The sequence below is a fragment of the Rhipicephalus sanguineus genome, chromosome 8 (assembly GCF_013339695.2).
Source record: "Rhipicephalus sanguineus isolate Rsan-2018 chromosome 8, BIME_Rsan_1.4, whole genome shotgun sequence".
NCBI lineage: Eukaryota > Metazoa > Arthropoda > Arachnida > Ixodida > Ixodidae > Rhipicephalus > Rhipicephalus sanguineus.
Genome location: NC_051183.1, coordinates 23,179,715 through 23,235,851, shown reverse-complemented (window position 1 = coordinate 23,235,851; position 56,137 = coordinate 23,179,715). Strand labels below are relative to the sequence as shown.

Below are 56,137 nucleotides of genomic sequence, written 5' to 3'. Positions count from 1 at the left end.
GATGAATCTCCGCTCGGAACTAATGACTCCAGCGGAGGGGAGTACGCAGTGACATACGTCGTACTTTAGCCGCGACGAAGCAAAAAAATTTGCTGAGCGGCATCGTAGAATATTCGGAGAGCCCTCGCACCGCATCTGCTGGTACGGGCAAGCCTCGCTAACGACATGCGTAAGAAAAGGGAATAGAGAGAAAGAGAGAGGGGGGAAATAAGAGAAGAAGGGGACTGTGGATGTCAGGCTGCGTTTGGGTCTGCAAAAACGAACGGGTCATTAGTGACGACCTAGTCATCAGGTTCTCGTATCGCGCATAATCTGCAGAGGCATCAAAGTTGCGTATCTTTCGCGCGCACACTTCCATGGTTGCGTAAATTTTATCGGCTGCCTCAATAACCCAGCGCCTACCGGATACTAAGCAACACACTTTATATAAGGGGGTGGGGATCATTCATCACGCGAGCGGCGTTGCATTGCAGCTAGTCGAAGTGTTTCGTTTACTCGGCGTAGTAGGAAGCCATGTTCGTGCCCAAAGCTTTTGGAGCTGGCAGTGCGAGCGAAGATACATTGAGAGTCACAGTTCCAAAGGTAGGTGTAGGTCGAATAAGCAGACATCAACGTCACAAGTGTGCAAAGGTACTCAGGTTAGTTACTTCATCATCATCATCATTATCATCATCACCAGCCTGACTAAGCCCCTGCAGGGCAAATTCCTCTCCTATGTTCCTCCTATTAACCTGGTACTACGCCTGCTGCGGTCTTGTGCCTGCATTTAATGCGCGATGCAAGCGGGGAAAAAAACGTTGAGTTGTAATAGTATGGAGAGCAGGGCGAGTTGGTTTGAGAACATTATTGGAAACCTTTCGGCGTGCACACAAGAGACGAAAACGAATCGTTTGTCTTCTCGCCTTTCGTTTTCGTCTATTGTGTGCGCGCCGAAATGTTTCCAATAACGTTGAGTTGGCTTGACCTGCGAAGGTAAAAAACGACGAATCCATGAAATAAAGCCTGTGATAGTGTAAAAATAGCCTTATAAAACACCTCTACTCCATAGCGGCTAACTTTAGTGATACTTTCGTAGCTGTTACATTATGAAGGCGTGAATACTCTCCCGCGATAAAAAGCAAAGTATTCATTTTGGAAGTTTATTGGATTGGGGCGCTGGCTGGTAAATAGGGAGAGAGAAGAGTATGGGCAAACGATTAAGTTTCGTCGTCGAGAGTTGACTATGCATTAGCGGAAACGGAGACCAAGTACGTTACAGGTGAAAGAAGAAAAAAACAGTGAGCGAGTGCCTAATTACTTGCTTGTAACATTTCCTTTATAAATTAGCAATAACGCGATAGTAATGAGATGAGGACGGGCAACCGCTACGGCAGCAGCCTCGACAACGCTTTAGGAAAGGTGACGCTGAAGCGAGGATATCGTATGCCGCCGAAAATTATGTGCTCAAGCAGCAACTTTCGTATCAATCTCATATGAATATATTTATCTGTGAGTGGGCGTTCTAAAAGGATAGGGCGTGCAAGTGCAAACACGGGCACAAGAAAGAAGTCAGGACACCTGTGCCCGTGTTTGCACGCCCTATCCTTTTAGAATGAATACTTACCAACTACCTCAGCTCTCTGTTATTCTGATTTTGCAGTTGCGCATTTTTCAACTGCGTCGACAGCTCACACAACGAAATATCGCTGGGTTAACACAAAACTCAACGTCCCTGAATCGCAGTTTGTCGTACAATCCTGCCTTTTGTGTTGACCGCATCAGATACATCGTAGTCACTCGCCTGCTGATTTCGCGCAAAAGCGACTACAAAACAATATGACTTTCTCTGAGGAGGCGACTGACGAGCTGGCGTAAAGGGGAAGAATAACACTTGTTTTTGCTGATTAAAGCGAGGCTAACAATAAAAAACAAACAATTGGCGGTGACCCGCATCGTTGACTTAGGTACCTGGTAGTGTCACTGGCACGCCCGCGTTCGTGTGCCATAGTGTATTCCTTAGGCTAACACTGTGTTTCGTCGCGATGTCGAAGCAGATCTCAGAGGCCACGTACAAAGAAGCGCGTCGTTGATATCTGATCCTCCATGTGCCGCAACGATCCCAACTGCCCACAAGAAAACCATCTGCTCTTTCAAAGAACTCATTCAATTAATTTTCATTAACTATCTTGACAATTATTCGGTTCTTAAGTAAACCTGCGCTCCGACATCAAATGTATCCAATGTAGCACTTCACTCTTTCAGACGCTACTTATGAAGAACTGTCTGTACATATGCCATATTGATACAACATTGTTTCAAGGAACTCGATCTTCTATTGCAAGAAATATAATGCCGTAATACGTTAATTTGTTTGTGTTTGATTGGTCCAATTTAAATTGTAATTAAATATATCTTTATTCTGAAGCCATTTATGCTCTGTTTTGGCATAAATAGAACGAAATGTCAAGTTAGACTTATGGTGCAAATTCTTTTTGTCTTTGTTGAGCAAAGAAAAATTACACTTTTGTCGTGGCTCGCGGGAAGCGGCACGTCGAACGACTCGTTGAGCATAGTAGTGCCTTCGGCAAAGTGATCATATGCAAAATTACACTGCAAAATGAACGTAATTGAAAACAAATTTATTATGCAGAAGGTTCAATTAATCAGAACTCATGGTTTTTTCCTCTTTGTTAGCCTTTAATCGATACAGATAACAAAAAGATGGGGTGTGCACAATTGCATATATAGCGTCTCAAAGGGTTAGCTTGAAGCAGAACCATTGACTTCGTACCTGTTTTGTTTTTAGAAGTTTTCCTCTGAATATTTGGAAAACCGGAAGTAAGTGCTCGACGCGAAGTACTTGGAAGAGAAACAAAATTTTTAATTGTTGCTCTTGTCTCTAAACAAAGCGTGTGGTGCCGTTTCGCTGCTTCCTCGAATGTCAAATTGAGCTGTTTGTCATTCAGATAGGATGCGGTAGCATGTACTTGAAAGAGACACTATAAGGTGCGAAGATGAGCTTGAGATAAGATGCCACGAAATACACCTTCTCATACAGAGCGTTTATGTACCGGGTGTACGTTTCATTTTTGTACTGTGTAAGGTCACTGACGTCAAATAGAGCCAAATGAATTCTTTAAAGACACCACTAATTTTCGTAGAATCAATCTGCCACCTCGCATTGTTTTGAAAACGGATAACCTGGTTAGTATGTATACACATTTCTACGCTATTCATTGTTTTCTCCAGCGTCAAAGATGAATGAATGGAATTTGCATGATTTAACGACGCGTAGGAAACTTCAGTTTATACTACCGACCCCACTTGAAAATACCAGTTGCATAAGTGTTAACCAACCCACCATATCGCAGGTCATACCCTACACGTCACGCACACCTGCGCCTGGCGGGTATCTACTCGAGGGTCCTGTACCGACCATGCTGGAGATTATCGCAAGAGCTACAAAGAAAAAGTACGTCATAACTGACATATATAATGAGTGCACATCTTTTCCTCGATTTCAAGTAACCATTGTATGCAACAAAGCACATACTAAAGATAAGTTCAAATAATCTGTTGATTTAAATGTAATTCATGCAAGCTGAAAACGTTCTCGTAGACCACTCTTCGATAATACAGAAAATAAAGTAGTATTCCAAGGTTGTTGCGCGGAGCAAAACGCACGGCCTAACGAAAAAAGGGAACCAGACAAGTGGTACGCACCACTTGTCCTGTCCCCTTTTTCTATCTATCTATCTATCTATCTATCTATCTATCTATCTATCTATCTATCTATCTATCTATCTATCTATCTATCTATCTATCTATCTATCTATCTATCTATCTATCTATCTATCTATCTATCTATCTATCTATCTATCTATCTATCTATCTATCTATCTATCTATCTATCTAGCCGCCAACGTCTGGGTGCGCTCATGATCGCCTCCTTAACTTGGTGTAGACCGAAATTGGCATGAGAGGGTAAGATGGTTTGACGAATATGACTGTCGGGTCCTGACATGAATAACGCGAAAATCCCGTCGCGTAAGTCGTCAAACCCTTCCCTCCAGACACGTGTGGCACATACCCGGTTACCACGGGCCGTGGTGTACGGGTATGCACCACTAGTGATTAACAGTTCATATCTACCCAGGAATGGCGAGAACAGACGTATGTAATTTAAATGAGAGAGCGTTAAAGAAAACCGACATCCGCAGCGTTGACCCTACGAATGGAAAGAACAAGAATTACGATCCCAGCAGGAATCGAACCCAAGCATTCTGCACGGCAATCGGGTATTCCACCACATATCCACGCCAGGACCATAAACTGGTTTGGAAAAACAGCCTGTGCAGGCGCAACGTCCGGGCAACATTAGTTGTGTTTGTGGTGCTGGCTATCTATTTTTACAAGAAAGCAATAAATGCTGCATATGTACTCTTACGATACAGGCGTCATATTAGATAAACGTCAGTGGTTCCAGTGTTGGCTACGGTTTTATAGCAGTCTAATAAACATTACATTCGTATTCCTATGATTCAGCAAGCTATATTGAAGTATTGCTCGACCACGGTGGAGCCGATTAACGGATTTTACGTATTATATTCACATGATTGCACCATAAAGTGCGCTTAGTTTCGATAATAAAGGTGTATGTACTATAACGTAGGGCTGACGTTACGTCGCGCCGTAAGTTACCCTTTAAACGCCAGTGTCGTCGACGTGTCTGGTAAGCCCACGATGTGCACGTAGCTACCACACTTACAAAAACACGTCGATCCACCTCGGAATGCTTGGCTCATAGCCATGAAATACAGCATAGAAGTACTCGCTTACTGCTTCGCATGAAACCGATTCCCACAACGCGTGGGATCTGCCGAATTTTTTTCTTTAGTCCTTTGCGCGTTTTGCTCGGCGCAAGAACGTTAGAATGCCGTACCAACTAGCCCAAGTTGAAGATTTTGCTAAAGTGGTATGCTCAGTTCCCCTGCACACGTCCTAAACATATGAATATTTTATCCATGCACTAACACTTTCAGATACAATGTTTCCCACCTTCTGATTCAATATTAAAATTTCTTGGTTGCCAAAGTATGCTTATTATATCTCTTCCGTTTTTAATATTCCATAGCTGGTTTATATAGTATTTCGTTTGGCTGCACTTTCTCCTCAGGAATACGCAAGGATTTTCTCTATGCCCACCACTGTAATTTCCGTACCCTTAGTTCTGAATACTTCGCTCTAATAAGCTCTGGAGGTGCACTGTCGCATAGCCTGAAAACAGCTGAAGTTGCACATTACGACGTTACCTTATTACATAAAAAGAGACATTTGGCCTAGTTGGTGATAATACACTTCAGTGGGTGTTAATACACTTCTTTGGTGGCACTACACTTCAATGGGTGTTAATGCACTTCAAATATCGTTGTACGTAATGTTTACTGAAATATGATTAACATTTCTTTCAAAATGACTTTCACTTATTCATGTAACGTAATGGATCCGCAAAGCTGAGCATTCTTAGAGTACCACTAAGCGGAACGTAACCCTTAGCCTACATAGTGGATCAGCATAGTGGCTTAAACTTTTGGGAATATACCTAGTGGTTCTACTTAGTGAAACATTCTTAGTGGTTACTCAAAGTAGAACCTGTTTTCTACACAGCATATTTAGTTTTTAATTTAATGCAACACAGTGTCTCACTTAGTGAAATGTACCTTCCTCTTACTGCACGTATACGAGAAAAAGACATCTCACTTACGTAGTTCATTATATGATGAATGGCATAAACAGCGATATATAGTAACAGTGGCAAGACATTCCACTAAAGGAATAGTGAAAGCTCTAGGTGTCACTCATAACAGATAACTTTGGACGGAGATGGTCTTTACAGCAATATTTTTACTCTATTGAACCAACGTGGAACGCTAGTCGGTCTGTTCTATAACTTTTTATTTCTTTTCAGACTTTTAGTGGTTAACCACAATGAAAGCCACTGGGGTGTTAAAGTCAACGGAAGTTACACCGGGTTTACCGGACTAGTTGCCCGAGGTGTAAGTAAAAATTTCAACGGACACCACAATATGTTAGAAATTAGCTGAACCCTTTAGAATAGTTGCCACAGTATTTCCCTTTTGTAACTCCAGGTTCTTTGGAAATCCTGTTTCTACAAACATTTCCAAGCTACATTTATTCATTATTACGAGAGCCACTGCTGCGTCAGTGTTTTCAGAAAAGGGCCCACGGATAGATTCCCACATCTCAGTGATAGGAGTAATTCTTTAAAATTAGAAATACTGAAATGCTGCTACTGCGCCCCTGAATTTCTGTCATTTTGTATATATCACACGGAAAGCGTACCGTGTTGCATTACAGCAAATAACTGCATCAGCTGAAGTAATAAATATTCACAGACAGATATGCATAGCCATGTATGTATCAAGATGTATGAGCAAAATCAAAACTGTCCGCAGGAAAGTGACATCTTCGTGGGGCCGTTGATGCCGACCTTGGAGAGAATGGAAATGGGAGATATTACGCCACCTTACCTCTTCACTGAAATTCACCTGATGACATCGAAACCTGGCAAATATGTCGATACTTTTGCGTTTGCTTTCTCTTTCAGCAGTGAGGTAAGTTGCACATTTAGGCATATTAAGATTTGTGCGCTCATCACAAACGTACCGGCACTAGGAACTACAGTGATGCTACAAATACCTAGCTTCTTGCTTCAGAGAAAACAACCCAGAAAAATACAGACGTAATGGGCTGTTGTTGGTTTAGCGTAAAAAAAAATACTTCTGCACGCCGTCTGCATGCGCAACGTGTTATTTGCATAGCCAGATGCTTTGTTGCCGATATAAAGATAATGTGCAAACTGTCAAAATTGCTTCGAAATAAAATTAAAGTAAATAGTCACGTGAATGAGACAATATTATGAGAATTTTATTGAGTCTACATCTAATGACAAGCTGGTTGAGAGCGCAAATGAACTATTGCTACGTACAATTGTTAGCTAAAATGCATTGTACTTCATTTACTGTATTCGTGTAGGCGACTTGGAGGTACCTTCTAGGGACGCGAAATAACGAGAGGATAACTGCGTGAAGGGCAGCGAATTAGCAAAAATATTATGCAGCAAAAATAACAATTAAACCTTACCTTTAAACTCCTCATGTCGCGCAAAGGGAGTCCTAGGAAAATCACCGCCTCAGTACAACAACGATCACCCTGTTTTCTGAATTATATAAATGCACTCAATTCTATTCTCTGATGATATGATTCGTATAATGAGATAATGCACCTCTTGAAAGCAAGTGCCGTGTGGAAAAAAATATACACTAAAACATATTAGATTGAACTAGTCAAAAACGCCTCAGGCCGTGGCCATAGTGGCGACTATAGACTATTTACGTCGTAGTCTACATGGTCATCATCCGCGTAGACTCTATGAAATGCTTTTTCAAAGCATGGTGTTGACAATGGCTGAAGCTAGACAACATTATTTTAGTAACTGGAGGCTTTTGCATTGCTCGGACGAGAGGAAACTGTGAAATGAGTAAATTATACGCCCAGGAGCCAGATAAGAATTATAGAAGAGGTAAGATAATTTGTATATGCATTCGGCGAACTGTGAAGAGTAACATAAATAGAAAGTGTTGAAGGCCTTTACGGTAAAAGTGGCCTTCTCTCCAGTATTACTGAACAAAACTAACAACAAAGGTGTCATCCCCCGTGCTCTTTTTTTTTCATGGCGCGTTTACCTCCCTAATAATTATGGCTCAGGTACGGGTGACATATTATTTTGTTAGTGTTCTTGATAAGAGATGAAGGCACACAGTAAGAGTTGTCAGATGCCAACGCCAGCTTTGATGAGGGCATGGGGTAGCCTGATAATAACCTGAAACATTTTGCAACCTCCCCACGCATCTAGTTTTACGGCCAGACAGCTCTCTGGCGCCGATACTTCGAAAAACCTCCGCCAACCTGAGCAGTGCACAAGTTTTATCACTAGTTCTAATGGCAGCTAATGAGTTTTCTTTAATGAGTTTAGCCATAAAATGCTGCACGGTTATGCAGGTCCTAGGCAACAGGGTTATACTTCAAACCTATTGCTTGGCTGTAAAATGCTGTCGCGTGTTTGCCCCATCCATGCTCACTGTACATGCTCCGAGTCTTTCATAGGATAATAATTCCGGCAAGTTTGGGTAAGCTTAGAAAATTATCTCGGTGTAAAGGCTTACTTGAGTATACTTGACTCTTAGGTGAGCTCCCGCAGCAGCTCTCGTACGTAGGACGGCCTAATATCGAAAGTTATTAAGATTTCAACAATAAATCCAACTTAACACGACGCTGATGTAACACGACACTGTTTTCAAAGATATGAAATAGAAAAATGCTTTGGGAGCTCACATGGCCTCCTTGCTCGTGGTGAATAACTTGTGGCCGTATTCACAAAACTTCTCTTTCGTAAGTGTGTTTCCCCATTGGTCATCCGGCTTCGCTAATGATATGCCCCACGTCGTGATTGGATGAAATATTCTGTTACGAAAATGTTTAGCGCAAAACTTGCTTTTGAATGCTGGCGTTGTACTTTTGTCGTGTGGTGTTCGGTATGCGGTCACGATATACACCAATGAACCTTAAATGGGGCTGTTTTTGCTGTTGTGGATCGCAAGAACATATTTGCCTTTTAAACGTTGTCTATGTAAGCCAACAGAACTTCATATTCTTTATGCTGTGCGCTCAGTCTGTTACTGAAGATTAGTAACATGAAAAAAACAGAAAACTAACTCAAACTAATTTTGTAGCGTTAGCTACACTTGGCCAGCCGGAGCCGATTTCGTGTGGATCCTCATGAGCCGGGCTGCGCATGCGCGAGGATCAGTCATGTCACACAGCTGGCTGACCGCAGCCGGAATCTCACGCGCTCTCCGCCACCGCCGCGGGCGACTCGCAGCTGCTGGTCTGCGCGTTCGGGAGGAGTGGCGTCGTAGCCGCGGCAGACACACTGGTGCGGGCGCGCGAGCAGCTATTCGCCTTCGCCGCGCGCGACTTGCCGCTGCTGGTCTGCGCATTCGAGAGGAGTGACGTCGTAGCCATGGCAGACACACTGGCGCCGGCGCGCGCGCAGCTATTCGCCTTCGCTGTGCAGTCGCCGTCTGACACTGTGCTGCAGGCGCTTGATAGTGCCTCTGACTGGCGTTTGCAGGTGGGTAACGCCATGGAGAAGGAGAGCGCAAATGCTGCTCAACGGCACAGAAGAGCCGAGAAGCTTATCTCATAGGATCCCGAAGTAGTTGCCTGGCAGTTAGTGGTTCAGCGTATGAAGAATGAACAGAAGAAGGCTAATAATTGGAAGGCTAGACAATCTGGAAAGCTAAGAATAATCAGCTGAACCTTTGCTATCGCTACGTATATCCTGGCATGGCCGAGCTAAGCCACTGCAATTTTTTTACTCCTTGTCTAGGTAGGTTCAAGCTTGGCTGCTTGAAATTACGATACATTTTTCCTCTCATCATGTTTCCTTTATGCGCAAGTTTTCCTACAAATTTCATCAATTATTTGATTTCAGTTCGGCCTCTCTGCGCCCAACTTTTTACTTCAACCTCACGCCTTGTCGAGGTGAAGCGAACTAGTAACAACATCAACCAGTGAAATTATTGGATGGATACATCTGCGACACTATAAAAGCAAACGCGAAATCCGTACAAAGGCAAACTTTATTTAAAAGCATTGCGTTTAGCGCAAACAAGTTACGTATCTGTCAGAAGCAGATCAGACATTTTACGCCTAGAAAATGACTTCGCATGAGGATTTCGCAAGTGGCACGGAAGGTCTCCGTGTGAAGCCGCTCTCGCTTAGCGATTTTATGCTCGTATTGTTTAGCCGTAATGCAAACACTGGCATTGGAACTGATAATAATAGTATGGATGTGCAATCTCGTTCCCAGGTGTGGGCTGGCCTCTTCTTTTCCATGCTTCTTATTACTACGATGTTCACTGTCGACAAGTGCACTCGAGAAAACAGCACGAAGGGCATGATTCGAAAACTCGGGAGCAGTTTCTGGCTATGCTGCACGTATTTCTTCACTTCAGGTAATTTGGTCTTCAACTTCAACTTCACTGGTAGCGACCCTAAGACCGATGCGATTTTATCGGTGCAGCCGTAATATCATTCCGCTAAGCATGCATATAACCTGAAAAATCGCGAATTTCTTTTCTGTTTACCTATGGAGAACGGCCTTCAATACGCAATCGCAAAGTATATCTCATGACATTCTGTAGAAAGTTATCTACTTACGAAATAAAAACAACGCACATCACCTCACCTCATCACCTCATCACCTGCACCAGTTATATTGTTTACTGTTTAACTCATATCCAAAAGTACACGGGACATGCACACCTAAACATGGCACTATGCAGAGGTGTGGGAAGCAATGTTCGCCATTTATAAAACAGGTGTGTGGAAGATTGATTTAGATACAACAGAGTGTTGCAGTAGAACACAATTTTGCATTCGTACTGGCGTCTGTATAAATCGTAAACCTTCCTAAGAAGAAAACGCCGTTCCATCTATGTTGCAACTTTATTTGGAATTGTTCAGCTGACTTATTTTACTCAGATGGAGTTTTATTCAAAACTGTTCTACTTATCAGTGATAACCAGGTGGAACAAGATGGTCAGTCTTGAAATTCGCAAACTTATCCAGAACATGTATTTCTTTCTGTTTGAGAACCGCACAAGAATTTCTCATCGCAGCTATTCGCACGTAAGGTAGGACTTAAGAACAAAAATATGCGGCGTAGCTTCTTTTCTAGATTATTATGTGGCAAAATCTTCGCTGCGCATTGAAGATTGTGATAAAAAGAGGATTCAATATGCATATTCTGCATTTGTACATTGAGTGCACCTTCTTCTCAAACACATTCAAAATGATGAAAGTACAAAAAAAAAAGGCTTCAGGTCACTTTTAATTGTAAGGTGAAAGCGCATATCCACATCAGATAAAGTTTCAATAACTTTATGTCTCTTAAAGATAACGCATCATGAGCTCACAGGAAATTTGAGCTCCGCTAGCTTCGTGGACTACAGTAAACACGAGACAAGACTATTCTTGTAACGGTAAAAAAAATGTAGAAATAGTGTTCATTATTATTTCAAACGAGGCAAATGTCTTCAGAAATCGGAACTTAACCGAGAGGAACCTCTGTTAAGCTGCCTAACCAGGGCTCATTACAGTAGAAAAGCGCGGAGATTTTCAGCGCTGATCATTAATGAACACCACGTGCTTTCGCAGCGTTTTTTTATGTATTTTTGACAAAATATCATGAATTCCTTCCTCTCATCTCCACCTGCTTCCCTCGCTGCATTTGTGCTCAATTGCAAGGTACGTGCCAACGTGACCACTGTCCAAGCTCATTAAAATTGCTTCAGTTTCTCCTGAATACGCCAAGCGTTTCGAGAGTACTTGTAGTTACCGGCGCGTGTGCCGAGCCGCTGCTAGCCCTTCATTTCTGCTATCAGCGTTTGCATAACGCCGAAAACAAAATTGATTCCATTTCACTTAATATGTCGTTACGTGCCTTACCATTCATTATAAGCGCTCGAGGCGTTAGCGAAGGTGCGTAGGCCTTGACACCTAGAAATTAAGCAATAGTGAGCTCCCACAACTCATCCAAATGTTCATGGAAAATGATCTACCAAGGCACGTCAGTAGAGACAATGATGTTATGAGACAACTTGTCTTTTTCAAGGCATAAATTAATTTTCATAAGAACGTCTATGTACAGCAGTGAGCACTATAAGAGGGAACACACGATTCCTGTTTACTCAGCGAATACCTGTAATGCGCCGATAAGAATGTGACGTTTGGAACTGCAACAGCTACCATTCCGCTTGAGCTTTCCTCGTTGGGAACACTTTTGGGCTTGCCGACTGGGTTTAGCTGCTGTGACTTTTCAATTTTATTTATGTGTTCCCTTTCGTATTGTGCCCGGCTGTACGTGTAACTACGTCATTGAGGCTAACTTTCAACACTGTGGTGTCGCAGCGAGTCATAAAAGAGGGGCGAAGGTGTCGACCCGAATTCTACTCGGATCTTGGAGCCTCTTCTTATTCATCATTGTTACGGCGCTGAGCAGCTGCCTCGTTAGCACCATGCTCGTGAAGGGTACCGAAGATCACGTGGACAATCTTGAAGACATCCTCAGATTTCCGAAGCTCAAGATCCTCGTGGAGAGAAGGACTGGCTTTGAACATTTCATCATGGTGAGCACAAACAAAGTGGGCCATTCTTTCCGCTAGGGGCTTCTTTGTAACCGAAGTCCGCCGGGGTCTTACAGTGGTTACGGCGGCCGCCAGCCGACAAGAAGGTCGCGGGTTCGATGCCGGCCGCGGCGGTAGCATTACGATGGAGGCGAAATGCTGGAGGCCCGCATAATGTGCGATGTCAGTGCACGTTAAAAAACTCCAAATGATAGAAATTTCCGGAGACCTCCACTACGGCGTGCCTCATAATCCTATCGTGGTTTTGGCACATAAAACCCTCTTCTTCTTCTTCTTCTTCTTCTTCTTCTTCTTCATCATCATCATATTATTATTATTATTATTATTATTATTATTATTATTATTATTATTATTATTATTATTATTATTATTATTATTATTATTATTATTCGTAAGCGAATATGCTCGGTAAAATTGTAGGGTTTGCCGTGAACTATTAGAGTATAATGGGTAGGTGGGCAAGGTGGTTCGTTAGTGAATGAACTGTGCATATCCTGTCCATTAGCCTGTCTCTTTGGTATTCGTTTCCTTTGCTACTGATTACTGTCCTCCTCGTCACTCCCCCAATCTAGGTACGCCAATACGTTAATCTTATGTGGCTCACCTCTCGGTCTTTGGTTTTATTTCCTTACGCCTTTCTGTCTGAACAATGCAGAAAACAACAACACCTTTCTTCAAAAAGCTGCAGCGTCGAGTAGAACTCATTCAAGGCTCAACCATTCCGGGAGCAGTTCAAGATGACACCTTTGACCGCGTCGAGGGTGGAGGTCACGTGCTCCTGCACGAGCGCAACTTCCAGGATGCCACGTTGGCGGCCCGCTACGCGAAGCGTGGCCAATGCAGCTTCAGACGGGCGCCTCGAGGTCTGCACCTGCAGGCCGTGGGCATGATGCTGAGGAAGAGCCTGAACCCGGACATCAAGCGCACCATAAACGCTCAGTACGTAAACACGGCTTAACCCTTTAAATACCCTCAAACCCCAATTCGACCGATACTCGGATGGCGCCGTCAAAAAAATAATGAAAATCACACCATCTCCCGCTAAAGGGGACCATGAGGTGATGCGAAGCAGTGTTTCGGCATGTAGAGCCCGCGTTTCAGAGGTGGAGTGGTGAGAGGGAAAGGGGAGAGGGAAAGTAGAGGATTAAAGAAGAGGGGGAGGGAAAGTGATAGGGGAGGGGGAGGGGGAGAGGTGATAGGGAGAGGGGGGGCGAAAGGGGGAGAGAGGGGAGGGAGAGGCGGAGCGGAGAGGAGGAGTAGAGAGGGGAAAGGTGAGGGGGATGGGAAAGGGAAAGGGGAGGAAGAAAGAGAAGGGGGAAAGGGAAGGGGAGAGGCGATGTGGAGAGGGGTAGGGGGAGAGGGGTAGTGGAGAAGGTTTGCGCATGCGCAGTAAGTGTGGTCACGCCGCACACCACCACCACCACCACCGGATTGAGCTCCGCTCTAAGATGCTTCACATCTAAAATAAATTAGCATCGCTAGCACTAAGACTCGCAAGACTGGGTCTCAAAAGAGCTGCTGGGCACCTAGCTGGTCCTGGATTGGTTAGGCTTTCGCGCTCTCACCTTTCTCTTTCCCGTCCTTTGCTTACTAATATACATGGCTATGCTTGCTCTATTTTCTTACATATTTCTTTAGTCTGCGTATCTTTTTCTCTCTATGCATATAGACAAAGCTAGCCCACAACAGCTGTGCTATAAGACTCTATAGCGCGTTTGTGCCACAGAAATTGGGCGAATCCCACTCCTCCCCACACTGGTCCACTAAATATGAAGGGAACACACGGGCGGCGAACACCGATTAGGAGTCGAGCGTTGAGGCTTATCTTGTCGACCGTCTTTACCGAGAGCTTGGGTGGTGATTGAGAGCGTGTCGGTTCATGATGATGATGATTTTCTACCTACGACACACGGCGGACCTTGACCATAACAGCTCTGCTGCAAATATAAAGGGAAAGGGTGAGACACCTGTAGCAAATAATAGCTTGATATTAACACGTCGCTTAGATAAGTAGCGTTTTTTTTAACATATTTTGCTGTATCTTGAACTTATGTGCCACACGCACACGCGAAGATGAATCGAAAGGCGGTATTTTCTGGGGAGCTATAGGGAACCCAAGCCCAGGTTTGGGCGCGACGCTCGCGCGGCTGAGCTATGCGTTACTGGGGGCAGTCGCTGTCCGTGAAGGCGGTCGTCGCCGGATTTGCCAGCGGCGGCGGCAAGAACACGTGCGCGCATGCGCTCCTCATTCGGCCCACAGCACTACTAGTCAGCAATAGTTACATTGTGACGCACCACAGATGCAATGCGAGAGCTCTGCGAGTGCGCGGAAGCGGGGGCGGCCGTGTTGTGGACGTGGATGCCCCCAGTTGCGATAAGAGCAGTGGCGCCGCTCGACGTTGCTTTGGAAGCCTATAGACAGCGCACTGCCGCGCTTTGCTTGGCATACTCCCCTTACACCCGTGAGTGGCCCGTGATATGCAGTTCTTAATGAGCAATAGCGAGGCGGGCGTGTTGACATTTTGCGGGGCCGCAGCGCCCTCTCCACTTTGTTTCCGTCAGCGGCTGCCGCGAATCACCGCGCGTCTGGTTCGAGGCTATTTGCCACGCGCTCGCGTGTTCCCTGTCATAACGCTCACGGTATTATTTATTTATTTATTCATCAAATACCCACAGCGCCTTCATAGGCATTACAGTGGGGGGATACATAAAGTACATAATACAAAAATACAGGTTACATGCGTAGTACACATTTATGTGCACCATTTGTTACCGCTATTTGTATCGACTAGGGGCTAAGAAAAAGCAAAATACATAGTGCTTTGGACCAACTGAACCTCCTCTATAATAAACTTTTCTGCAATTAACGTCATGTTAAAGGTTTACTGCTGCATATGATCACTTTGCTGACGGCACTACCATGTTCGACAAGTCGTTGGACGGGCGGCTTCCCGTCAGCTATGTCAAAACTATAATTTTTCTTTGTTAAAAAGGAAAATAACTGAACACAAATTTGCACTATATTTCTAGCCGGACAGTTCATTCTATTTATGCAAAAATAGTGGACGAATGAATTACGAATGACTATCTGTTTAATTATATTTTAATTATGAATAATGACCATAAGACACATAAACTAACGTATTATCACAATATTTTTCTTAGAATAGAATATCGAGTGCCTTGCTACTACGTTGTATTGATTTGACACTTTTACAGGCAGTTCTTCATAGGTGTCGGCTGAAAGGGTAAAGTATGGCGTGGTTGTTAAAGCAACGTTCGATTTGGCGCTGCTGGCAGAAGTAGACGCGGACATTGAAAATTGGACATTAATCATTTTTGCAGGAAGAGTACAAAATGTTCATGGGGGGAGGCAAGGACTAAGTTCTAAAAACCCTAACGAGGTCTTCACTCCTTGATGAATAATACAGCCTGCATCAGTTGTCATAACATACCAAACGTTTCATAACGCACAAAGTATATGCATGGTTTTACATCTTATCACAGGCATGTATTTTTAACGCGACACAGGCTTATCACAGGCATATATTTTTAGCTCGTATCGCAGAAATTCCGCCGTCGGCGTCGGCACCGTTGGTTGTGAGCGAAAAATCATCATCTTGTCCGTGACCGAAAAATCGAAAAAGCTGCAAATAAAAGAAATAATAAAAATGTTGGGTCCGAGTGAGAATCGAACCCAGGCCGTCTGCGTGGCAAGCAGGTGTTCTACCACACAGCCACGCCTCTTTTTTTTTTTTTTTTTTTTCTTTCATGGTATTTATTCAACATAGGATAGCACTTGAAAGCATTTGAATACAGACAAAGAACTAATATGTTAATTATGCTCTTATCGCAACACAATGACGAACAGAAGGCACTACAGAATTCGCAATCACCTCTATAGCGGATACATCACATAACTGATTTTCCAATTGTGTGCTAGAACAGCGGTAAGGATAAGCACCTCACCAATGCCGTATACCATTCTGGTTGATATTCCATTTGCTCGTAGACATCTCTTAGCTGAGTGACCAACCTAATGAAGTGGGCTGTTGAGGAAACTATCGGCTCTGCGTTTCTCTGCAACATGCGCGTCTTCCACAGGCTATGCATTCCAATGAGAAGAAACATGTCGGATGGTATGTCATTACAACTCGCTGGCAAGAGATATCGCACGGAATGGGAATTTAGCACAAAGTCTTTTTGAAGAGTTCGTTGGAGCACATCCCAAAATAAGATTGCATCTCTGCAGCCTATAAAACAATGTTCAATTGTTTCTGGCACATCACACAGAGGACAATCAACGGACGACACAAAAATGTCTCTTGAACGAAGCCAAGTCTTCACAGGCAAAGTCTCTGAATGTAATTTAAAAAAGAACGTTTTTGTCGATGGTGTCAGCGGCATTTTACGTACTCGATCTAAGACATCATGTCCTGGCAGTCCCAAGTATTTTGCACGATAAAGTGGTGGCGGAAACAGCATCGCTATTAAATCTCTGTAAAGATTTTTGCGTGATACACAGTACAAATATTCATTTGAAAACCTAACTGTTAAAAAACGAACAGAGAAATAAACTTCTCGCATAAATCCCCATAAACATGGTCGCGGAGAAGAATCGGATGAAACTACTAGATTAGGTAGCACATTTACCAGGTTTACCTGCAAGAATGCTCGAATAATAGGATGGGAAGCGTCGCGGAAAAAGAAGTAGCGAGATACAATTTGCCACACGTACAGATGTACTAGACCTAGCCCACCTGCACTAACTGGTCTGAATAGATTGTCTCGTCTCATGGATTCATATGTTGATGACCATATAAATGTTGCAAATTTACGATGAAAGCTCTGAATATGCGCTCTAGCACAATGCAGCACTTGTAGTACATAGAAAAGTTTTGTAGCCAAAAACTTGTTGCACGTTTCCGCTTTACCGAAAATTGAAAGGTTATGTGGTATAAAAGATTTAGCATAACGCTCAAGGCCTGCCACCCTATCTTTCCAGTACTGTGCGCTTGACTTGTGTGCACTTAGTGGAACACCAAGATATTTTGGTGGCACCACAGACCACTCAATACCGGCAAACTGATCAGGTGTAGATCCCCATGACCCAAACCACAAACCTGAACTCTTAGAATAGTTTACCTGTGCGCCTGAGACGCTACCAAATTGCTCTATTGCATCAACAATCCTTTCAATACTGGGTTTGTCAGTACAAAAAAAGGCAATGTCATCTGCATATGCTAAAACTTTAACTTCATTCTCTAGCAGTCTGAAGCCATGAACATTGTGAGACTGAATAATATGCAAGCACATCGGTTCTAAGTATAGAGAAAAAAGGAGCGGCGACATAGGACATCCCTGCTTAACAGAAGAGCTGATAGATATAGGCTGCGAGAGATGACCGTTCACTATTAGGCGGGTAGAGCAATTATTATAACAAAGTTTCACTCCTTTTAACAGTGTTGAGCCCACATTAGCTTGCTGTAAAAGGGAAAACAGAAACGAGTGAGAAACACGATCAAATGCCTTTGCGAGGTCAACTTGCAGTAATGCAAGTTGGTCAAAAGAATTTGAGCAAAAATCTAGAATAGTACGAGCGATGTGGATGTTAGTCTGTATAGAACGGCCTTTCAGTCCACATGTTTGATGGGGTCCAACAACAATCGACATTACAATCTGCAACCTATTAGCTAAAATCTTGGCAAAAATCTTATAGTCTACGTTACATAACGTTATGGGCCTGTAACCATCAGCATGACGTAATTTTTCTTTATCAGCACTCTTTGGAATCAAAATTGTGTGACTTTTTGTGAAAGACTGTGGAAAAGCCTCGATCTCTAACGCCTCTGAGAAAATTCTCATTAGAATGGGACATAGACGTCCCTTAAATGCCTTATAAAATTCACCTGATATTCCATCAGGACCTGGTGTTTTCGATAAAGGCAATTGATCGATGGCAAGTTCTAGCTCTTTCTGAGTAACAGGGCCGCTTACAAGTGAACAATCTTCATCTGTTAATGGCTTAATGAGGGACACGAATTGATCAAGAAGTTGAACATTCTGAGCAGAAGTATTAGCACTTAACAATGTTCGGTAGTTGTTCTCAAATTCTGCCATGATATCATCTGGATTGGTCACCAAAGTACCATTAGAGTATACTTCCCATATCATTTTTGACATTGCGTTTCGATGCTCGTCAAGCAGAGCCTGACGAGTTGGTTTCTCGGAATTTAGTGCTCGATTATTGCGCGAGCGAATACGCGCACCTCTGTAGCGTTCTGCATTAAAATGTTGAATTTCACATTTGATACTAGCAATTTCTTCAACACATGAACCAGGTGCTTCACTTTCTATCTCATAAAGGCTTCTGAGGCTATTCTCTAGCATCTTTTCTTCGTTTTTCTTATAGAACGATTTTACAGAACTTTGTTCTATAGCGAGTGCGCGCACCTCTTGCTTGAACAACTCCCATGCAGCAAATAAAGGTAAATCAGCGTTAAAACAAGTGGTCATAGTTTTACACACCTCAGTAGTAAATGCTTTGTCGCTTAAAAGGGTGGAATTAAATTTCCAAAGAGCCCAACGAGGACGGAACTTTACATTGGAATTTTTTCCTAGTTGAGCAATGACGATGCAATGGTCTGAAAACGATACTTCAAGGACTTTCTCATACACGTCTCGATAGAATTTACATCTCTTCAACCATTCTTTCGCGTGGGTGGTCATGTGTTACTGAACCGACACAGCCACGCCTCTGCTTGGAGCTGCACTGAAAGTAACTTTGATGCTTCCCAAAAATAGGCGTCCTGTATACAGGTGTCACAGTACGATATGTAATATGGCAGTAATATTGCGTGGTACAAGCGTACATTGCCATCGGGCGTCACACCACGTCAATATCATAACGACTTGGTGGTTTAAAGACAGCCACCCATTACAAAAGAAACACACATTACAGCGCATATTCCCTTAAGACCACGTAGTGGGTGCAGCGCAACTTCGAAAAAGTTTCTCGCGCATAATTGCTCCTGGCTTAGAGCATGTTACCCATTACGTAAGGCACACACCTTAGTGCGCGCATTCTGTTTAACACTCGTAGTGTTCGAAGTGCGCACTAGGGGCAGGATATAGCTATCGCGTTCAACTCTTAAAGGCGAAGCTTAAGCGTCTCCCAATTTTTTTTATATATACTTATTCAGAGGTATCTATTACATTCAAGACACACGAAAGAAAGAAGGGGAATTCTAAGGGCTTGTTATTCTTGTTAGACAGAATCTTGGTGAAATCCAACAGACAGTGACGCCAAGGAAGATATAGGGGACGGCATTTGTAGTCTTAAAACTGTATTGGGGTAATTGTAAATAAATGGGAAGAAATTAAAGTGCACGAAACGATAACTTGCCGCCGGTAGGAGCCAAACCTGCAACCTTCCAATAACGCGTCCGTTGCTCCATCAATTGAGCTACTGGGACGGTCATCCTCCCGTCTACTTTTCGGGTATTTATGTTCACGTAAAGCAGGGAGTGTTAATCAGCGCCGCTCGTATGGCGGTGAGTGTGAAACAATAATTTTATTTAACGCCATGCCTATTTATACATACATACACGTTCAAAAAGTCATACATACATTATACTGTAAAAAATGCTGATTGAACGTGTATATTGTGCAGTCTTGGTTGTTGGTTAAGGAGGCTGGTTAAGTGACGCAATTACAAATAATGCTTACGTCCTATCAGGCATTTCATTAGTGGATAGTCTATGCTGCACATTTCTTTGCATGGGAAAGAAACCGAAGGAGGACACACTTTTTCAAAAGTACATAATACACGGCATTCCACTGCTACAGTCCTCGAACTATGCATACCTTGCCACACAGTTGAAGTTACATCCCGCAGCCTGATAGGTGCACCACCAACGTTCAGAAGTTGTTTGTCTTTATGAAATATTTTACATAATTACAACAACTTTGTCTGAATTTAAAGTCTTGTTTTCATACTAAAGCAATATACTAAAAAGTACTAACTGAAAATACCCACTTCATGGATAATAACACTGCGTGCGAATCTGTAATAGTCTGAGTTAAAGGTAGGCAGTAACGCGTTTTCACATCGTTTTCACATTGTTCCGCTAAATATAACATGTTCACTCAAAATAAACTTCGTGTCCATGATATTACTGCTGTTTTAACAATCTGCTTACCTAGCTTGATTGAAAGCTTTCTTTTCCTGCGACGCAGGGACGAGATTTCGTGTCCGTCTTATAGCGTAACGAATTACTGTGTTTTTTTTTAATCTGTACCAGACCAACCACTGCTAATAAACTATGTATCCGGTATAGTCAATCTGATCGAGCTACCCTTGTCTAGTCCAACACTGCTGAAAAATTCTCCGGGAAATGACGTACGAAAAACTACATAAAACTCATCCGTGTAATTAATTTCGTGTTGCTGCATGGTCCCCTTAACTATTACTTGTGATTTTAATTAACAGCTAACTCTAGGAAACCTGTAAAACCAGCGTTACTGCAATGCGCCATTGTCAAAACTAAGATGGAGTCTTGGAGCTGGTAGAGTGCAGTTAGCGATATGTCTCTTCTTTAAGCGAACGACTGCCTAATATGTTTAATGCAGAGCAGCAAGAACAGTGAATGAACACCACTTTTGCTGCTCGTTATTCAGACAAGTTTCGTGCCGCGACGAAAAGCAAAAAGCCTTCACGGATTGCGCACCTAGGCTAGGAGCGGTGCATAAGCGTAATTACAGAATATGCTTCGGAATGTTCTCATTTTGGTGTGCGGAAGTTCTTGGTTGCCGTAATAAAAGCACGCGCTCACGTTGAAGATTGATCGTTGCAGTCCTTGTTCATTTTGTTTTTGTTTAATATTCACTCTGTGTCCGCGGGCACGCCCCTCACAGCTCACCACACCCTTGTTCTGTCGCAACTACAGAAAGCAAGCAGCGTACCCCAGTTTAACACTTACAACTATGGCATGATAATGGCTAGCTGAGGAAAAGTGGCAAAAGCAATGATTTTACAGATGCCGGCCTCCTTGTTCAAGGGGCATAAGTTAAAACAGGAGACCGCATTCTTTGAGTTCCTTTACAATTATTAACAGATTTCCTTTAGGGAAGATGCTCGTCTGAAGACCCGAATTAACGCAGGTTTGTTCCCTGCAGCGGCAGTCGCATTTCGGTGGGGGCGAAATGGTAGAAGCCCGCGTACTGTGCGATGTTAGCGCGCGTTAATAGACCTCTGACAGCGAAATTTTTGTTTGTGACTTTATTACTGTAATGTGTAGCTTTGTGCCTGGTAACACCGTAATTGAATCGTAAATTCTGCAACGTATCGCATAACAAATGCTAGCGTCATTAATTGTGACCATTTTACAATCACTTCGAAACGCCCGCCTAAATATCATAAGAAACTAGCGCCCCATGCGGGGGAGAGCCCAAGCTGTGTTGACGTTGAAAGCGCTGTTTTCAAATCGGGTGCCCCGCGCGTGGTAGAGATGGAAACGATGTGGATGCCTCGGTATGAGTTAAGCCTGTTAAGCGCGTGTCCCCCCAGGAAAACTACCTCGAGAGCAGGCCTACAACAGAGCGAGAGGGGTGAGGAACAATAGGCCTCTCTGGGTGCCAGTTGTGAAATTGCGCGTGCACCGCAAATATTCTGTGGTGTCCACAGTACTTGTTTTACTCGTAGAGCGTAACAGGGGGCCAAGATCTACGTCATACCAGCGGTGATGTGGCGAGGGGCTGCCAACTCAGACGAGTACTTTACAACGAGATGAACTTACTTTAAAACCAAATTAATAATCTTAAAGACAGTGTTCGACACTCATAATTCGTCAGAAGTGTCCACGCATACAGGAAAGTTAAACAATGCAAACACCTCGAAGTTTCAATTTTGTTGTCAGGGGTGCTTTAAAGAACACCAAGTGTTCGAAATTTTCGGAGCCGTCTACTAAGGCTTCTCTCACGAATATATCGTGGTTTTGGCACGTAAAGCCCTCAATATTATTTCTATTAGTGAAGCTGAAGTGCTTCATCATACAGTGTCATCAAGCAATTTCAATCTCAATTTCTTTTTGTTCAATATATTAAGAAATTTACTGAGAGATACCTTTTGTTAAGAACAACCATTATCTTGTACGGTTTGGTCAGCGCTTAGAACGCATTGTGCAGACAAAGAGAGAAGGTGAAAATGATTTAAAGGAATGTCAGACAGGTTACATACATGGGGTTTGCTATCCTGCACTGGCGTAACAAATTGCAAGTGTAAAAGATGGACTTAACCTTACATACATCAAAATGGGTGAGGGAACACATTTGTGTTAAGGACATCTTAGTCGAAATCTCGAAGAAGAAATCGGCACGGGAAGGGCATGTAGCGAGAAGGAAAAATAAAAGCTGGTCATTAAGTGTAACAGACTGTAATTCCGAGAAAAGGCAAGTGCGCAAGGCGGAGGGGAGAGGCGGGGGGCGAAAAGTTAAGTGGGTATATGACGTCAAGAAGTTTGTGGGTATAACGTGGTCATAGCAAGCACTAGACTGGTTGAATTGGAGAAACATGAGCTAGGCACTTGCCCTGCAGTGGACGTAGTTAGGGTAATAATGAGGATGACATCAAACTGTCTTATATATCTTTTTAATGACCGCTAACAAACCTTCGTCAACATCACCAGACGTAGTCAGCACTGGTCAGCATTAAATAGCAGTAGTTATGTGCAGCGGCAATTTGCGGGTCAGTTCGGTAACGAACTAACGATCATCGTCCAGCAATAGCCAGCATTATCGAACTCTGGCCAATGATATTCAACAGTGCTCGTGTTATGAGCGTTATTATGGCAGCTGTGTGTGCTGATCTTATGCTCGTCCAGCGATTGACAAATGGTCGACTTCACAATACCTCGTACACTGTTGGCCACTTTTCTCACAGTGTTTCCTACAATATTTACTAGAGGGCACTGTGGCGCGGCGATCGTTGAACCCCAATGGAAATGATGGGTAGTACGTGGATTTGTCTAGTTTATGTGCCTGCGGCTTCGAACACACTTGTGGCTTCGTTTGTTGTTGTGTTTTGACTTTTGTTTTGCGCAAAAGAGTGGTTCGTTGTGAACCTCGTGAACTTATTTGAATTGATCGCGCTAAAGGAGTACTGACACGATTTTGAGACATCGGAAAACAGACATTTTACGCTTCCTTGGTATGCATTGTTAATGCTCTCCACGCGCCGCAGTCAGACAACACGTATAAAATATTTTACTTTGATTTTAAAGTTTTCATCGCTTAGCATCTGCAAGCAAGCCCCACCGCAATGGACATTATCCCGACGACGAGTCAACATGGTTCCACAGTGTTCGCGAATTCTGCGTCCTGCATGCAGTCTAAACCGCAGAAATCACTGTTGGAGTCGATGGACGACAATTCACTAATCGATATTAACGTGCACCACGAGCAGATGACAGATCTGACGCTAGTACGTCGCGAGTTGCTGTTTCCCCGTGACGTCACACTGCAATGACACATCACTGAGAAGCCGCCCCCTCTATATTGAAGCCAAAGGTGTTTTTTTTAAAGGTAGCGTTATTAAAAGTATTTTCGATGCATTCCCAGGCACCACGGTACTCCTTTTACGGTTCTCAACATGAGCTTTTTTATTTAGCTCAAAAATTCTAAAATATTTAAAATTCGTGTCACGGCTCTTTTGAAAGGGTCAAACTGGTGAAGTGGGACTGCTGAACGTTTGATGAACTTTGTCTTACGACGAAGCGGCGGCAGGCCACACGGAGCCACACAGAGCCAAAAGAACACAGCTTGGGCAAAGCAATGCACTACCCACCGTTCCTATGCTGGCTGAAGCGCCATGAGTCACAGCTCCCATACATAGGCTTGCGCAGGGTTCCCCATAAAGGCAGGCGGAGAAGTCCCGTTGGTCCAGTTCGAAAGAAAGCAAGGTTCGCAGTGGAGGCAAAAATGAAAATGAAGGGCTGAAGTGCTTCCCACAACGACCTTCCTTTGGTCCTCGGCTTTTCAGGCGTAAAAATGGCAAGTAAACAGTTCATAGAATGCAACATCAATAGTCCTACACGGCAATTATTGTCAAAAAGCTGCATGGCCATAACCTCGCACTTTAAGCAACCACAGGACAAGTCCGACGGAGTAAGGGCACTGGGCAGGCTTTGCGCCCCCTCGTGGAGGGGAGGGGGAGAGGGTCGCACCCCCAGGTCCTCCGTGCACATGCCTATGCTCCCATAGACAATAGCGCCAGATTTTTCTCTAGTGTTCTATTATGAAGTTCTGCCTTTCACTTCCTATTGCGCTCCAAGGCAGAAAAGATTACCTCTATAACGCCTCTTTCTTTTCTTTATTTTTCAGCCTTAGGAGGGCATTCGAAATGGGCCTCCAGGACAGGCCAATTGAACCGTTCATATTCAACGCGTCCAGATGCTACGTCGAAGAGCCCGAAGAAGCTGCCGCCTACCGACTGGAAGATATGCAGGGGGCGTTCTTTTCCTTGGTGTTAGGGCTGACCCTTTCCTTGGCAGCTTTCGTGATGGAGCTCACAGTGAAGCGCTGTCCACCGTTCAGTACGAGATGCCGCATGCTACTGGACAGTGGACGTAAATTAACCGAAGGAACCTAAGCCCCATCTGTCTTGACTGTTGTATATGGGTCATTCCATGCCAACTGTCCCTGTCGGGGCGCTCGACAAAAATCAATATCTCTGAAAAAATCTGAGAAAATTACACACATATAGGCATTAGTTCTACAGTATTTTCCCAAAATATTCTGAGCGGTAAAAACTTTTCGGGCACGTGAGCACCATTTGAAATTCTCGATATGGTGGAAAACCAGGTACGAAAGAAAAATTCGCTATAAATGGGCCGTTTGACGCATTCATTCGAAACTTGCTTTTTGGGGTTTTTAGAGCATCGCGCTTTCATTATAGGACAGTTGCTTAGAGTAGCTTTATATTTTTCACTCCTTGGCGCGTAGGTAAAATTGAGTAAATTGCAGCGTTTTCGGGAATTTTTTTACAAAAGGCGATTGTAGACCAAATACATCAATTATTTTTATAAAACTCTCCATAAAACGTACTATATCCTAAAATTTTTGTTTTGCCTGTGCGCGGCGCACATGCTCTAAAATAAAACCCTGAACTTGGAAAAAACGCTACATTGGCCTATGTTCAGACGTCTGTAGCACCCTAAGGTGGTCCAAGAAAAAATAGGCAGAAAAGCGCATACGATTGAGAATCGTAACACCTTTGTTCACAGAAAGTTTAATCGAAGTAGTTTTTGTTTTAGTCAAGAAATATTTTTTTGAAGTTTAGTCCCACCATTGCATTATTTTGCTATGGGGGCAGTACAAACCGACTGAATTTGCTGCATAAAAAAAGAGGTAGTATATTCGTAGCACATAGCTCCTTTTGTTAGTGCTTTATAATATATATTACATATCAATGACATGATAAATAGAGGTAAAAATATAACAATACCATTGCCTTAGATGCCGAAATTCTCTAATAATGAATCGCGTTGCTCATTGCATGCGGCTCTGAGAATCAATTGGCGCCAAAATACGTTTTCTCAAAATTCATGTAAACCGGAGAAAGGAGGCGTGAACGTACTTTTATAGCGGATCCAAACGGAGTTCATCTGAGTATTCCGCAATGAACAGCACATGATGTGACAATGCGCCGCGCATTCACGTATTCCGTCCGTCGTCCGCGACACTATGGACGGGATATGCCAAGCTATTTTTACATCCTTATTTGGATGGTTGCAGGCAGGAGATTTTGGATAAAGTAGAATTTGTCTGTCTGGTAACATGCATTGTTATACAGTCGAAACCCGCGATAACGAAATCCCGAGGGAACGAAATTCTGACCGCAACGAAATATTTTCGGAGCACCGGCGAACGCCCATAGGAGTCAATGCATTTCGTAACTCGCGACTACGAAAGATATTCATACCGCAGTCCCTCATTAACGAAATTTTTGAAACACGACCGCGCAAATAATCTACTCTGTCAACATTAACTACATTCGAAAACTGCTGAAATGCATTCATACTACACTCAAATTGTGCCAAACTATCGCTACAGCACACTTGAGAAGCAGCCGCCATCATTGTTTTTAAAAAAAAAAAAAACATAAAGCTGGCGACAATAATGATGATGATGGCTTGCCGAAACACGTGCTCGTTATCGTGCACTACGTAGCCAAATCCACATTCCTCATATAGTTTCGTTCGTTGGCTTGGCTTTGTGCTTGGCTTTGTCGGCTTTGCGCGCACATGGTTGCGTGTGTGGAGCCATTTGTGGAGCGTTTACTTGGTCGCTTGGTGCAACGTGAACTGTGTGTTGCGATTGCTTGGTCCGATTTCGCTGCCTGCGAAGATGCCGTCTCCCACGAAAAAGCGGAAGTTCACCACGCTGGAAGATAAGGCTGCAATCATCAGTGAGGTGGAAAAGGGCAGGGAAAAAATGGACATCGCCGAAGAATTGGGCATTCCGTGCAGCTCGCTGTCCACGACTCTGCGCTGATCCGCGCTGATCCAGCGGAGCCGGAAGAAGGTTCGCCTGCAGGCGCACTTGATGACGGTACTGGTGGTGACAGCGCTGTGCCGCCGTCACTGAGCAGTGCATGGGGCGAACTTTGTGCCGTGGCAAACGAGATTCCCGATGGAGAGGCACGAAATTGCTGCATGGTAAGGCCCGCCAAAGCAAACACACTGACGTTTGGAAATAAAATGCCTTTTTGTAAATTCCATGTCTTTTCTGCCGCATTGTCGCGCCAACGAAATTCCTGCAAGAGCGAAATTTTGTGCTTTCCCCGCCGATTTCGTTATTGCGGGTTTCAACTGTACAGCTGTTATGAGATCACAACAGCCTATTTTTGTCGCGTAGTTGTCCGGCGCCGCCGCCGCCGTATCCGGTGCGCGTAAACAATGCAATAAGTAACGCCATTCATAATTGGGGAATTTCGGCATCTAGGCCAATGGTACTGTTACATTTTTACCGCTGTTTATCACCTCCTTGTTATGTAATATACATTATAAAGTACTAACAAAAGGAGCTGGAAACGATGTGCTACGAATACACTACCTCTTCTTTTTTTGTTAAGTAAATTCAGTCGGTTTGTACTGCCCCCATAGCGAACTAATGCAATGGTGGGACTAAACTTCAAAAAAATTTTTCTTGACTAAAACTAAAACAACTTCGATTACACTTTCTGTGGACAAAGGTGTTATGATTCTCAATCGTATGCGCTTTTCTGCTTATTTTTTCTTGGACCACCTTAGGGTACTACAGACGTCTGAACATAGGCCAATGTAGCGTTTTTTCCAAGTTTAGGGTTTTATTTTAGAGCCCCTGCACCGCACACAGACAAAATAAAAATTTTAGGAGATAGTACGTTTTACGGAGAGTTCAATAAAAATAATTGATGCATTTGGTCTACAATCGCCCTTTGTAAAAAAATTCCCCAAAGCGCTGCAATTTACTCAATTTTACCTACGCGCCAAGGAGTGAAAAATATAAAGCTGCTCTAAGCAACTGTCCTATAATGAAAGCGCGATGCTCTAAAAACATAAAAAAGCAAGTTTCGAATGAATGCATGAAACGGTCAATTTATAGCGAATTTTTCTTTCGTACTCGGTTTTCGACCATATCGAGAAGTTCAAATGGCGCTCACGTGCCCGAAAAATTTTTGCCGCTCAAAATATTTCGCGAAAATACTGTAGAAGTAATGCCTATATGTGTGTAATTTTCTCAGATGTTTTCACTGGAATTGATTTTTGTCGAGCGCCCCGACTGGGACAGTGGCATGGAATGACCCATATCGAAACAAACAAACAAAGAAACAAACAATCAAAGGAAATGGTGTGTTGCACCTTTATGAGAATGTGTTAGCGTTCAAGCAAAGTTTTTAACACGAAAGTGTTTTATCTCGGGGTCCACCACGGCTGCACTGACGTATTTTCGTCACAGATATGACGTTGTAAAATATACAGTAACAGATGGCAAAGAAACAAAACTAGAAGAGTTCCGTTGCCGGGAGTCGAACCTACAACCGCTCGCTCCGCAGCGCGCGGCGCGAAACGATCAGGCCACAGAACGTACGTTCTTCAGCTTGCTAACGGCAAGGTATTTATATACACCATTTACCGTTCGCTGTACTCAGAGCTCGGTGGCTTCAGCGAGTTCTTGTCATCACTAGCGAGATGGCGCGAGGAGTGCGCAGGGCGCGCTTTAAAGGTCGTCGCCCCTCGCGCCGCGATGCGAGCGCGTTTCCACAGAGGGTGTCTCTTGTGCTCGTGATGGGGGCGGTTTGTACGTCTCGTCCTTTCACCGCAAGTTTCCGTCGACGTTACAGAGAGAACGAAGGTCACTTCGCTCGCTGCAGCAGCCGCGTTTCCGAAAAGAGCGCGCTGCTCACACGCAAAGAAGTAACAATTGTGACAGTTGTTAGTTCGCGCTCGTCCTATGTATGTTCTTTTCGTGCGTCCTTTCTGCTTTAGAGCGCACTGCAAGTTTCGAGCTGCTTGCCGTTCTTCGCGTGACATTACAATTTGTTGCTATAGCATTCATTCCTTCGCCCTTGTGGCGAAAAAATCCACATTAAACTCTCAACTACCCCTGCGAAGACATGTTTGATTTTCGTGTTATACCGATTCCTATGAAAGGGGGATCAGCCAAGTTTCTTTTTTATTGCGAAATCTTACACTAACGAAAACAAAGTAACAGGTTGTTCAAAATGCACTCATCTTGCAGAGAGAGAAACAGAGGGGGAGCGAAGCACAGCGATGCGTACTTTAAAAAGAAAAATCTGGTATGCGACAAGGGACAACTAAGGACGGGTATGTTAAAGGGGTCCAGGAACACTTTTCCAAGTAATCGTTTAAATGGCTTCATTGAAATAGCTTATCGCCTTACGAATCGACTCCCACAAACATTTTTAGAATCCTTCCCGTACGACCAGAGTTACAATGATTTGGCGCACGCTTTTAAGCGCTTTATATCTGCTTTCGTAACAGCGAGCGCGCTGAAAGCTACGCAGGGAGGGGATGAAAATGGGGCAAGAAGATGCGTCTTTTCGTCAACGTACGCCATGACCTGGAGCACTTATATTTTCTTCGAAAGCACGGCTTACTTTCAGTGTGATCGCGAGTGCACTCGCGGCGGGCACGTGGCGGCATCCCGCGGCGACCAAGTAACTATGCAGCTCACGATGCCCAAATCAGCCGACAGCCGTAAATTTAGGGTATATGGCGCAGTATATTTTGTATATGTTATCATTTGTAGAGAGAAGAGGGAGCGAGTTCAAGCTGATTTTTACAATGAATTGTAAATTCGAGGGCGCGTGCTGCGCTATTATATTTGGCTCGCCTGTTCCCAGGAGCCGCGATTACCGATCGGCAGCGTTTTCCGACCATGATGCAAGAGTGTTGTAGGCCACCTCTAAACGATCCAAGAGTAAAGATAGGCAAGGAGTTAGAAACACCGAGCACGGACATATCAGCACTATCAGTCACTGGTGCCGCTATGTGCGCGACATGTCACTTGTTTGTTAAAACATCATACTTGTCTTATATACTACGCATTCGGTTTTTTTACTCGGCACGTGGGTAAAGGCAAAACACACCGGTTGCCAGATTTCGCATTTCATTTGTAACACAAACGGAAACATTGTAAATATCGATACCATACAAGAAGTATGGTTTTCGCACCTTTCAACCAATCGGAATGAGCTCAATAAATGGCGTTATCCGAACAAGCAACAACAATGAATGTATTATTATTTGTTATAGCCATAGGTCGGCAAAAAATTTGGAGCTCACTCAAACTCACTCAACAAATAGATTTTGCTCTGAGGGCTCACTCGGACTCAGACTCACCAAAATTTTCTTCAACCGGACTCACTCGGACTCAGGCTCATTAAACTTTTTCTCAACCGGACTCACTCAGACTCAGACTCAAGGCTTCACCTGAGTCTGAGTGAGCCTGAGTGAGTCGACTCATGAGTTCGTTGGCGTGAAATTAGCTTTTTCGATCATGTTTGCAATCCTATTTAACGCCAATATCTCACATAATTGGTGCTCTACGATACACCTTTTGATCTTGTACCTTCAAATACGAGTTATCATCATATATCATATGTCATCATTATTATATATCAATTCAGTAAGGACATTTTAATGAAAAACGCGAGTCACACGTGATTTTTTATCAAGAACTTCCCATGAAACCGTTTGCTGGGGAGGCCATGGCACCCCTTACCCTAACTCACGCCTCTGATCAATAAATACTGAGGAGGCGCATGAATGCTAGTGTGCTGAGGTATGTGTGAATAGACTTGAGTATAAACGTAAGCCAATATAAGGCTGATAGTAATGATGAAAATGAGTAGGTAGGACCATAAGTCGGCCACAAAAGGTGGAGTTCACTCGGACTCACCCAAGAAATATAATTTGCGCTTAGGACTCACTCGGACTCACCCTCACCAATATTTTCCTCAGCTGGACTCACTCGGACTCAGACTCAGTAAAATTTTCTTCAAGCGGACTCACTCGGACTCAAACTCACCAAAATATTACTCACCCGAACTCGCGTCCCGATCTGAGTCTGAGTGAGTCTGAGTGAGTCGACTCATGAGTGAGTTTGTCGACCTATGGTTATGGCATCTACTCTGCTCAAAGAGCAACTCGGGCAGATAGTGATGGTTGGAAGGAGATCGAAGCGAAGCGGTTAAATGCTGCCGCATCAGACAAATTCACGACGGAGCTGGTCGCTGCTATCGCCGGAAACACTCATCACAGCACACGCAATGTGACTGAATCGTTGAAACCAGAAGAAGTACTCTTTTAGGATGTTTCTGTAATCCATTTCTCTAATCGATATTGGAGAATCGCAATTAATATTTGGTAATGCTGCCTTTAGCTTTTGCTTTGTTGTTGTGTATATTATTACATTGCGCTTCTGATAAAGCTTTAGTTCAAAGAACGTCACTCCACTCGCCCACTTCTTTTGTACATATGTTTGCGTATTTCTCCCGCATCGTTTCTATGGAAAAAGTCTAAACAGTTCTTGAAAAGGTTCCTTGCTTACAGGTGGGAATCGACCAAACAGTCAATATTTATTTTCATTATGCCGAAATACTTAAAGAGGGTCTGAAAAAGAAATGCTGGTTTCAGAGCAGCTTGGCTAGTTCAAAGCAGCGTAATACATTTCGGAGCAGTAAAGGCTCTTCAGTTCAACATATAGACGTAATATTTTTCCAAACGGCGTATCTTATTACGGCATATACACTACGGTATTAGAAAGCTTCTATATACTACAGGGCCACAAGCGCCTTGATCCAGTATATGCGTGATAAGAAACTGAACTAAGTAGTTTAAAAATAGAGCATCTGAATACTGTGCAGGTAATATTTCATGTAAAATCATGGAACGTCTACGTCCGATGGATGTGGCAGCATACGGTGGCAGCATAGAAAAAAAATAGTGTGGGAAGTTTACCTTAAGCTGCACAAAGCTTGGCAGAGCGAAGCTGGTTGGTCCTCAGCCCGTCGCGCTGCAGCACGGAAACCACAACGCCGGCGGCGATTGGGTCCAGCTTGCTTAGCCGAAGCAGCGGCAGCCAAGAGACGGCTACGGGCGGATCCGTAATACGCGCGAAGCTTGCCACTCCGAATGTGTAGAAATCGCTGTCCCTTAGCGACGGTGTAAGAAATTGAGGCGGTTGCAATGGCCACGGCTCGGCGGCGGCTTTTCCTCGGCTTGGCGGCTGCTTGTCTATCTTTAGCACAGGTGGCGCGCAGCTGTGGTGGTTGCTATGACAACGGCGTAGCAGGGGTTTTTTTGTTAACGGACCTATTACTGCCAGCTTTAGAAGATTTGCTTTTAAAAACTGTTTGATGCCGAGCAAGGCAAACCCATACCTTGTGTATAACATCGATGAAAGAACAGTAACCTTTATAGTCCTAATATTGACGTCCTTAAGGGTTCATAGCAGGGAACAGCGCAGAAACACGAGACAAGAGAGGTGACAGGACACCTCTCCTGTCACCTCTCTTGTCTCGTGTTTCTGCGCTGTTCCCTGCTATGAAGCCAAGCCAACAAGCTCAAATTTACACCCTTTTAAAGTCCTTAAGGGTGATTTTCCTAAAAACCAACGGTACAATCGGCGCGTCGACAATCCATACTTGAAATTACAGCGCTGCAGACGAAAAAGGTGAGTCACAACGAACAAAGGCCTAACTATAAAAACACTGAATTTTTGTGGCGGCACGAGCAACGAGTGACACTCTTGTTTCTCTTCTAAGCATTTTCGGTCAAGCACTCACTTCCGGTTTTCTGAGTATCCACGAAAATTCTTGTAAAAAACAAAATTGGTACGGAATTGATAGTTTAGGTTCAAGTTAAGAGTTATATGGAATACGTAGGATATCAGAGCATAGGTTTACATATGATAAGGAGGAAATAACTGTCAGCATAATTAATAAAATTTAGTTGCATGAGTTCATGGAAAGAACAGACGATTTTCTTATTCGCAGCTGAGATGGATGCGGCACCTGGCGGAATAGATCTCAACCACGTCCTTCTTTCTGCGTGGCCTTCGAGGTCTACTTCAGCAGTGCGACCAAACACGAAGTTAACACAAAGAATACACCAGAGAACACGAACGACTCTTATCAGGAACCTAAGTCAAGGGTTAGGGTCGAGCCCAATTTTAACGCGACAGCGTTAAAGAGCTCGTTTCGCAGAAATTCCGGTGTCGGTGTCAGCATCGTTGGTTGTGAAAAAAAAAATCGGCGTTGTCCGTGAGCGAAAATTTGAGATAGATGCATATAAATAAATAATACGAATGCTTGGTCCTGGTGAGAATCGAACCCGGGCCTTCTGCGTGGCCGGCTGGTGTTTTATCACGGGGCCACGTCAGCACTTGAAACATGCTTTGTAAAAAATCACACCAAGAATGTCATATAGTGGGTGGAGTCTCCTTAACGCATGTAATAACGTGGCAGAATCATATCATAGCACCAGGTGTCGAAACAAAGGAATGGCGCAACGAATGGGTGTTTAGAGATGCCCACCCAATCCAAAGTGTGCAGCGGCACCTTGCCGACGCGTAGTGGGTACTTCGCCAAATTGCGAAAGGAAGAATTATGGCGTAGTGGACACTTGGCAACTGTATATCCAGTAGACATTCTAGGATAGTTTGAAACGGCCAATGTTACCGGCGCAAAGCTTCCGTTACTTGCGACACGGTTGAAGGCGATGTGCACGGGGCCCGATAACGCTATCGCGTTCTACTCTTGAAGGCGATGCTCAAGCGTCCTCTAAGTTTTAAAGACGAAAGTCTTCCTTGGGATACTTAAACGGAGAAATTTTGGTCTGTCTGTCTGTCTTTCTGTTTGTCGGCACGTCCCTCGATTCAGCCACTCGGCCAAAGTTGAACCACTTGCCCAAGGACCAGCCATCTTGAACGGCTGACTAGGTTCATACCTGTGTACATTGTCGATCAAAAAGCAAGCATTACGTATATCTGAGGCGCAACATCACTAGGTAAGTATTAGGTGGTGTGTTCCTTTAATAGAAAATGAATACATACGTAATTCTAAAGACCCTAGTTTCTTAAGCTGCGCTGAAAATGCGACTTCGCTGAAACTTGCCTTCCTCCGTGCCCTCTGCATGAGCTCATTGTTGTGTTTCGGTTTCGGTTCTGTATTGCACTGTACGAATGCCATGGGGCGCCGCTCTGGCATTCCTGTTTTACCCAGGTGACATTTACATAAAAGAGTGTGTGGAGAGTACTCGTTGAGTGCAGACGTTTCTTCTGCTTCAGCGCTTCGCGCCAAACCGCGTGTTCGGGCTGACTGGCGTCCCCGCCGGTCGCGTTGGTCACCGCCGGTCTTCTCCTGTTGCTGCGCCGGAACTACCAGCCCGCAACACAGCACTCATGTTTCCCGACGTATTGCCAGATGGCGTCCCTATGTCACGCAGCGCTTCTTCTATCGTCTTTAGACGACATTTGCAGCGAAGCACGCAGCGAAGCACGCAGATTTTTTTTTAAGAGCGGAGCTCTTTAAGCTTTCCGCTGCCTCGGGTAGTGCTAACAGGAATTGTCGTCATCATAAACCGGTATGCGCTCGCTTCATCCTCTTCAACTTCTGCTTGTGATGATGCTTATGATGATCTGCTTATCGCGACCCAAGCTTATGAGAATCGTTATTGTTGAAACCTAACGTATTCTACTTCTCTGTCAGTGTACATTCGCGGCAGTGGCATAATTTCGAACGCGTGGCCTTATTAAACATTTTAGGTGCGAAAGACCTTAAGCGCTCGGGCTGTCGGCGTCTCTTGTCGTCGTAGCCCGTCACGGTGTCTCCTGTCGGCGCCCGCCGCGCTAATGCAAGCGGCAAATAAGACGGCGCGTTCGCTCAGGAAAAGCTCGCGAGAACGAGCGCTTGCCCGCGAGAGACAACGCCAAGTGCGCTTCTCCGATTGGCAAATAAGACGGCGCGTTGGCTCAGGAAAAGCTGTTTCTGCGATGGACGCTGTTTGCGATATGGTCCTCTCATTGCTATTGACGTGTCTTTATGGGAAACACCAGTGCTTCGCGCCACCTCAGGTTTCACGTCAGTGGAGCTGTCTTGTATATAGTATAGTATAGCAAGTGGTGGGAAAGAGAAGTGGTGGTGAGGAGGAAGGAAAAGAGGAGGGCAAGGCCACCAGCTCCGCCACTTCCTTAGTATTCGAACTACTGGTGTGTAGTTGCTCCAATTTTTTGTTTTGTTTTGTTTTGGTCATGGACGCTCGGTACAAACAAAGCAACGCACGTATCTATCATTGCGGTCTTCGAAAGCGTCACAATATGTTGATGTCCTCGCCCGGTCACCCGATATTTCGAAACCCTTTGCGTATACCAGAATGCCGTACGCGCTAAAATTTTCTTATATAGCTAACTGAGTCATATTAGCGAGCATGGCCCAAGCCAGGGCCGTAACTAAGCGGCGGTTGAGGGTGTTCTGAAACCCCCCTGAAATGTTTTCATGCTTCAACTTTTCGGGTGACACTAAAATACTTTCACGCCTTCACAGCGACCACCAGTTGCCAAAGTTAGCCGTTCTACACAAGAACACCCCCCGAAAAAGATTCCTGGGTACTGCCCTGGCCCAAGCGCGCATTCCTACGCACCTCCTCGTCGCTGCTTGAAACGGCGTCCTTTTCTGAATCGCTCTTTTGCAAAGGGTCGAAGCGAAAATGATATCCGACGTCGCGATTCCCCGTTCCAGAATGTTGTCGTCATCACTTGTCGGCGCGGTTGACGGCGACGACGGCTATGCTGGCGACAACGACATGACTGCACGTGTGCACCTAGCAGAGGAAATGTCGGCTGAACCTTACGTCACTTCTTTCTGTGGTCACGTGATCAGATGGGGTGCGGTCTGGCGGTGACCGCGAGGCAGCGCTGCCAGCACTACAAGTTGGCGGGCTTGCCACCCGTTTTCAATCTGGCTCCATACTGGACATAATAATTAATATAACAGATAGTTATTCATCCCTCCGTTGCACTTTGTGTTGCAAATCGCTACTATAGGGGTTCGATGACTACTCGCGGATGCAGAAATATTGACAGGCATATATTTTATATCAGTGCTCGTTTAAGTCAGTTAAGCTTCTTCTTCTTTTCTTCTGAAGCCATGATCGAACTCGTCCAATAAAACATTTCACTAGTTCACTTACCAAGACAGTATAACATGTAAGGTATTGGGGCCTAGGTATAATAATGCACTTGCCTGTGCAGACGATTATGAAACAGCACCTCTGCATTGGTGCACACGGCAGCGAGGACACTTGTGCGATTTGCGAAGGAAGACTGACCTTTGATTTCAATTCACAGCACTGTCAGTGCGCATGATCCCATTCATGACGTCATTCCTTTCTCATTTCTCTTATTCAGTTACCATGCTCACCCCTTCTGTCCACAAGATTTCTGGGTCCGTCATTGGTCAACTAACGAAAATCACGTGTCATCTTATTTCCCAAGAGCGCGTCTTCTGCACCGCATCATACGAACGTAAGTTGAATCTATACTGCGTTAGCCGCTAAGTTTAAAGTGTGTAACCCTATCTGCTTCAAATTATCTGCGCTTGCAATGTTTATGGATGTTTTCTCTGTCAACACGTTCTTGTATGCGGCTTTTAGATGTCCGCGAACTGACCTCAAAGCACGATCGTCCAGTTCGTCGGGAGCGAAATGCAGTTTGCCTTTCACGAATATTTGTTCAGTTCAGCTAACACTCAGATATCGAAACAAATAGGACTCACAAACACGCTATTCGTTGGAAACAGTGTGTGCTGTTGAGGATAATGTTCTTCAAGGTTGTACGATGCTTTGAAGGAAAAAAATAAGATACTAATGCAATCGACAATCGAGCAGATTAGATTAAATTTTGTAGTCCTATATTTATCGACAAAAACAAAACTCACTGCAAGAATTGCACCCTTTCCTTGACTGTTGCATGTGAACTAAAACTAAGCACCAATTTAGACAAGTGCTGCTCTAATGACACTACTTACTGTGCTTGACTTGCCTAACATTTGCTTTGTCTTTTACAAACACAAAATATTCTTGGCTTTTTCTTGAAGTTCCTGTATATTGTATGGCCTACCAAAACGACTCAAAGCATATTTGAATCCATGCAGTAGATTACAGAAGTCAATTCGACGTTTGAATGACCCAAATATTGATAACTTCAGCAAACATATTATGGTTCTGACAGTTTTATAGGCACACGCTTGCAAATATGTGTACTGACACAAATCATGACAGCCAGCGCCCGCCAACATTGTAAACGCTGTTTGTTTTGACTTATCATCCTACTGTGCATATATCAGCGATGAATGAGCACTACTCAAACAGCAAAGATATCGAACAATTGTTTGCGGGCATTTCTGTATTATCGAAGTATCTTGGACTGTTCCGTGCCGAACCTTTGCGTAGCACTAACGACTTCAGCGCAAGGTAATAAGCAGGCATACCCTTTGATACTTTAGCCCTGATCAAACAAAAATGTGCTCAGAAGTACTACGTAATTGAGAGAGCCCTTGCACCACTTAGGTAGTGCATGTAAGCCTTGCTAACGATATACGTGAGAGAGAAGTCTAGGGAGAGAAAGAGGTGCGGTGGGCGGGCAATAGTGCAGAAGGGGTTTGGATACAAGTTTGCGTTTGAGTTTTGGAAATAAGCTAGGGTCGTTAGTGACGACCAAGTCATTAAGTTCTCGCTCGGTGCAGAATCCCCAGAGGCATCAAACTGCGTGCGAGCTTCCAGTTTATCTTTGTAACTTTTACTCGTCCTTCGATGCCTGCGTCAATCTTATCGGCTGCCTTTTAATAACCTTGTGCTTACGCGATGCGAAGGAACACGCCCCATATAAGCTGGTCGGTTTCCTACATCATGCGATAGGCGTAGCATTGCAGCTAGTGAAAGTCTCTCGTTTTCTCGGCGTAGTTGGAAAACCATGTTCGTGCCCAAAGCACCGGGTGCCGTCAGTGCGAGTGAAGACACACTGAGAGTCACTGTTCCAAAGGTAGGTGTACACGTTGAATAAGGAGACACCAAACTGTGCAAGTGCGCGAAGACAGGCAGGTTGCTCAAATACACTGTTTTGCCTGCGTGTCCGTACCTTGCATTTGCTTAAGCGTCTACCGTGGTGGTACAGTGGACACGGTGCTCGGCCGCTGACCCGAAAGTCGCGGGTTCTATCCCGGCAGTGGTCCGTAAATTGTGCGATGTCAGTGCCCGTTAAAGAACACCAGAATCTAGAAGTTCACTATGGCGGGGCTCCTAATCATATCGTGGTTTTGGCGCATAAAAATTATTATATTCGTGTAATGCCCCGGAGTTTCACTGCTCCGAAGTCAGATAAAGCATAAATTCTGCGATAATATTCGGCAAATGGGCATTTTATCCCCAAGCTTTCGTTGCACAATTTGAGGACTTATCTTGGCTCTCGCGAAAACGCTTCATTAATTATGCGCACACCTATTTTCTTTAAATCTGCGCGAGCTCTTTTGACGTCATGAACGCCACGCTATGCAGATACAGGCGCGCCAGTGTGTACCGAAAGAGCACCGCTAAAGGAAGGATATTCAGGCGCGTGTGATAAATGACGTATAATTTTAGGAGATAGGATGAGCCCCAGAACTGAAAGCTGGGTCTTGCTGAGCTTGATATGTGCCGTTTTACGATTTCAGGAATCTTTTCACCTTTTAAGCAGGAGTTCGGTATAACGCATGAGGCGTTACATATCTTTTTTTTTCTTGGGTCCGTATTCACACAAAAATCTTACGTTAGAAATTTTCGTAACAGCATATTTTAGCCTATCACGACGACGGACATACGATAAGCGAAGCCGGCTGAAAACGCACTTAAGAAAGAGAATTAATTTGAATTGGGGCCCCGTCCATAAAAATAGTTCAATGAATGCCACAGCTTGAGAAAAATATCTGAAGGTGTGCAGGTGGAATGCATGGCAAGCATGACAACGTCTTCAATAGAAAGAAATCTGGGCCCGTATTCACAAAAACGTCTTACGCTAAAACTGTTCGTAGGAGAATATTTCAGCCAATCACGATAGAAGACATATCATTAGCGAAGCCGGTTGACCAATGGGAAAACGCACTTAAGAAAGTGAGGTTTTGTGAATTCGGGCCCTGAGCATTAAGAACAACCTGAACGCACTTAAAGCGCAGCAGTTGCCGAAAAGGCAAGTTTTGGTAGATTTCGCGAGTGCCGAATGATTCGATAATTAAAAGGATACTGCATGAACGAATCATTTAGCTCAGCTTTTTGCATGTTCACGCAACCCTTGCATTTGTTAGATCAATTCACTGTAATTATAAGATTTGGAAACTATACTCTGTCTTTCGCGCTACCTGTGTAGCGCGAAAGATATTTCAAACTATTTAGCCACTCCTAACCACAACGGAAAAATTCATGTTCTGCTCGTATTGAATGGCCGACAACGCTCTTCGTGAAGACTGTGCCAGCGAGAATACCTTACAACACGTCTTCTGCGACAGTCCCAGCTACAATGTGCAGAATCGCTCTATAGCTTGCCTTGAGCACAGACCGATGTCCGTGGAAATCCATTCTCTAATGCTGTCCTGAAAAGTCATCGAGTATGGAGCGACGAAGGCTTTGTTAAAGAGTGGTAAGGACAATAGACTAGCACCAATAGCTTAGATTAATAGTGATGCCGTGCGCCTCATAAGACTGACTGATGCACTGGGATGTTGTGTGTGTGCGCTCCCTCTCTCTCTATCTCTTTCTCTCTTTCTTTACTATTCTAACTTTCACGCCCTCCCAACCCTTGGCCCCGTGTAGGATAGCCCTCTTTCTATGCTCTCCTAACCTTCGAAATGTGATCTCCCTTTCCCCAGTGCACGGTAGAATACCAGTTAGTTTGAAATGGTTAAAATCCCTGCATTTCTCCTATCTAATTTTTCCCTCATTCCTTCAGAACACTTAGCGTCTAATGATCAAACTGCGCTACCTAACGTATTCCCCGGCAGCAATGTCGAGTTGTTCATTTCATTTTATTACTTGCGGGGCAGCTTAGGGGACCACCCTGTGGTCTTCTAATGTCTCCCGTCGTTGTCAGAAAGTCTCATTCAGGCGTTGGCACCACGCAGGTCCCACGTTTGACACACATGAGCCGAGCAAGCTACCCGTTCGGCACGCCAGCGCTTGCTTGCTCGTGAACGCCAGCGTGGCCGAAGGGCTAATTCGTCTGTCCGAGCGAGAGAAGCCACAGCGAAACGTCAACGTCGGTAGTTAGACAGAGATATACAGAAGAGAGAAGCAGAGGCGAAACACCAGCTCCGGGAGTTAAACGCACCGCGCTCGGAGCAGCACACGGTAGAGAAACGGTAGAATGTAGAACATAGAACACAAGATAGATAATCGCAAAACAACTCATACAATCACAAGAAAATGACAGAAAATTTCACATAATCACACGAAAGAAACAGAAAAGAGCAAAAATAGCAGATAAACCAATGAAAATAACACAAAAGAACACAAAAGCGCAGATAAATATAGTGCAAACACAGGCGAAGCAAGGCTCCGCAGTTCGTACAGCTTTCACTTATGGTGAAGCTCGCTTGGAAACTTTTTGATGACAGGGAAGAATTTTTATTTTACGTAATAGCGATATCACTTGAAAATACCGCCTATGGTCATTACCAAACCGTTTATCGCAGATAATGCCCTACACGTCACGCATACCGGTTCCTGGTGGGTATCTGCTTGATGGGCCTATTCCGAACATGATGGAGATCATTGCAAGAGTGACCAAGACAAAGTACGTGGTTACTCGTGTGCATAATGAGCGCATGATATTCCTCTCGCTTCGAAATAAGCATTGAGATCAATACAGAGCCCGATCTGGCGATGCCTTCATCAATACTGAAGCATAGAAAAAGGATAATTGAATTGACAACCGCCCGTTTGTAGCCCGAACCCATAAGGAAATCTATAGATTTATCAGAAAGGAAAGCGCCTTAGTTGCCGGAAAATTCGTCCTGGTCCAGGGATCGAAACCGGCAAAAACGCCTTTTCCGGATTGAGCTAACCGGAATGCTAGCAATTAGCAGCGCGAGAGCGAATCAGTCAAAAACTTAAAGCATATAAACACAGAATATCGTGAATGAAAGGCGTTAGTCCCGGTTTCGATCCCCGGATCGGGACGAATTTTTTAAATAAGAAGCTTCTGTCTCCGAGAAATCCGTATGGATTTCGTTAAGCCTTCGTGGTAGGAAAGGGTGGTTGTCAATTATCCGTTTGATGACCATAACCCTTTCGTCACCTATGCGGGATTCCGCAAAACTCATTTGCAATACTGAAGTGTTTGCTTTGTTATTGTGCTCTATGCAAGGGCTTCCTGCTTTTATTTTATAAGCAGCAGGCGGAAGCAGGCGGAAGCAGGATTGTTAAGAATATTCTAAAGATTCCGTACAGGTAGTAATTTTTATTTATACACTTCCAATATTTTTTCACATAGAATTAAAGCACTCAGCATTGTTTGCAGATATATCCCACTTACTATAACAGCTTAGTGGTTACACTAAATCGCACATACTTAGTGACTGACCTAAGTAAAACGTTCCCCGTGACCCACAAAAGTGAAACATCTATACTTAGTGACTGACCTAAGTAAAACGTTCCCCGTGACCCACAAAAGTGGGTCACGGGGAACATCTTAGTGGTTTCGCAAGGTGGAATATGCTTGTGCACTGCACTGAGTGCAACATTGAATCGTCCAACTAAGTGCAATCTATGATCCACACAGCTCACTTAATGTTACACCTCATTCAAAATTGTGTTTATTTAGTGGAACTTAGTCTCCCACAGGGCCCGTAGCCAGGAATTTTTTTCGTGGGGGCCCACTTGCTGAAAACCTTTGCTTTATGAGAAAAACATCTATTTTTATTATTTGTTTTTGATAAAAACACATATTTCACCAAAATTTTGGAGAGGCCCGGGTTCCTAGCCCCCCCCCCCCCTGGCTACGGGCCTTTCTCCCACCTAATGGAATGTACGTTGCACCTAGGCAGCGTATGTTGAACGACAACAACATAATTTATCCACGTAGTTCAATTTATGCGGAAGGTTATTCGAAGTGTTATACAGTAGCAGCGGCATAACGATGCATAAGAGGACCGGCCGAAACTCTACAGGCCATTCGTTTCACAGACGTTAAGCTCAGTAGAAACAAAACATTTACAAGAATGTTTTAATTTTTTGATCGACCCAATGTCGAACGAAAATGGGTCCGTCCAACGGCTTTCTTTCTTTTTCCAGGCTCCTTATAGTTAACCACAACGAAAGCTTCTGGGGTGGTAAAGTAAACGGAACTTACACAGGCTTCACCGGTCTGGTTGCCCGAGGTGTAAGTAACCACTTCTACTAACACAGCAATATATTGCAAGTCCTCTGCACGCGATAGCTTTGGCAACACTGCCTTCCGGCACGCCATTAAACTGAAGCAATCTGTGTGACGCAGGCGTCCGAGAAAAAAAATTCAGGAACCCTTTCCTACTAGCAAAATGGGGGTAAGCGAAGCTTGGCGTCTGCGTGATTGACCTAGTTCTTTCTTTCTTTCTTTCTTTCTTTCTTTCTTTCTTTCTTTCTTTCTTTCTTTCTTTCTTTCTTTCTTTCTTTCTTTCTTTCTTTCTTTCTTTCTTGTTTCGTTCGCTTTTTCTCTCTTTCTTCATTCCTTTATTTATTTCTTCCCTCCTTGTTTCTTTCTTTCTTTCCTTCCATGTTTCTTTGTCTCTTTCTTCCTTTCTTCCTTCATTACTTTCTTTCTTTCCTTCCTCTCTTTCTTTCTTCGTTTCTTCCTTTCCATCTTTCTTCCTTTTTTTATTTATTTCCTTGCTTGTTTCTTTCTTTCTTTCCTTCTTTCTTTCTTTCTTTCTTTCTTTCTTTCTTTCTTTCTTTCTTTCTTTCTTTATTTCTTTCCTTCCTTATTTCTTTCTTTCTTCATTCCTTTCTTTCCTTCTTTCCTTCGTTCTTTCCTTCCTTCTTTCTTTCTTTCTTCATTCCTTTCTTTCCTTCTTTCCTTCGTTCTTTCCTTCCTTCTTTCTTTCTTTCTTCATTCCTTTCTTTCCTTCCTTCTTTCCTTCCTTCTTTCTTTCATTCTTCACTCCTTTCTTTCTTTCTTCATTCCTTTCTTTCCTTCTTTCTTGCTTTCCTTTCTTCCATTCTATATTCCTTCCTTTCGTTCTTTCTTTCTTTCTGTATTTCTTTCTTTCTTTCTTTCCTTCCTTATTTCTTTCTTTCTTTGTTTCATTCTTTGTTTGTTCCTTTCTTTCTTTCTTTCGGTCGCACTTCGCAAGGCCCCGTCCTAACTTTTTACTTCCTCCATGCTGAGAATTTGACCTTCATCCATGGACCTTCATACAGCAGGCACCATGTTAGCCACTTCAGTTGCTACGGGAAACAACGGCGTACTTACGTTCATATCCAGGCAACAATGAAATTTGCAGCGTGAAATGAGAACTAATCTCGATAAAAGGTCAGATTGCCATATCAGAAACGGCTGATCGCCGTCAAGCCCACGATCGAGAGAGCATCACACGAGTGGAAAACAGCTCATATAAATAGGCATGTGACTGGCGCACCTTCGAAGGCAGCATTTCTTTAAGCTTGCCGGCACCGGACCTTTCGCGCACAACACCGCCGAAATCTGTAGATTATAAATGCTTCGCTTATAAACAAATGGTGCATTCCTCTTTCAAGTATATAGTTCATGGCACAAAAGTGAAGCATGTCTTCATAGAAGTTGGATGAACCCTAGATAATGAAGGGCTCCAATCCATGCTAAGAAGGTGGCTGGTCATCGAAGCTGTGGCGTCACCTGATACGACGGACCAATGTAACGTATCCTTAAACTATTGAGCAATGCAGTGCATGAAATGACTGACAATTAAAACAATTCTACCGTAGGTCTCCAATTTCTCCATGGCGCCAAAGTAGGGGAAGTCGATTTAGTTTTGTATTGAGGAGGGCACGCAATAACCATTATTGTGATCAATATGTTGAAGGTTTATTTACCCAATGTTCATTGCAGCAGTGTACTTTACGTCTAGAATAAATTCAACCGGTAATTGTGGATGTCAAGGTATCGGGACGTGGGGATTGCGAGAGGAGGGAGAGGGAGGCTGTATTTCGAGTTTATGCAGAGCTTTTGCCTCATTTATCGTATTGTCTTAATAAAATTGTCATAACGCATACATTAAACAGATGAAAACTTCGTTAAGACGGGGTGTCGCTAGAGCCAGCGACCCCAGCGACACCAGCGACAGTCCGTCTTGAAGAATTTTTCGTCTCTTCAAGATTCCATGTTCCCCTGGACTTCTCCATTATACATAAAACAGACAACATGCAATGCTCTGTTACATATGACAAGTACAGCGGAAGTACGAGCGTGTGTTTGTATCAGGGCCATGAATACATATATCAAGATATACACTCGCCACTGTGTTCCAGTGGGAATGGTGCTTGTCCGCGGACCCGAAGGTAGCGGGATCGAACCCCCGCAGCGACGGCTGCATTTCGATGGAAGCGAAATGCTAGAGGCGCGTCTCCGTAGATTTAGGTGCACGTTAAGGAATTTTAGGTTGCTGATATTTCTGGATGTTTCCGCCACTACATCTCTCATAGTCATATCTTGGTTTTGGGACGTAAAACCCCAAGAGTTATTAATATATTGCCACGTTGTCGTGACGGTGGAGGAAGGCAACAGTTCGCGGGTTCAAGACGAAACTTTTTATTTGAGCGAACCTGCGCCTGGTATACGAGAAGTCAGACTACAACGATGCACGTTGTACACTGACAGCGGCAAATAGAACATCAGCAGTCGATAATCTGATCAGCGGTAAGGCGTGTCGGCATTTATACATGCGGCATCGGAGATTCCAGGCTTGTATCTCTACTGCTCGCGTTGGTTGCGCGCTGGAGCTTATCAGAACAATCCAATACAGTCGGGAATGCTCGACATTCCGGCGGGGCGCGCGCAAGACATTGGTTATACGTGCAGCGGGTTTACGTGAAAACGCGCATGGCAATATCAAGATAAATTAGTAATACTGAAAACTGGCCGCAGGAAACTGACATCTTTGTGGGGCCAATAATGCCTACCCTGGAGAGAATGGAGATGGGAGACCACACACCACCTCACCTCTTCACCGAAATGCACCTCATGGCCTCTCAACCTGGAAAGTATGTCGATCCTTTTGGATTTGTCTCCTCTTTCCACTTGGAGGTAAGCGGTACAATCCGATTTTTCAACAACGTGTACTGCTCTAAAAGTGCAAGTACACTGTACTTAGGGACTATATTGAGGGTAGATTTCCTGCACGCAAATGACTACGGGAAACCACACACACACCCGCACACACGCACGAACGAGATGATTGTTTCGCCTAATGAGGCGAAGCAATCCTAATCCTTGCTCCTAAGGATATTCGGTCAATAGGCATTGGCTGTGGAGCTGACTATAATAACAAAACGTGCTATCTCGTTCCAGGTGTGGTTCGGCCTGCTCGTTTCCATGGTAGTCATTTCTACGATGTTCTCCGTCGACCTGTGCGTTCGAGAAAAGAACACGAAGAACATGACTGGAAGATTTGGAAGCAGTATCTGGATTTCTTGCGCCTACTTCTTTACTTCAGGTAAAATTCCATCTAGACGAACGTCACTGTAAGCGATCCTAAAAATCTCTAGTAAAAATTTTGCGATACAGTGCTAATTTCATTCAATTTAGAACTCGCCCAATAGTCTGCTTCTCTAAATTATATTCGATATCATGTTAGACACAATACTAATGAGAACTAACAGACAATAACGCCAAGGAAAGTATAGGGGGTGTTATCTGTAGTACTTAGAACATAAATGTGAAGAATGTAAAGTGGACGAAAAGATGACTTGCCGCCGGCAGGGACCGAACCTGCGACCTTCGAATAACGCGTCCGATGCTCTACCACTGAGCTACGGCGGCGGTCATCCGCCCGTCCACTTTTTGGGGTATATATGTTGATTTAAACGTAGGAGTGTTAGTCAGCGCCAATCGCAGCCATGGCGGCGAATCGCAGCCATGGCGGCCGTAGGAGTGTTAGTCAGCGCCAATCGCAGCCATGGCGCCCGCCATGGCTGCGATTGGCGCTGACTTACAGCCGTGCGCCTACTGGGGGCCCTACACCTGCTCTGACGAAAACCTTAGATACCTCAGCAAACGCGAAAATTGACCGCCGGCGTCCGCGGCGTCGGCGTCCCGCGTCGGCGGCGTGAACACGAGGGATGTCAAAAATCATCACGTAATGACGTGACCATACGACCAAAGTTGTGACGTTATCATGACGTCGAATAACGTGACTTCACGCGATGACGTCAGCACATGACCAGATGCGGTGTAGAAAGATTGCAGTGCCTCCGATCTTGGAGGCAGTGCAAAACAATGTTAGGTCACAAAGCTTTCGAGGAGGGGGGGGGGCGTGAGGAACAATACATCAACTGAAGAAAAGGAAGACGGCTTTCGCCTTCGAGTGGTCGTAGGCGAATGCATAAGGGACCCTGTGAGTTTTTTTTTCTCTCTCTTATTAGAGAGTTTTAGTGCCGGGGACTCCAAGCCGCTTCCTTATTCACCCTCTTACGTTCCCTTGTACTCTCAGCCGCACCCATGGACTATACAAAGGAACGTAAGGGGCCTACGTACGCAAGGCACTTTGGGGTCCCCGCACTAAAATTCTCTAAGAGGGAATTTTAGGGCTCGAGATCACCATGCCGCTTGTGTACGCCCGCTTTTGCGCTTTTGTGGCTTTGATACAATTACGTGTGCTGGTATCTCTGCTTCTTTTAAAAGCAGAGCTGTTTAAGCTTGGAGAATCCCCGTTAGTGCGAATAAAAATTGTCATCCTCATGAACCGGCACGCAATCCATCCACTTTTATCTTCTGCTTTGCTGCCAGAACACGTGCACAGACTTTTCTGGCGTGGTAGGCAATGATTCTCACGTAACACTTGTCACGTGACATGTTCCATCAATCACACCTGTTATATATGCTCATCACAGAGTCACATCACGCAATGCCAATTTTGGTGTGTATCAATCTGGCGGAACGGCCGCCATCGCACCATGAGCGTGGCACGTAAGTCATGCTGTACATGACACGCGTTTCACGATTTTCACATTAACTCCCGTTATTTATGTTCGTCACACAGTGATGTCGCGCACTATCAATTTTGCTGCAGATCAAGCTAGCGCAACGGCCGCCAGCGCACCTTGAGTGTGACACGTAAGTCATCTTATACATGATAAGTGTGTCATGATTTTCGTATTAACTTCCGTTATCTATGTTCGTCACACTGTCATGTCGCGGAAAACCAATTTTGGTGTATATCAAGCTAGCGAAACGTCCGCCAGCGCACCATGAGCGTGGCACGTCAGTCGTGCTGTACATGACATGCGTGTAATGATTTTCATAATAACTCCTGTTATTTATGTTCGCCATACACTCTTGTCAAGCCATACCAATCTTGGTATATATCGAATTAACGAAACGGCCGCAAGAGCACCAAGACTGTGGCATGTAAATCATGCTGTACATGATATGCATGTCATGATTTTCATGTTATGACCAGTCATTTACGTTTGTCATACAGTCACATTATGCCATACCAATTTTGGTATACATACCATGAACGAAACGGCCAGGAGAGCACCAATTCGTAGGCGGCTAGATAGGTAGATAGACAGATAGATACGCTCAAAGTCGCAGAAGTTCGCTAAGAAATGCTTCGCATTAAAAAAAAACCAAGATAGACGCAAACCCACACGTCTTCATAGCTCGAAAAGTCACCGATGACCCCGGTACTCGCTCATGCGAATTCTGAGCGCAGCTTTGTGTTGAGGCAACGCGAACTATGTTTGAATTTCTGGCTGTCCGCAGTGGAACATTCGTTACATATTGCCACAGAAACTGCCAGTGCTCGAGTGCTACGCACGCCACTCTGTGCATTGCAGGCGTCATCGACATCCCCGTCACGACAAGCGAGACAGTAGCAGCGCACACACCAGCCCTGCATGCGCACGAGCTCCGACCGAAGGGCGAGTACGCATGACGGAGGAAGAAAACAATGTTAGAGGCCATTGGCTCCTGATATCGACAGAATCCACGTACGCTGCCTTTCGTCCTCGTTCGTTGTATCAGTTACGCCGACTACGCCAACGGCGATGCCGAACAGCGCAGGAACAGATGCCTAAGAGCTGCGCTCTAAAAGCACAGCGCGTATCGTAGAACGTTGTAGACTCGAGAGAGATAAGATTCTTTAATGAAATGCCCGGAGAGGTTAGCCTGGTTTGTCGCCTGGCTTGCTACTCCAGGTGTCGGGTGATTATGAATCGACTTGCACAACTCAGTTTCACGATGATTTGGACACGCCTAATTCACTCCATATTCTTCATTAAATTTGTATAACAATGTTCTTGCACAATTTCGCTTTCGCAATTTGTTTAGGAGCGCCAGATTTCACTCATGAACAGCGCGTACATAGCCTCAGCCGTGCGCCCGTCGCGCGGAAAGACTATATATGGCGGACGCCGCCGGAGCGGAGGCGTGGCGGTGACGTGAACAGCGTCATCGCCGCGCCTCGACGTCACTGCCCCGCCCATTCGCCAGACTCTCCCCATCGACGGCTCTGGGTCATGGACAAAGCGGTATTTCTATAGGTGGCGTTGGCCGTACAGGCGCACTAGAGTCACTGTATATGCTACCTTTAGGTAGCAGAGTAGCGCATAGGTCCGGCTAGCAACCACAGCTATGCAGTGAAGTCGCACTTCGTTTTTGCAGGCGACATGCCTACCGTGTCGCCGATTAACCTGTCTGGCGTGTCGAAGACCGGCGATAAGCATTAGCTGACGATGACAAGTGTTAATTCAGTTCGCTGCAGCGGCGGCGTCGAGAAATAAAAAAATTGGCCCAAGCGGCAGCTTCTCCGCAATGCGTGGTTGCTAGCGGCGTTGGAAGACAGATGCGCAACTCTGCTACCTAAAAGTAGCATATACAGTAACTCTAAGGCGCACCGGAGAGGCGCTAACCAATCCTAGGCCGTGCTAGGCGCCAGGTGAAGCGCGGTGGAGACGAGGCAACCGGCTATGGGTGTAAACGTGGTTGTTGATGTGCTCCGCGCCTTTTTCGAAGATGAGCAAGACTTATCGTAAGCCCGCGGAAAAACACACTCATCGCGAGCGGCAGCGGGAGTTGGAATGAGACCACTGGCCCAGCAACTGTGAACTTGATTCTAAAGGCGCGCGCGCTATCTCGGCAGGCATTAGCGCAAGGCTGATATACCCTCCTACGTGCTGCGCTCTCAACGCGAAGAGACTGCGAAATCCGCTTCTCTTTTTTAGCGGCTGTTTTCTCTTACACTAGCGTTTTGTAGAGTTACACGTGACTGGATCTAAAATAGTTAACTTCCAGCCTTAAATCGTATGATATTACAATTTGGTGCTATCTCATTAATTGCTTCGCCCTTGCGGTAACACTGTGATTATTTTTTGCCAGCTGTTGTCAAGCAGCACTTGACCCCACCATGCTTATTCTCATTGAAAGCCTGATTTCGAAGACCTAATTGGTACCCATTTCAGCTTTCCTTACTAGGTTATCTTGAAATGAAAGTGCCTACTGCAGCACTACCCAATGGTATATCAGTAGCAGTTGATTTGCATATTTTCACACGTCCACAGCAGGCACCTCCTTTTTATACAGCTTCAACGCATTACGAGTAGAGAAAAGTTTCACATCGTTTTAAAATTAATAGGTAAAACAGGCATGAGCGTCCCATCATATGTAAATAACATTTGTACAGAAGCATTAGAACGCTGTAATGGGCCGCCTCTTGAGCGCCTTCTAGTGGGTCGCCCTCTTCGCCTCTTGTCGGAGAGCTCGCCCCTCGTGCGCTTGCTCGTGAGAGTCTGCGAGTCTGCGCTCTGTCGTTACTGTCGTCGCTGCGCATCGTCGCCATCGATCCCGCCGTCAATAAACGCCTTTACAAAGTGGTGGAGAGTGCTGTACCGTCCCCACAACTTCCGTCTCCATCTGATGCCCCTGGAGCTTCGATCCCGTACCGTGCCATCTACCATGCCGCAAGACGCCGCTCAGCAAACGCCGCCTCCTACTCCAACCGCTTGTCCCGGTGTCCCCCGTATCCGCGACCCTCCTGTCTTCACCGGCGCGGATGGCACCGACGTGGAGGACTGGCTCACGATTTACGAACGGGTGAGCGTCCCCAATAAATGGGACGAAGCCGGCAAGCTGAGCAACTTGGTTTTCTACCTCGCGGGTGTGGCAGGCATGTGGTACAACAACCATGCATCCGATTTCCCGACGTGGTCCGCTTTCAAGACCGCCATCGTCGACGTGTTTGGCCGCCCTGCCGTTCGTAAGCTGCAGGCCGAACAGCGTTTGCGAGAACGAGCTCAGCAGGCCGGCGAAACCTTTACTAGCTACATTGAAGACGTCCTCGATTTGTGTAAGAAAGCCGAGGCCACCATGTCAGAATCTGACAAGATGAGGCACATTATGAAAGGCATCGACGACGATGCCTTCACGATGCTGCTCGCCAAAAACCCCAGCACAGTCGCCGAGGTCATCACGCTCTGCCAGAGCTACGAGGAGCTGCGCCGGCAGCGGTCGATGACCCGTCGCTCTCCATCCCGCGACGCCGAGCTCGCTGGCTTGTCGACCATATCCGACCACTCCGCCTTGCTCGCAGAGGTGAAGTCATTCGTGCGCGAGGAAATCGCGCGCCAGTTCTCACTGCTGGACTTTGCTCAACCTCAGTACGTTCACCAGCCAGTCAAACCGCACATTTTACGCCCCACCTACGCCTCTGTCACCGACGTCACGCCAAGCTCCATCTACGCGGCGCTCTCCGTCTCCCCGACGTCGCTCACTGTCGCCGATGCGCCCACGTCTGGTCGCACGCGACCAGGAAAACTAGCCGTCGCAGTCCACGAGGCAAGGGCTGCGACGCTATCGAACTGCGAAAGCCCTCAGCGAAGCCCATCGAACGTGATAGACGTTTTTGTGGACGGGGTTCGCGCATCTGCCCTTATCGACACTGGAGCCGCCGTATCCGTTATGGACGCTAAACTAAGCCGCCTGCTACGAAAAGTGACGACGCCACTTTCCGGTCTTTCCCTCCGTACAGCCAGCGCCCAATGTATTCAACCGACGGCGGTATGCACAGCCCGTGTCATCATTCAGGACGCTCTGTACGCCGTCGAATTCATCATAATTCCCGCATGCTCTCACGACGTCATCCTCGGATGGGATTTTCTCTCCCGCCACGACGCCGTAATTCATTGCGCACCCGCCGAAATAGAGCTCTCACCACTCTCTAATTTGACGCCGGCAGACAGTCCATCGGCTGCGAGCAAGGTACTCGTCAAAGACGACGTCAAAGTGCCTGCAAACTCGTCAACGGCGGTGTCAGTCTACTGCGCCAGTCTATCCGACACCGTTGCACTCCTGTCGCCATATGACCGTGTTTGCACGAGGAAAAGCTTGCTGGTGCCTTTCGCGACCGTTCAAATCACTCAGGGCAGCACCTCTATTTTTGTAATAAACCCCTCTTCGTACAGTGTTACGTTGGTGCGAGGGGAATGTCTCGGCAGCGTGGAACCCCTAGAAGACGCACAAGTTATAGACGAGCCCGATGACTCGCACGGCCGAAGTTCCAGTACGCTCAGTGCTGTTTCGACGTCTGGGTCATCACCCGCTGACGTATTTGGTTCCTCCATAGCTGACAGCCTTACGCAGGTCCAGCGTTCTCAGCTTCTGGACCTGTTGGAAGAATTTCGCCCGTCTTTCGATGTCGCTCAAACTTCTCTCGGCCGCACGTCGGCCGTTACGCATGGCATCGACACTGGCGACCACCTGCCACTGCGGCAACGTCCATATCGCGTATCTCCCGCAGAACGCCGTGTAATCACCGAGCAAGTCGACGACATGCTTCGACGCGATGTCATTCGACCCTCTAACAGCCCCTGGGCGTCTCCTGTCGTTCTTGTTGCGAAGAAGGATGGTTCTGTGCGGTTCTGTGTGGACTACAGGCGACTCAACAAGATCACTCGTAAGGACGTGTATCCACTGCCGCGAATAGACGACGCGATTGACAGCCTGCAAGGCGCCGAATTCTTTTCATCTCTCGATTTGCGCTCAGGGTACTGGCAAGTACCTATGGCTGATGACGCTCGACCGAAGACCGCCTTTGTCACGCCCGACGGCCTGTACGAATTCAACGTCATGCCGTTTGGGCTGTGTAATGCGCCCGCCACCTTTGAGCGCATGATGGATACCGTTCTGCGCAACCTGAAATGGCACACGTGCTTGTGCTACCTCGACGACGTCGTCGTGTTTGCTCCGGACTTCTCCACGCATCTTCAACGCCTCCGGCATGTTTTGACGCGTTTGAGCGACGCCGGTCTGCAACTCAATCTAAAGAAGTGCCGATTCGCAGCACGACAGCTGACAATCCTCGGCTACGTCGTGTCGAAGGACGGAATTCTTCCCGATCCAGCCAAGCTTCGGGCCGTGACCGAGTTCCCCAAACCTACGTCCGTCAAAGAACTGCGCAGTTTCGTAGGACTGTGTTCCTACTTTCGGCGCTTCATTCGAAATTTCGCGACTATCATATCGCCACTGACGAAGCTCCTCGGAAGTAACGGGCCCCTCCATTCGTGGTCGTCAGAGTGTGACAACGCTTTCGCAAAGCTCCGTCGTTTGTTGACGTCGTCTCCCATACTACGCCACTACGATCCTACGGCCCCAACGGAGGTACACACGGACGCCAGTGGTGTAGGCCTCGGCGCTGTCCTTGCGCAGCGCAAACCAGGGTTCCCCGAATATGTCGTGGCATACGCAAGCCGTACGCTTACCAGAGCCGAGACCAATTACACAGTCACGGAAAAAGAGTGCCTGGCGATCATCTGGGCCCTTACAAAGTTTCGACCTGATTTGTATGGTCGCCCATTTGATGTCGTCACCGACCATCATGCACTATGCTGGCTGTCGTCATTGAAGGATCCCTCAGGGCGTCTCGCCCGCTGGGCACTTCGCCTGCAAGACTACGACATCCGCGTGCTGTACCGCAACGGACGCCAGCATGCTGACGCCGACGCCCTCTCGCGCTCTCCCTTGCCTGACGACAATGCGCCCTGCTCAGTATCTCACATAGCTGTTGCTTCAATCGACGTTCACACCATCGCTACCGAACAGCGCAAGGATAAATGGATCACCTCGCTGATCGACTTGCTGGCGGATCCGTCGGCAACACCATCCACTCGCGCGTTGCGTCGTCAAGCCCACCATTTCGCCATTCGTGACGACCTACTGCACCGACGCAATTACAACGCCGACGGCCGCCAGTGGCTACTAGTGATACCCCGCAGTCTGCGTTCTGAAATATGCGAGGCCTTCCACTCGGACCCGCAATGCGCGCACTCTGGGGTAACCAAAACTTACCACCGCATTCGACAACGATACTTCTGGCGAGGGATGTACCGCTACGTGCAGAAGTTTGTTCGCTCCTGCCTCGATTGCCAACGCCGAAAACCTGCAACGCACGTGTCGCCAGCAGGTCTACAACCATTACCTTGCCCTAACCGTCCGTTTGGGCGCGTCGGCATCGATTTGTATGGACCACTTCCTCTGACTTCGGCTGGTAACCGCTAGGCCATCGTCGCTGTTGACCATCTAACGCGATACGCCGAAACCGCCGCCCTCCCAGCGGCTACAGCGCGCGATGTGGCCTCCTTCCTACTCCACCGATTCATGCTGCGTCACGGTCCGCCCCAGGAGCTGCTCAGTGATCGAGGCCGTGTCTTCTTGTCGGAAGTCGTCGAAGCCATTCTCAAAGAGTGCAACGTCGTTCACCACAAAACTACTGCTTACCACCCGCAGACGAATGGCCTCACCGAACGCTTTAACCGCACGCTCGGCGACATGCTCTCAATGTACGTCGCAGCCGACCACACAAATTGGGATGCCATTCTGCCCTTCGTCACGTACGCCTACAATACCGCCTCTCAGAGCACTACTGGTTTCTCGCCATTTTTCTTATTGTACGGCAGGCACCCGTCGCACACCATCGACACCATCCTTCCCTACAGGCCGGATCGATCTGAATGTGCGCCTATTTCGGACACAGCCAGGCTTGCTGAAGAATGTCGCGAGCTTGCGAAGACCTTTACAACGCACGAACAAGAGCGGCAGAAGAGCATTCGCGGTGGCACCACCACTTCTGAGTGCACGTTCCTCCCTGGAGCGCTCGTGTGGCTCTCGGTCCCGACCGCTGCAACTGGCCTCTCTTCCAAACTACTGCCCAAACACGAAGGCCCCTACCGTGTCGTCGAACGCACGTCCCCGGTCAACTACATGATTGAACCCATTGAGCCATCTTCGGACATGCGCCGTCGAAGGCGCGACATTGTGAACGTGGAGCGCCTCAAGCCCTACCATGATCCGCTCATAGTGACCAGCTGTTAGGTCGCCGGGCGGCTCCCTTTGCGTACCCGGGGTAATTGTACAGAAGCATTAGAACGCTGTAATGGGCCGCCTCTTGAGCGCCTTCTAGTGGGTCGCCCTCTTCGCCTCTTGTCGGAGAGCTCGCCCCTCGTGCGCTTGCTCGTGAGAGTCTGCGAGTCTGCGCTCTGTCGTTACTGTCGTCGCTGCGCATCGTCGCCATCGATCCCGCCGTCAATAAACGCCTTTACACATTGATTGTGTCATTTTTAAAATTTGGTCGCACGTTACAGTAGACAAGAATGACTTGTTGCCAAGTAACTTCGTGAAACGCAGTGAAAATCAGATAATTGTAATTAAGGAGATAACTGCCGGGGCCCTTGGGTCTCCAAGCTTTTGCGTTCTTTTTGCATTCCTCCCGCTTACTTCTGTGCACAAGCCTCCCGAAAACGCTATACAAAAGAACGCAGGAGCTTGTATACGCAAGGCGCATGCGTTCCCTGGCACTGAAACTCCCTATTAGAGAGTTTTAGAGAGAGGTTCAACACCCTTTATATATGTTCGCGCGTGCGTGTGTTTGAAATTGTGCGAAGTACAAAAATGTCGAGGGCAGGAGGGGGGGCGAGGGTAACCGCCTGACCACCTCGTGCTACGCCAAAGACAATGTATCTCTTTTTTTTTCGCAATCCGTGGCGTGGGTGCTGCACCTCTGCTGGTCAATGACCGCGGTGATAGCAAAAATTAGGGCCCGCAAGAGAAGTAGGCCCTTTAATTCACTCATTTTCTTATGGGCAGAGTGCATGCTCAGGTATAGTACTGTTTCAGTATTACCTACAAGCATATGAGCTCTCTTCCACCCCAGTATCTTTTCTTTCAACCAATCGTCGCACAGTCCTGACGTTTTTTCACAAGCTCCTTCGATATCTCGATCTGGCCTATCAAACGCAAATGCAGGTACACTCCAATGATTGCACATCTATCATTAGGAAGGTAACGGTAAGCCACCAGTAATGATTCTGAAATGCCTGTACCTGGGATTTATAAGCATGTTATTCTTTCTGCGGATTTTTCACTGATGATCTCTGTTCTGCTTGGCTCACAGGCTTAGAAACAAACAGGGTTTCATAGGCAATCGCCTAACGTGATTCGAAGGCGAAAACCATCTTCCTTTTCTTCTTAGTCGATGCACTGCTGCTCTTCAAATCCCCTCTGAAAGCTTTCTGCACTAACGTGGTTTTTCACTGCCTCCAGGATCGCAGGCATTGCAAGCTTTCAGCACGTCACCTACACTGCCTCCGTGATCGGTCCATCTTTGACGAAGCGACGATGTTTTGTGATGGCGTCACCATGTGACGTCACGATGATTACGTAACAAACGGTGCTGATAAGTGATGTCATGGTGACGTCGCAAATCAATATGATCACTATGGAACGCCATCACGTGATCAGGATTGTTTGCATTCCTGGGGTTGACGCCACCGACGCCGACAGCCAATTTTCGCGTTTGATGAAGCATCTAAGGCTTTCGCTTTAACAAATGCACATTTGCACCAATCCCGAAGGCTAACTGCTAACACTTTCAATTTTGCAGCAAAGCATGAGAAGGTGACAAAGTTGTCGACTAGGATTCTGCTGGGGTCATGGAGCCTCTTCTTATTCATCATGGTGACGGCGCTGAGCAGCTGCCTCGTGAGCACTATGCTCGTGAAGGGCACTGAAGATCACGTTGACGTCCTTGCGGATGTACTCAGGTTTCCGAAACT

At 45.7% G+C, this 56,137-nt stretch overlaps 1 protein-coding gene across 1 annotated transcript; it reads left to right on the top strand.

Moving 5' to 3' along the window:
- Positions 1–6,482: 6,482 nt before the first annotated feature.
- LOC119403074 (uncharacterized) lies at positions 6,483–24,918 on the top strand. Its single transcript, XM_037670022.1, has 5 exons — positions 6,483–6,614; positions 9,935–10,079; positions 12,037–12,254; positions 12,928–13,211; positions 24,651–24,918. The coding sequence occupies exons 1-5, from the start codon at positions 6,483–6,485 to the stop codon at positions 24,916–24,918; spliced, it is 1,047 nt and encodes a 348-aa protein (XP_037525950.1).
- Positions 24,919–56,137: the final 31,219 nt, after the last annotated feature.

Bases quoted from the DNA above. Each gene is read 5' to 3' on its own strand.
- LOC119403074 (XM_037670022.1), top strand. From the start codon at position 6,483: ATGCCGACCTTGGAGAGAATGGAAATGGGAGATATTACGCCACCTTAC. The intron at 6,615-9,934 runs GTAAGTTGCACA...TCTCGTTCCCAG, and splicing joins CTTTCTCTTTCAGCAGTGAG to GTGTGGGCTGGCCTCTTCTT. The intron at 12,255-12,927 runs GTGAGCACAAAC...TGAACAATGCAG, and splicing joins GCTTTGAACATTTCATCATG to AAAACAACAACACCTTTCTT.